The sequence below is a fragment of the Dendrobates tinctorius genome, unplaced genomic scaffold, assembly GCF_039654945.1.
Source record: "Dendrobates tinctorius isolate UK_male_01 unplaced genomic scaffold, ASM3965494v1 ptg000059l, whole genome shotgun sequence".
Lineage (NCBI taxonomy): Eukaryota > Metazoa > Chordata > Amphibia > Anura > Dendrobatidae > Dendrobates > Dendrobates tinctorius.
This window is the reverse complement of record NW_027361727.1, coordinates 16661131-16733219: the sequence shown is the minus strand read 5'-3', so window position 1 is coordinate 16733219 and position 72089 is coordinate 16661131. Positions and strand designations below refer to the sequence as shown.

Below are 72089 nucleotides of genomic sequence, written 5' to 3'. Positions count from 1 at the left end.
TTTTCAACCTGTTGCCTTAAAAGGGACCGCAATTCTTCTTTATATTTATTGGTGGGATCACTATTTAAGATGCAGTAAGTTGAAGAGGCGGATAACTGTCCCTATTTAGTAGAACTACGTTACCTCCTTTATCCGCTGGACGCAGGATTACATCTGACCAGCCCTGAATTTCTTTAATGGCCTATCTTTCTTCCCAAGTTAGATTTGCGGTCTGTTTTGGATATATTAATGCCTCTAAATCCTTCACTACCTTTGTTCCAAACACATCTATCACATTTCCAGGGGAAATGGGAGGCATGTATGAGGAACTACAACCTCCTAAAAAAGTAACATAACTATGTATAGTAGTTGTACTACACTGGGCGACAGGATCGATATCCATCAAAATTAATGCGTCATCTCTAATATCTGCTAACGATCCATGCCCAGCCATAAAACCCAGAGGGCCAATAGTGCATGGAATCTCTCCAGGATAACTACTGATTTCAGGGGAAGCATTATTGGATACAAAAGATTTATGCAAATGGCTTTTTCTCAGAGCTTTGAAAAGATCTATTTGGAAATCAACCATATCAAAGTCCTGAGGAATGCAATAATTAAGACCTTTGGACAATACATCTAAATGTCTCTTTTCTAAGACACGATCTGTTAAATTGATGACCAAATTTTGCATGGAATCAGTCTCCTCTACATTTTCCAAGACACCTGTTTCCTTTTTCGTAAATTGCCGCTTGGACCTCCTCTTTCCTCTGCGGATTCTACGTCTAAAGGGAATGATGTAGACTCTGCGATATTCTTCCTTTCACCTGGACATGTAGGCAGCTTAATGTCCTCATTAGCGCTAGAGTCCGAGTCAGTGGTCAAGTAATCCCTTTTATTGTGTCGTGGTTTCATATTCTCTCTTTTAAAATTTCTTCTCTTAAAACGAGGGTTTGACTGTAAGTTTTTATTTTTGTTCCATGAAAAAATTTGGTTAGTGTCAAAATCATGTTTGTCCCGGATAAATTTGTCTTTTTTTCTTTGCTTGATCTCCGTCTGTAAAACCACCAATTTACTGTCCAATTTTTTATTTAGGGTTAACCATTGCTGTTCTGAGAGTCTTGTATTTAACTCTTCTTTTGTTTTATTAAGATCCATTTTCACTTGCTCATAATTAAGCATATTCTGTTGTAAGACCAGATTCAGCAGGATTTTATTCCATTCCTCAGAAAATCTTGCATTATCCTGGAACTGAGCCATAGGTTTAAACACTCTTAACCCACGAGGTTCTCTGCCACAGTCCTTGTATGATTGCAAAGAATTATTGGTCCAAAAAAGGATTATTTCTCTTTCTGCCGCTTCTTGCAGTTTAAATTCCAGTGTCTTGGTGCTGTATGATAAAAAGCTATCTGACTTCTCACAATCTGTGAAATAGGAGTCTACATTCTCCCGGCTGGCCAGTATGCTATTAGATAAGGGAAGGTGCTTGTGTCCATTATTACGGAGAAAAAACTGCATACACCATGCGGATTTTTTACTGCGGGGTAAATCACAGAACGTGCTCTGGAATAATACAATATTCATATTCAGCAAATATCAGTCCAAAGAAAGAAAAAAAACATCCGGCACTGTCCCTGGGAAAGAAATATCCGCAAAGCTGCTTGTAACCGCTATCGGTGTAACACCTGTAACCCTTTACTGAATGGGTGCTCTATCCATGTGAAGAAAAAACATGAAATGTCATAGTAAAAAAGACAGATTTAAAAAAAGAGGGTATCCTGATGCCGTTCTAGATTTCGCCTTACAGAGGGTTAATAGTGAACCAGTCATTACCGGGCAAATCAAAAAAGAAAAAGAGAAACGGTTTGTTTTCAGTTTCAGACATAATCCCATGGATAGACACATTAGAACAGTCATTAGACAGAATTGGCATTTGCTTGAGTGATAGAGACCTTATAGATATGGTCAGCAGGGGTCCCCTATTTGCGAGCAAAAGAAGTACGAACCTCCGGGATTTATTAGTTAAGAACAGATTTCAAAATAAACGAAAAAATTGATTGGAATCTAGTGCCCCAAAGGGAAACTACACATGTAAAAATTGTTCTTGGTGTCCATTCAAATTAAGTGGCAAAACTGTAAAAATGGGACCTATATTTCACGAAGTCACGGAATTTATTACTTGCAAGAACACATTTGTAGTGTATGTATTGTTTTGCCCATGTGGCTTTTTCTACATTGGGAAAACGATCCGACCCCTCTGCGTAAGATTCAGGGAACATTTCAATTCTTATCAGCACAGGAAAGGGTGTCCCTAGACTTATAGAACACATAAGGAAAGCACATGGAGGGAATGCGGAAGCATTACAGTTTACTGGCATTGAAAGGGTCTCTACACTGCAGCATGGAGGGAATCATAAAAACATCTTTTACATATAGAGGCTAAATGGATCCTCCATACAAAAGCCACAGGTCCTTTGGGTCTAAACGAAAAAGTGGATCTGTCCGTATTTCTCTGAAGCGGCTATGACTGCTAGTTTTATTGCATATGGTGTATGTAAATTATGTTTGTTTTTATTTTTTATTTTTAATTTTAGGGGTTTTTTAAGACACGTTCAGGCAAGGGGTGGAGTTTCTTTTGTTCACACATGTGGTATAAATTAGTGTTTCCTTGAGCCTGAGCATAGGACCTGTTAAAGTGTGTTGTGCACGAAACGGCTGTTGTCCGCCTTTTTACATTTCTCCCGTGCCGGTGCCTATGCTTTGTCGATATGAAATAAAGTGAATCATTTCAAGAGAACGGTGAGTGCCATCCTGCCGTCTTTTTTACTATGACATTTCATGTTTTTTCTTCACATGGATAGAGCACCCGTTCAGTAAAGGGTTACAGGTGTTAGGCCGGGGTCACACTAACCGACGCAAAACACGGTCCGTAGTTTACAGGCGTAATACGGATGAATGACCCCTAAATAGTGCTCCGTATGTCATCCGTAAGCAAGGTGTGGTCGCGTATTTTGCGCATGTAAGCATCCGTATGTAATCCGTATGGCATCCGTATGCTGAGATTTTCTCGCCGGCTTGCAAAATGGACATATAATGGAGCCCTATGACAGGGTTTCTAACAGAAACCAAAGAATAGATATAGACACATAGAATACATGCATATACATATATATATACAGTGGGGCAAAAAAGTATTTAGTCAGTCAGCAATAGTGCAAGTTCCACCACTTAAAAAGATGAGAGGCGTCTGTAATTTACATCATAGGTAGACCTCAACTATGGGAGACAAACTGAGAAAAAAAAATCCAGAAAATCACATTGTCTGTTTTTTTTTTCATTTTATTTGCATATTATGGTGGAAAATAAGTATTTGGTCAGAAACAAAATTTCATCTCAATACTTTGTGATATATCCTTTGTTGGCAATGACAGAGGTCAAACGTTTTCTGTAAGTCTTCACAAGGTTGCCACACACTGTTGTTGGTATGTTGGCCCATTCCTCCATGCAGATCTCCTCTAGAGCAGTGATGTTTTTGGCTTTTCGCTTGGCAACACGGACTTTCAACTCCCTCCAAAGGTTTTCTATAGGGTTGAGATCTGGAGACTGGCTAGGCCACTCCAGGACCTTGAAATGCTTCTTACGAAGCCACTCCTTCGTTGCCCTGGCGGTGTGCTTTGGATCATTGTCATGTTGAAAGACCCAGCCACGTTTCATATTCAATGCCCTTGCTGATGGAAGGAGGTTTGCACTCAAAATCTCACGATACATGGCCCCATTCATTCTTTCATGTCGTCCTGGCCCCTTTGCAGAGAAACAGCCCCAAAGCATGATGTTTCCACCACCATGCTTTACAGTAGGTATGGTGTTTGATGGATGCAACTCAGTATTCTTTTTCCTCCAAACACGACAAGTTGTGTTTCTACCAAACAGTTCCAGTTTGGTTTCATCAGACCATAGGACATTCTCCCAAAACTCCTCTGGATCATCCAAATGCTCTCTAGCAAACTTCAGACGGGCCCGGACATGTACAGGCTTAAGCAGTGGGACATGTCTGGCACTGCAGGATCTGAGTCCATGGTGGCGTAGTGTGTTACTTATGGTAGGCCTTGTTACATTGGTCCCAGCTCTCTGCAGTTCATTCACTAGGTCCCCCCCGCGTGGTTCTGGGATTTTTGCTCACCGTTCTTGTGATCATTCTGACCCCACGGGGTGGGATTTTGCATGAAGCACCAGATCGAGGGAGATTATCAGTGGTCTTGTATGTCTTCCATTTTCTAATTATTGCTCCCACAGTTGATTTCTTCACTCCAAGCTGGTTGGCTATTGCAGATTCAGTCTTCCCAGCCTGGTGCAGGGCTACAATTTTGTTTCTGGTGTCCTTTGACAGCTCTTTGGTCTTCACCATAGTGGAGTTTGGAGTCAGACTGTTTGAGGGTGTGCACAGGTGTCTTTTTATACTGATAACAAGTTTAAACAGGTGCCATTACTACAGGTAATGAGTGGAGGAAAGAGGAGACTCTTAAAGAAGAAGTTACAGGTCTGTGAGAGCCAGAAATCTTGATTGCTTGTTTCTGACCAAATACTTATTTTCCACCATAATATGCAAATAAAATGAAAAAAAAAACAGACAATGTGATTTTCTGGATTTTTTTTTCTGTTTGTCTCCCATAGTTGAGGTCTACCTATGATGTAAATTACAGACGCCTCTCATCTTTTTAAGTGGTGGAACTTGCACTATTGCTGACTGACTAAATACTTTTTTGCCCCACTGTGTGTATATATATATATATATATATATATACACATGTCATTGAGACACATACAGTCATATGTTAAAGTTTGGGCACCCCTATTAATGTTAACCTTTTTTCTTTATAACAATTTTGGTTTTTGCAACAGGTATTTCAGTTTCATATATCTAATAACTGATGGACTCCGTTATATTTCTGGATTCAAATGAGATTTATTGTACTAACAGAAAATGTGCAATCTGCATTTAAACAAAATTTGACCGGTGCAAAAGTATGGGCACCCTTATCATTTTCTTGATTTGAACACTACTAACTACTTTTTACTGACTTCCTGAAGCACTAAATTGGTTTTGTAACCTCACTGAGCTTTGAACTTCATAGCCAGGTGTATCAAATCATGAGAAAAGGTATTTAAGGTGGCCACTTGCAAGTAATTCTCCTATTTGATTCTCCTATGAAGAGTGGCATCATGGGCTCCTCAAAACAACTCTCAAATGATCTGAAAACAAATCAACATAGCTTTTCAGGGGAAGGATACAAAAAGTTGTCTCAGAGATTTAACCTGTCAGTTTCCACTGTGAGGAACATAGTAAGGAAATGGAAGAACACAGGTACAGTTCTTGTTAAGCCCAGAAGTGGCAGGCCAAGAAAAATATCAGAAAGGCAGAGAAGAAGAATGGTGAGAACAGTCAAGGACAATCCACAGACCACCTCCAAAGACCTGCAGCATCATCTTGCTGCAGATGGTGTCACTGTGCATCGGTCACCAATACAGGGCACTTTGCACAAGGAGAAGCTGTATGGGAGAGTGATGCGAAAGAAGCCGTTTCTGCAAGCACGCCACAAACAGAGTCGCCTGAGGTATGCAAAAGCACATTTGGACAAGCCAGATACATTTTGGAAGAAGGTCCTGTGAACTGATGAAACAAAGATTGAGTTGTTTGGTCATACAAAAAGGCGTTATGCATGGAGGCTAAAAAACACAGCATTCCAAGAAAAACACTTGCTACCCACACTAAAATTTTGTGGAGGTTCCATCATGCTTTGGGGCTGTGTGGCCAATGCCAGCACCAGGAATCTTGTTAAAGTTGAGGGTCGCATGGATTCAACTCAGTATCAGCAGATTCTTGACAATAATGTGCAAGAATCAGTGACGAAGTTGAAGTTACGCAGGGGATGGATATTTCAGCAAGACAATGATCCAAAACACCGCTCCAAATCTACTCAGGTATTCATGCAGAGGAACAATTACAATGTTCTGGAATGGCCATCCCAGTCCCCAGACCTGAATATCATTGAACATCTGTGGGATGATTTGAAGCGGGCTGTCCATGCTCGGCGACCATCAAACTTAACTGAACTGGAATTGTTTTGTAAACAGGAATGGTCACAAATACCTTCATCCAGGATCCAGGAACTCATTAATAGCTACAGGAAGTGACTAGAGGCTGTTATTTTTGCAAAAGGAGGATCTACGAAATATTAATGTCACTTTCATGTTGAGGTGCCCATACTTTTGCACCGGTCAAATTTTGTTAAAATGCAGATTGCACATTTTCTGTTAGTACAATAAACCTCATTTGAATCCAGAAATATAACTGAGTCCATCAATTATTAGATATATGAAACTGAAATAGCTGTTGCACAAACCAAAATTGTTATAAAGAGAAAAGGTTAACATTACTAGGGGTGCCCAAACTTTAACATATGACTGTATATATATATATATATATATTTCACAGAGTTTTTCATAGCAGAATAGCCGCTAATTCAATTGCCGGCTTCTGTCAAATCATTCCCCAACCCGACATGAAATGACACATGGTTACATTCAGTAAACCATTTCATTTCTCTTCATGTTTTGTTTTGTATGTCTTTCATTAGTAATTAGATGAGGGTTGATGTGTAAAATTTGGGAGGTGTAGGTGTTAATTTAAGGGGTTAATTTGTTGTTAAAAAATGTGTGGGCTCCCGCAGTAATTTGTCAGTGCAGGAGCCCACACATTTTTTAACAACGAATTAACCCCTTAAATTAACACCTACACCTCCCAAATTTTACACATCAACCCTCATCTAATTACTAATGAAAGACATACAAAAAAAAACAAGAAATGAAATGGTTTACTGTATGTAACCATGTGTCATTTCATGTCGGGTTGGGGAATGATTTGACAAAAGCCGGCAAATGAATTAGCGGCTATTCTGCTATGAAGAACTCTAGGAAATATAAATATATAGATATATGTGTGTGTGTGTGTGTCTCAATGACATGTATGTGTTTATATATATATATATATGTATTCTATGTGTCTATATCTATTCTTTCGTTTCTTTATTAAACCTGTCAGTGTGAGTTTACTGTATCGCGCACTGAATTGCCGGCTTTTCTAAAGGATGAAATCAGACATCTGGTCCGTGTGTAATCCGTATTTTTAGCGCTCCCATAGACTTGCATTGGCGTACTTCGGGCGTAGTACGCTGACAATCGCAGCATGCTGCGATTGGCACGGACCGTAGAATACGTATGAGAAATATACGCCTGATGGGAGCTGCCCCATAGAGAATCATTGGTCCGTGTGTAATGCGTGCTTCTAACGCCTCTCACTCGTCCGTATTCCTCGCCAGTGTGACCCCGGCCTTACACTGATAGCGGTTACAAGCAGATTTGCAGGTATTTCTTTCCCAGGGACAGTGCCGGATGTTTTTTTTTCTTTCTTTCTTTGGACTGATATTTGCTGAAGCAATGGTAATACCCAGAAGGGGTAGCAGGACCATATCATACATGAGGTAGTACATGTAACATGTAGCAATACCAATAAGCAAAATAAAGCATATGCAATGAACATTATTAACTTAACCCCTTTACACTTGCACCGAAGTCCGACACTTGACTTTATCATCACCATAAACCTCTTTCCTCTCATCGGACGTCTCCTTTGGTGTGCGGACTTTCAAGTAAAGGAACTTGCTGACTGCTCTGTATTCCACTGGGTCCATTAGCAAATTTCACTCCACTTCAGCACCAGTAAAATCAAGACCGTTATCAGTGCTGGATGGAAAATTGGCACGTAACCTATAGAGACTTATATCATTACACACGTGCAGTTTCAGCATCCTGTGATAAATAAAAGTGGGTCAGGGGAAATCTTTAATGAACGCCCCCTCGTGTCTATTAGAAATCTTGTAATTTTCACACTGAGCACTGGGGCTATTTTAGTCTACTACTTCCTGTCCTTTCAAGAAGAGTTTTCAACAAGTCACTTAATCAGCAGAGGATGGTTACAAAATGATATGTAACAGCCTCTATACACCAGTCAACTCTGTATTCACTAATCATAATAGATGATGTCGCAGCTGACCTGCTCCTCCTCCCTTCACAATGACCTTTGCACGTGCGCATTAGATGCTTCAATACAAAAGATAGGGTCAGAATCTGTTTGCTGCTGGTAATGTTCATGTGAATTTCAGAAAGTTAGAGTGGTAGTTTAAAAAATAGCAAGATTTTTTATTTTAATTTCAACCCCTTCACCCCATTTTCTGTTTTGTTTTTTTTTGTTTGTTTTCTCCTCCCCTTCTTCCAAGAGCCGTAACCGTTTTATTTTTCCTTCAATATAGCCATAGGAGGGCTTATTTTTTGCAGAACTAGTTTAACTTTCGATTGCCACCATTCATTCTTCCACATAGTGTATTGTAAAATGGGGCAAAAATTCCAAGTGCAGTGAAATTACAATAAAAAAAGGTGCGATTCCACAATTGTTTTTTGGCTTTTTATTCACCATACGATAAAAATTACCTGGCAATATGATTCTCCAGGTCAGTACAAGTACGCAGATACCAAACCTGTATGGGTTTTTTTTTTTCATTTAAGTGGTGAAAAAAAATGAAACTTGTATAAAAAAAAAAGTTTTTACGTTTGTCCCCATTTTCCAAGACCCGCAACATTCTCATCTTTGTGATCTGGGACTGGGTGAGGGTTTATTTTTTGCGCCATGAGCTATTGACACCATTTTGGGTCAGATACGATGTTTTGATCCCTTTTTGTTGCATTTTATTGCAATATTGTGGCAAACAAAAAAGCAAAAAACAAAAAAACTCTGGAGTACTGATTTATTTTTTCTTGTTACGTCCCTTACCAATTGGATTAACTGTTTTTATATTGTGACTGTTCCGACATTTCTGAAAGCAGTGATACCAAATATGTGTATTTTTTTAATGGTTTTGTTTTCAATGGGGCAAAAAGGGGGGTGTCTTGAACTTTTGTGGATTTTTATTTTTCTATTATATTTTTAAAAACTTTTCTTTTTTACTTTTTAATTTATTTCATAGTCCCCCTTAGGTTAGGAGACTTGAAGCAGCGATTGTCCGATCGCTTGTGCTACACATAGAACCGATGTTGACAGAAGTATCATGATGACAGGCTTGGGGGCCCTCTGCAGACCCTCGACTGTCATGACAATCCATTGGCCACCCACTATCCCATGACAGAGGCACTGATGGGCAGGATCTGTGATGCGCTTCCTGCCAGTGCATATTAAATGCTGCTGTCAGTGTTCTGTCTCCGACACTTTATTCATAATCTTTGATTGTCTATGTGATAACACTTGGTCAACGCAATTTTTCTGGCAAAAGTTTTTAAAACATGTTTTAAGCCAATTTTAGCTGCTGATTACGAATATGAAATCACATCAGGATTTCAAGATATTTTCACTTGTGCCCGGTTTCAACATTCGATTCTCTTGTAGTCTTGAAGCCAATAGTTCAGCAGACTCTTTTGGTAGATAAAGATCTCTAACCAGACTGAGTGAACAGAATTGGTTTGTCACAATCTTCGTCACATGGCTGAAAAATATCTGGACTGTCTTCTTCATCAGTATAACAATGTGAGGAGAGATCTGTGTCAACGTTTTCTGGAAGCGCAGTAAATTTTGGAACAGGTATGGGCAACTGGTCGAATAGCTGAAGGGATACTCGGGTATTGCAAATATTGCTTGTTTTTCTTATTGAAACCTTTTACATTGACAAGACAGAAATAGCAGTCTTCTAAATGATTGCTTGGTTCTCCCCAAACCATAGGAACTCCAAACTGAAGTTTAGCATTCTTTCCTTGAGACCATGATCTCAAGCTCTCAATACAGGTTTTGCAACTTTGTGAGGAGCCCAATGCCTGTCTTGGTCTCCAAGTTTTACTTTAAAGTACGCAAAATACAACCTCTTAACAAAGTCAGTAATGTTGCGCCTCTGAGTCTTCACAGTAAAGTTCCCACAGATGTAACAAAAACTATTTGGATCATTTGAGCACTGTCTTCTGTGAGATGTAGAGGCCATTGTTAGATCAGCAAAACATCCTGCAGAGAAATACAAGATAAAAGTTGTTAGCTACCTGAGTTGTTCATTGAATTTCTCCCCCCCCACACACCTAAAGTATTGATTGACAAACAAAAAAACAGAAAAACAGCAGCATAAAAACAATAAATATCAAAATTCATTGAAAATTTCAATAAATAAAAAAGTACCTGCACATGACTGTTGTGTACGTTGAAAACTGTTTGTTTACTTTCTTATCATAACAAATGGGAATTACGCATGTTCAAATAAAACAAAGATATAACCACATTTATTGGGAGACTAAATGAAAACTAAATTTACCTTAGTAAACCGTATAAACTGGCAGTTTTCATACACTACTTATATTTTTCATGGAATTCATGAAAATGGGCTATATACTTATAGCGCAAAAATGTGATGTGATAGAGAAATTATAAGATCAGATTTGAATTCAGCACCCTCAAGTTAGTCTAAAATTGTTCTTAAAGTCCATGGCAGAAAATTTTTTTTTTGTACACCAGTGTAATATTACTAGTGAATATCCAGAATGTTCAGTTTCTTCCATAGATTTTAATGTTTTCACTGTTTCTGGCTCCATCTAGTGACCAGAGTCATAACCGTAGTGTTATTGTATTGTACTTCCTGAAACTTTCCCCTCCGTTCACAATGTATTCTGAGACGGTTGCAAGGCACCATGGTAAGTTTTGCAAAGAATCATGGTTAGTCCAACCCCCATTTTCCCTCCAGTTCTCCATTTTCTCTCAACCTGCATCCTGGAAGCATCTCATTTCTCTTCTCCCTTTGCGACAGCATCGCTGGTATGTAATCACGCTTCCTGTAACTAATTTCCATCCCATTTTAGCCTGCCTAGTTAGTTTTCCCCTCCTCAGCTAGTAGTACAGATGTTGATTCATAATGTATTATGTATGACATGAATCCCTGATGCACCCTGTATTGACTCAGTGTGTATATATGTTTTGTTTGTAGTTTCACCACATCAATATACCACCACGTTCAATAAAATACAGATTCAACCTACAGTCTCCTTATTGGACCCCGGTGTAGCGGTTTAGCTGCCTGTATAAACTACCTGAAGTCTGCTTCAATTAGTGAGGATAGAACAGTCAGTCATTGATAGTGGGAATTAACTGGCTAACAGGGACAATGGATCTCTGATCCTCCCGTGGCTGTTAGAGGCATTTGATGACTGATTAAACCAGCCATCAAGTGTGGGAAAAGATGTGGGCTTAGCACAAGAGCACACATAAAAGGCAGGGACAGAACCAATGACGTAAATATAAGTCGTCAGTCATGAAAGGGCTAATAAAGAGTGTTATATGGAAAATAAATTGCCAAAATGATGATTTTTTTAAATCAGATTTAATACAAAAAACATGATTTAGCCTATAGGTCATTTTCTGATAACACAATCCCTTTCATGAATAAGCTTATTCCTCCTCTCCTACTGGTACCCACTTATTTCTGTAATTGGCATGTATTATGTTCCCTTTGCAGCACCTCTAGTTTATTTTTACCAAATCTCACCAGATGTTATTACAGACCATCTCTTTGATGATTTTGTTGAGTATCTTAATAAATGTTGTGTTTTATTGGGCTATTGTTCAGATATGTGGGTAAAACTGTAAATAATTGCTTCACCGACCTCAAATGTCTTTTTGACACACATTAGTCAAGAAAGATAATTGCATTTCTTGTTTTTCTTCTTATACACACAGGGGACTTTGATGTTGTTTTTTTTTCAGATAATACCCACAAGGATTTGACTAATATGTTACCAACGAGGATATAAAACCAATGGAGAATAAGTGTCAGGTACGTGTCAGAAAGTTATAAAGACACGTTACCCAGGGACATCTCCGCAACTTTTATTTTGCCCATATGTATATGTACACTATTTTATTTTTTGCAAGTTATGTATCATATATAAAAAATCAGTTTCAGATAAGATTTTTTTTTCTTATTTATTCCAGATCCTCATTGGAAATACAACTTGTCTTTGGTGAGTAGATAATGTCCTCAGACACAAAAGTCAACATAAGGGCAATGAATAAAATGCAAATAGATGTTTGATTTATGCAATGTGATCTTCTGGATTTTATTTTTGATATTCTATCTCTCAATGTTAAAATTAGCCTACCCTTAAAATTATAGACGGTTCATATCAATGTCAGTGGGCAAACTTACAAAATCAGCAAGGGAGCAAATACTTATATCCTTCACTGTATATCCAGGGAGAAGGCAGGGATTTAATGAGCATTTTTGTTTGCTGAAATACAAATGTAGTAAATTATAGCTAGAAGGTTTCCAACATACAATGAGTTTTCAAGTGAGGATTTTTTTTTTTTTGGCCTAAAACTTAGCAGGATGTAAATGTGGCTTTTTTTAAGGCAATTCCTATTTGTAGGCCAATCGAATGCCTTATCTGCTTTGTCGCAGTGTGACGTAGCCTGAAAAGCATGGGCTTTTGAGACAAAACATAGCGCAATGATGTTTTAATGATGATGATGATCCAAAGCAAATACAATATTTCACAGTATAAAAAAGGTACTTTTCCCAAGAAATTTCTTTAGCATTTATTGTTTTTTTTTGTTTTCTTTTTTTATTATTTTGTTTTTGTTTTCCTTTTAACAGACAAAAAAAAATACGAGAGTTAATAATATACCGTAGTTTTTAGAAGAAATTTCTTTAGTATTTATAGTTGTTTTTGTTGTGTTTTCTTTTTTTTAATTTTGGTTTTGTTTTATTTTTTTTACAGAAAAAAACAAATACGAGAGTTAATAATACACCGTAGTTTTTAAAAGAATTTTCTTTAGTATTTATAGTTGTTTTTGTTGTGTTTTCTTTTTTTTAATTTTGGTTTTGTTTTATTTTTGTTTACAGAAAAAAACAAATACGAGAGTTAATAATACACCGTAGTCTTTAAAAGAATTTTCTTTAGTATTTATAATTGTTTTTGTTGTGTTTTGTTTTTTTAATTTTTTTTTTAATTAAAAAACCAAATACGAGAGTAAATAATATACCATATGTACATCCAATAAATAGACCTCTTTAATGGTATATTTACTATGGGTTTAGGTGGATTTTGAAATTGATCCACTTCAAAATCCACTTCAAGAAAAAAGAAAAACTCAAGAGTATTTTCAAAAGCTTTTAGATTGTGCATTAGATCGGCTTCAAAATCCACATTAAAAGCCAACTGTGAACATACCCTTATACATTGGACAAGGTAAAATGAATGTAACAAGACACGTTGGGTCATATTTTTTAGTCTGGGTTTCTATTTATACGTGGCATCATGATCAGTTTTTATTGTGCCCCAACTGATCACAACTGATGATAAAATGGCCCCAGTTCTCATCCAGCTTTTTCACTACTGCAAAACTGGTGACCTGGATCGAAAAACACAACATGAAGCATTTTCAGATCTGTGTCCTTCGAAGGGGCTGACGCAACTATTGATGGACTTGATGAATGGGAACCATTTCAAAGAAATCATCTGATCATTTTTTGCTCCCCTTCTTCTCAGAGCCATAACTTTTTTATTTTTGGTCAATATGCCCATGTGAGGGCTTGTTTTTTGCGGGATGAGTTGTACTTTTGAAAAACACCATTGGTTTTACCATGTCGTGTACTGGAAAACAGGAAAAAAGTTCCAAGTGCTGAAAAATTGCACAAAAACTGCAATCCCATAGTTTTTATTTCACCATGTTCACTAAATGCTAAAACTGACCTGCCATTATGATTCTCCAGGTCATTACAAGTTCATAGACATCAAACATGTCTAGGTTCTTTTTTCTTTAAGTGATTGAAAAAAAATCCAAAGTTTGCTAAAAAAAATTGTTCCATTTTCCGATACCCGTAGCGTCTCCATTTTTCGTGATCTTGAGTTGCATGAGGGCTCATTTTTTGCGTGTTGAGCTGGCGTTTTTAATGATACCATTTTGGTGCAGATACAATCTTTTGATCTCCCATTATTGCATTTTAATTACTATTAAAACGTAATTCTGGCGGTTTGAATTTTTTTTCTTGTTACACTGTTTAATGATCAGGTTAATTCTTTTTTTTATTGATAGATCGGGTGATTCTGGACATGGCAATACCAAATAAGTGTATATTTGATTTTTTTTATTATTTTTTTTATTTTGAATGGGACAAATGAGGGGTGATTTGAACTTTTATTTTTTTTATATTTTTAAAAACATTTTTTTTCTACTTTTGACATGCTTCAATAGTCTCCATGGAAACCTAAAAGCTGCCATAACACGATTGGCTCTGCTACATACTGGCGATGATCAGATCGCCTGTATGTAGCAGAATTGCTAACTTGCTATAAGCGCCTACCACTGGCATCCAGCAGACCTCTGGTTGTCATGCCAACCGATTGGTGACCCGCGATCATGTGACGGGGTCACCAATGGATGGATTTCCGGCAACATTGCCAGAAGCGCATGTTAAATGTCGCTGTCAGAGTTTGACAGCGGCATTTAAGAGGTTGATAGCCGTGGGTGGATCGCGATACCAGCTGCGGCTGCTCCGGGCACATGTCAGCTGTTCAAAACAACTGACATGTGCCGGGAAAGATGTGGACACACCGTCAGAGCCCATATCAAAGGAGGGTGTCTGACTTCGGCGTACTATTATGCCTGATGTTGGAAAGGAGTTAAGGGAGTGCTGGTTCATACATGTTTTATACATTAACATTTTGGACAGGTTTGTCCATATGAGTCTTTCAATTCTCCCACTTACTATGTATACAAAGGTGTAACTCACAATGGACCTATCATTTTCTAAAAGTTTTGACATGTGATGGTAACTTGTATGAAGTTTTGATGGTTGAAGGGAAAGGATAAAATGAAGGCACAGAACAGATCAGCTGATTGTTGTGTCTAGTTGGTTTTGATTCATTCTTACTAGTTCTAACTGGGGAGTGTAGTTAGCAATGTACCTGTTCATAGAAAGTCTATAAGTACTGTGGCAAAGCCAGTTAGTCTGGGTTATATCCTAGCACTGCAGGTCTTGATTAGATGTACCTGACTAGCTTTAACTAAGAACGAAGACCTGTGTTCACTAAGTGGGTCAGTCTGCTGGATGTTGAGCAGAGTTGAGAGTGCTGCTGGTGAGTGACTAGCCAAAATGTGAGCTGTAGCTGGTAGAGAGACAAGCCAATGTCTCCATCTGAATGAAAATTGTACGGGTCAACTGGGTAGGAAAGCTGAGCAGTCTGTATGTTGGACCTGCATAGAACCGTATGGAAGCTGGTCAGTGTGAACTGTGCCCGGAGTTGAACACTTCTGTTTAACCCTGGAAGCTTCTGTAGATTGGGCTGAAGGTGATACTGAGACTGGTAGGACCCTACCTCATCCTGTGTAATGAAGTTTGCTCTAGGAGAAAGGATTGTAATCAGTTCGAGTGAGCCCGCACTGAATAAACTGTTTATTTTCTGTGATAACTATGTGTGTGCCCAGAAGAGGCCGTTTTTGGCTTTAAATACCTTGGAGTTTTATGAAAGCAATAAAACTGCACATGTTTGCACCAAACCTCATTGTCTCCCTAATACCTGCCTGAAAGAGTGAATCCCATTATGCTGATTACCTTCTCAACTGTTCAAGAAAAGAGCCACGAAACACAGAGCACGGAACACAGAACTCAAGGAAGCTCCTGAGACTCAAGGAACACAGAACACAGGACTCAAAGAAAATCCTGAGACTCAAGGAACATGAAACACAGGACTCAAGGAAGCTCCTGAGACTCACAGAACACAAAACACAGGACTCAAGGAAGCTCCTGAGACTCACAGAACACAAAACGCAGGACTCAAGGAAGCTCCTGAGACTCACAGAACACAAAACGCAGGACTCAAGGAAGCTCCTGAGACTCAAGGAACATAAAACACATGACTCAAGGAAGCTCCTGAGAGTCAAAGAACTCTTTGACAGTGCCCACTAACTACTTACTATGTGTTCTGTAAAATACTGGCAACTTCATAAAGTGGCAAGGGGGCCTTTGTGCCCTTCTAGCACCAGAACATGACTGTGACTCCTCGTTTTACACTTTCGATAGCTTAAACCCTGCATACATGGGCAATGTTTAAAGTCTTTTAAAGGTGGTAAGCGATTTAAGATTTCCAAGACTGCACCAAGAAAGAGCCCATTTGGTCTTATCCCAGGTTTGGTCTTGTCCCAGTAGACTTTACCACAGTATATGAACCATCTATGTCAACAAAGACAAATAATGTATTATAAGAGACAGCAGTTGGTAGTTAATTTGTTTTACCCATCTAGCTTGCATGACCATGGTCCACCTAAAACATGTATACCCTCTTTGAAAAAAGTATGCAGCCACATTTTTTCAATGATCATGCTCCTAGTTTGAGAGTGAGGTAAATTGGCAAAAGATCCATCAAAGGTAAAAAGTAAATGAAAAATTGTCTAAAGAAAAAAAATAATAATTGTGGAAGCTTACTCTAAATCCATAAATACATGATAGAAGATATTTGTAAAGAAGCTGTAACATATAATTTATATATAGTTGCATCACCGGTATACATGAAAATGTACCACATTATAGGGGCTGTATATAAAACTAGTGCAAGCGAATACTGCATAGCTTGTGGAAAATGAGTGATAGAATCTTTTCTCTTTGTACTATTTTCTTTTTTTATGGCGATTTGCTGGATGAACGTTCTGTAGTAAGATGCCTACATAGCCCAGCCTAGATAGGTCCACCATGGTCTTTTACGCCATTAGCTTGATGTTATCAAGCCATCTGGTTCCTGATCTTCTGCTTTGTCTTGTTCCTTCTATTCTTCCAACCATGATGTCCTTCTCCAGTGATCGCTCTCTTCATATCATGTGTCCAAAGTAAGCAAGTCGTAGCTTGGTGATCCCTGCTTTGAGTGACATTTCTGGCTTGATTTGTTCCAAAGTTGATTTGTTTGCTCTTCTTGCCATCTATGGTATTTGTTTATTTATTGTTTATTATTATTATTATTATTATTATTATTATTATATCGCCATTTATTCCATGATACTTTACATGTGAAAAAGGGTATACATAATAAAAAGCAAGTACAATAATCAAGACTAATATAAGTCACGAATGGTGCGGAAACAAAGAGGACCCTGCCCGCGAGGGCTCACAGTCTACAGGTAATGGTTGAGGATATAGTAGGTGAGGGGGAGAGCAGTCAGAAGAGGTAGGTCTTCAGGTTCCCGATATGTTGGGGTAGAAAGCTCTAGAGTAGGGTGGTGCACAAGAGAAATCTTGTATGCTATTGTGGGAAGTGGAAATAAGAAGTGAGTAGAGAAGGAGATCTTGTGAGGATCGGAGGTTATGAGTAGTTAAGCATTGGGAACTAGGTCACAGATGTATGGAGGAGACAGGTTGCGGATGGCTTTGTATGTCATGAGTTTCTGGGCAATAGGGAGAGGCTGGGAAATAGCGGGGGGATAGGTGGATTAGTCGGGAAGCAGGGTTTAGGATAGTTTGAAGGGGTGCGAGAGTGTTAGAAGGGATGCCACAGAGCAGGAGGTTGCAGTAGTCGAGAAGGGAAATGATGAAGGCATGCACTAGTGTTTTTTTTTTTTTTTTTTGCAGATTCTTGGTTAAGGAATTAATGTCCTCTGGAAATATTTTTCAGTTGCAGTTGGCAGGAGGTGGTAAGGGGTTGCTTATGTGGCTTGAAGGAGAGCTCAGAGTCAAAAGTATTGATAACATTCAGCAAAACAGTTCAATGGCGTTGATTATTCTTCTGTCTTGTTTCTTTATCGTCCAGGTTGTGCTTCTGTTTGTTACCACAGAAAAGCAGAAAAGAACAAATTATGTAGGAGCCGTGTCTTCGTCGCCAGTAAAATGTTCCTCAATTTGAAGACCTTGTCCAGCGGCTTCATTGTTGATTTCCCCATAGCTATTCTCCTATTTACTTCCAGTATTGTCACTGGAATTTGATTAATCATCAGAAGATCTTTACAACTTTCAATTCATCTCTGTCCATCTCAAATGTGTCCCGGTCATAGCTGGCAGTAGTCAATAATTTTTTGTTGAGTAGCAATCCCATGTTCGAACATTCCATCTTGACACTCTATAATAAATCCTTGATTCCATCTACGTCTGTTGCTATCAATGCGGCATTGCCTGCGTACTTAATGGGGATCTGTCACCTAATTTTTCGACTATCAGCTGCCGGCACCGCCATCAGGGGTTTATCTACAGCATTGTGTAATGCTGTAGTTAAGCCCCCAATGTAACCTGAAAGAGAAGAAAAACAAGTTATATTATATTCACCCAGGGGCGGTCCGAGTCCGGTTTTGGTCCGATGGGTGTCGCGGTCCGGTCCAGCGCCTCCCATCTGCTAATGATGTCCTCTTCTTTGCTTCCCATCGTGGATCCTACACAGGCGCACTGCTCTGCCCTGTTGAGGGGAGAGCAGAGTACTGCAGTGCGCAGGCGCCGGGCCTCTCTGACGTTTCCCGGCGCCTGCGCACTGCAGTACTCTGCTCTGCAACAAAGTGTACAAAAGAACTGCTGCTACTTTATACATTAACTCTGCATATCCTCTGCAATAGAACGGTTTGTTTCCTTGTTTTATCCCTTCATCTGACTGCAAAGAGTTAACCCCTGTTAATTAAAACGGTTAAAATTGTTAACCCTTGCTCTGCCTCCTGTCTGTCACTGCATCCCGCAACCTGCTTACATGTGCATGTACCACGGGGGTCAGTGGGATGAGCCCTGGGCCATGTGGTCTCGGGTCAGTGGACGAGAGCAACCACTGACCCATGTGTCTCCACACTTGGTGGAAGCAGTGGAATACTACTCAGCCAGGCCGAGCTGGGGAGCTTCAGGGGACTGGTGTTCGTAGACACAATCGAAGTTCTCCACAACCAAGGTGGAATATAGACAAACCCAGTAGACCATAGGTGAGACATACACAGCAAGTTTTGATGCCACCATGTCCAACCCCACCAGCTCTGCCTTGAGAAGAGGACTGGAGTGGATGTATAACCACAGCAAGAAATGGCAACTAGAGGAGCTGTGTCATTTTCGAAGGATTGAATATCAGGCCACCGACACTTAGTCAAATTTGATCCAGGAACCACAGGATGTGGAGGACACCATATGTGGATGCAATGGATACAAGATGATTCTCATTGATTACTTTAGGAGTTACCCAGGTCAAACCGACAGTGGCGTATCTAGGGGGGGGCAGCCGGGGCAGTTGCCCCGGGCGCAGCCAGCAGGGGGCCGCAGTCGGGCCGCCTAATGCAGCGGTCCACAGTGTCCTCCCTGGCGGCTGCGTTCTGCCGCCCCCCCTGGCCTGAGAGTCGGCGGTTCTCTGTGTCAGCTGTCAAGCTGACAGCCGGCGCAGAGAAGGAGCGCGTGCCGGCTCCCAGGGAGCAATTGTACTGGCGTCTATACAGTACAATCATGTCATGTGATCACGCTGCTGACGTCACTCCCCGGCGCCCAAAGCAAACGCTGGTGGTAAGTGTGCTCCACTGTGGAGCTGAAGAACCACCGAAGATGGGAGATGAGGGGGAGTTAATGAGTGGAGATGGGGGGGAGTTAATGAGTGGAGATGGGGGGGATTTGTAGAGGGGATGGCGGTTAATGTGTGGGGGTATTTAGAGTGGGGATGAGGGTTAATGAGTGGGGATGCCATGGGGTTAATGTGTGGGGGTATTTAGAGTGGGGATGGGGGTTAATGAGTGGGGATGCCATGGGGTTAATGTGTGGGGGGATTTGGAGTGGAGATGGGGGTTATTTAATGTGATGGTGGTTAATGAATGGGGATTGGGTTAATGTGTGCGGGGGTTAATGAGTGGGGATTGGGTTAATGTGTGCGGGGGTTAATGGATGGGGATTAATGTGTGGGGGCGTTAATGAGTGGGGATGGGGGTTAATGTGTGTGGGGGTTAATGAATGGGGATGGGGGTTAATGTGTGTGGGGGTTAATGAATGGGGATGGGGGTTAATGTGTGGGGGTATTTGGAGTGCAGATGGTTATTTAATGTGTGGGTGGATTTGAAGTGGTGATGGGGTTAATGAGTGGGGATTGGGTTAATGTGTGTGGGGGTTAATGAATGGGGATGGGGTTAATGTGTGGGGGTATATGGAGTGCAGATGGTTATTTAATGTGTGGGGGGATTTGGAGTGGTGATGGGGTTAATGAGTGGGGATTGGGTTAATGTGTGCGGGGGTTAATGAATGGGGATGGGGGTTAATGTATGGGGGCGTTAATGAGTGGGGTTGGGGTTAATGTGTGGGGGTATTTGAAGTGCTGATGGGGGTTAATGAGTGGGGATTGGGTTAATGTGTGGGGGGATTTGGAATGGGGATGGGGGTACTTAATGTATGTGGGGGATTGGGGATGGGGGGATTTAATGTGTGGGGAGATTTGAGGACACAAAATAAAGAGTATGTATGAGGAAACAGTATGGGGGATTGGTGCAGACAGTATGGGGAGCGAATGGGTTAATGTAAGTGGACACAGTATGGGGAGTCGAGGATATGTGTGAGCAGACAGTATAGAGAGTGAGGGGGTAAATATATGAGGAGACAGTATGGTGAACAGGTGGGATGTTAGAGGAGACAGTATGAGGAGGGAGGGGAATAGTGTGAGGGGACAGTATATTGCAGACATTTTTTATTCAGGAGCATTATAATGACACTTCTATCTTTAAGGGCGTCGTGTGGAGATTTGCTGCAGAAGACCGGAGAAGATGGAAGTCTACAGAGACGGCTGTGGATGAGAAAACTCATCATGGGGTCTGGACAAGAAGAAGAAAAGGAGACTGACTGCAGAGACGACGTCATCTATAAGGTACCTGGATGTAAATGTTATTTGTGATACTGACTTATTCTCTTGTTTTTATTTGTTAGGAACATTAAAGGGGTTGTCCAGGTTTGTACGGAGTCTGCAGACATTCTATGTGACTGCAGACGTCTGAATTCTCACAGTGCTCACTGAACGCTGTCAGGATTCTCTCGTGCCGGTAATTTACATCCATGCGGTCACATGCTGACTAGACATGTGTGGCCTCACTCAATGAAAGTGAACGGAGCGAGGCCGGGCACATCTAGTCGGAATGTGGCCAGAAGTATATAAATCACATACTTGTGCTGACATGACTGTACATCGGCAAGGGAGAATCCTAAATGTGTGCAGTGCATTCGTTGTGAGAATTGAGAAGCTGCAATGTCAGGATTCAGCTCTGCAGGTTCCAGTAGTCATCACACGGACACTTCACTCATGTGCGATTTTCATACTTGACAACGAGCTTCTCTTCCTGCTTCTCTCAGTTTTTTACTGAACATTGAGAGCATTAGGAGGAGCAGCTAGTGGGTACATGGCTAAGTGTGCAAGTCGCATATGTACTTGTGGGGGGGGGGGGCGCCGAACCGAATTCTTGCCCCGGGTGCCAGAGAGCCTAGATACGCCTCTGCAAACCGAGGACCAGGAAAAGGATGATAGGAATCCTAGCACATCTGGCTAATTAAGATGGGGGAGTAATGTGATGGCACAGTATTTAATCTTAATTATACCAAATGTATATCTTCAGTAGGCCAGGAGATATAGGCTAGGGTCTGAATGATGACTATTGAATTTGTGTTTTTCTTTGGTGGGTCAAGAAACATAGACTGTTGTCATATGAGTGTGAAGGTTGACTCTTGAAATTAACGTTTGTGAATTGTTGAATGGCTGCTGTTTACCTCTTATATCAGCTCCTAAAGGTTGTCATCTTGGCAGGACAGGGAAGCACGCAAGGTCAATGATTAATTGATGTTTGCAAATATGTTAATCACCCATTGTACTAGGCCATGAGTTTTGTTGACCAGCAAACAGTGATAGACAAAATATGCATATTGATTAAATATTCAAACAATGAGAGTTAATCTCATCCCACCTCCTCTCTGACCTGTGGATGGTGACCTGAACCACTGTTGTGGGTATAAAAAGGGATTTCTATGCTTCTGCAAAGAGAAAGACTCCACAGAACAACAGCCAAGGCACCATGGCTCCATCAAGAGGATTACATTCTACAGGATGCCAGTTTAAGGACCACGGCCCTAGCCAGAAGATCATAGATCTGCTCCAGTGACCATCACTGAACCCATGGAGACATTTTAAGAAGGCAGGTTGGAACTCTCTGGTCACCTAGCCCAATGCAGACATTCGGAAAAGCCAGGTTTTGACCCTTCGGCACCTGGCCACATGCCCCAATGGACTGGAAGCTTCCTAAACTTGTCAGTGCCTCCTCTCTGTGGGTGCCTGCCAAAAATGGGGTGCCACTGGTGGGGGAAGTAGGTCCTGGAAACCCCGAAGTTGCAGATACTCTAATCCTGGTGAGACAGGGGTAGGGTGAGACTATTATAATTTGCACCATATTGGGTAGTTCCTGGGACTGTTCTATATGTTATTGTCTTTTGGTGGTGGTTCAATAAAGTATTGCCACACTGTTTTACCCTCACCCTGTGTTGTATGACTGGTATTCTGCCCAAGGGAAAGGAGTGATGCGAGTATTCAGCGGGATGATCCCTGGTCCATGCGATCTTTCTTAAGGCAGTCGGGCCAGCGGACCAGAGCACCCACTGACCTCTGTGTCTCACACCACCCCTGGGTCTCTTTATAATAATAATAATAGTGCCCCCTGGGCCTCCATATAGTAATAATAGCTATTACATAGGCTTCTTTTTAATAAAAATGTCACTTCCAACTGACTATATTCACAAATAAGATTAGTGCCACACTAAGCCTTTTTATACTATAAATAATAATAGTACCTCTGTGCCTCATAATAATAATAATAGTAATACTATATAGAATATATAGAAATATAAAATTGCAATAAGACACATGACGACAATATCTACCACCTGTGACTTCCAGATGCGAAGATAATCTGTCTAAGTTAGGAAACTCATAAAATTTTGAAAGGCCGAGCACATCTCACAACCAGCCCCCATATGAGTTCATCAAAGTAATGTATGTGGGTTTAACTTTGATGTAATAAAAAGCAGAAATTGGGTTTGGTCTTGTGTAAGTACTGGATGGCACAGCTTGCTTTGGCAACATCCTTTTTTTTTTTTTTACAAAGGAGTATATCCCTACTTAAACCTCTGAGCCACTTCTGCAACAACAGGTTTAGTCATTTTCCTTCATTATTCCTTTTTAAGTTACTGTTTGTCATTGTAAATACACTATTGTTTTGTTCCCATTTTGTATCAACTTTGCATATTTTTATAAATACTGCCTACTAGTGATGAGCGAGTATACTCGTTGCTCGGGTGTCCTCCAGCTGCATGATTTGTGGCTGCTGGACAGGCTGAATACATGTGAGGAATGCCTGTTTGTTAGGGAATCTCTACATGTATTCAGGCTGTCCAGCAGCCACAAATAATTCAGCTGCATTGACAAAAAGTATATCTCCGAGCATGCCAAAATACTCAAAGGACCCCCCCAGCATACTCGGGAAAACCCGAGCAACGAGTATACTCACTCATCACTACTGCCTACCTTTCTGGATTAAATATATAACTTTTAATAGCTCTGTTCCTCTTTATCTGTAAACCGCACCTTTGAAGCCATACGCTACCTGTAATGGGTGTCCAAAAGGCTTGTATAAACAATTGGTGCTGGCAGCTAGTAGTTGTTCCTTTTTTTGTTATTGTAGAGCTGGCAATGACTATATCGGGGTATATACATATATGTCATGTGTTGCAATTGGAGGTATATATATCATTTGCTCTCTGTGAGCTCCCCAATACTGTATAATACGAGTGTGCCTTCGTATAATAATAATTCTTTATGTGCCCAAGAGCTTCATTATAATAGTTATAGCGCTCCTCTTGTCCTCCTTATAAAAATATGAGAGCAACTGCTTTGCATATCAAACAATAATACTCACCCTGCTCGCACACCAAGCAGTAATGCGCGCCTCTTCACTACAGTCTATAGTCCAGTGCATGACATAATTTAATCGCACCACCTTATGCCCCCTGTGTGCCGCGATTAATTTATATGCTGAAAGCAGCCTTGGGCCTGCCTAACTAGGTGGCAGAGTAAGGAGTCGACGTCTCTCTGCTCTCACAACAGTTTCCACGTCCTGATGACGTAGATACCGTTAAAAGTGTTGCAGGCCATTGTCACGTATTGCCCCATGTTTCCTACTGCTTTACAAGCTCAGAGCGCCCTTTACAGATGTAATTTCTTGAGAAGATCACAACTCTGTACACAGTTTCCTTGCATTCTGGTTGCTGGGGTGCAGGAACTCCTCCTTGAGTAATAATTTGCTTCTGCTACGGTCATTGCTCTGAGGTGTACACTATTATCACTATATATGTATAAAGAGATGACAATGTATTTTTTATCACGCACACAACTAAGGAAAATGAGAGCCCTGATTAGTATACAGTTGTGGCCAAAAGTATTGACACCCCTGCAATTCTGTCAGATAAAACTCAGTTTCTTCCTGAAAATGATTGCAAACACAAATTCTTTGGTATTATTATCTTCATTTAATTTGTCTTAAATGAAAAAACACAAAAAGAATTGTCCTAAAGCCAAATTGGATATAATTCCACACCAAACATAAAAAAGAGGGTGGACAAAAGTATTGGCACTCTTCGAATAATCATGTGATGCTTCTCTAATTTGTGTAATTAACAGCACCTGTAACTTACCTGTGGCACCTAACAGGTGTTGGCAATAACTAAATCACACTTGCAGCCAGTTGACATGGATTAAAGTTGACTCAACCTCTGTCCTGTGTCCTTGGGTGTACCACATTGAGCATGGAGAAAAGAAAGAAGACCAAAGAACTGTGTGAGGACTTGAGAAACCAAATTGTGAGGAAGCATGAGCAATCTCAAGGCTACAAGTCCATCTCCAAAGACCTGAATGTTCCTGTGTCTACCATGCTCAGTGTCATCAAGAAACTTAAAGCCCATGGCACTGTGGTTAACCTCCCTAGATGTGGACGGAAAAGAAAAATTGACAAGAGATTTCAACGCAAGATTGTGCAGATGTTGGATAAAGAACCTCGACTAACATCCAAGCAAGTTCAAGCTGCCCTGCAGTCCGAGGATACAGCAGTGTCAACCCGTACTATCCGTCGGCGTCTGAATGAAAAGGGACTGTATGGTAGGAGACCCAGGAAGACCCCAATTCTTATCCCGAGACATAAAAAAGCCAGGCTGGAGTTTGCCAAAACTTACCTGAAAAAGCCTAAAACGTTTTGGAAGAATGTTCTCTGGGCAGATGAGACCAAAGTAGAGCTTTTTGGGCAAAGGCATCAACATAGAGTTTACAGGAGAAAAAAAGAGTCATTCAAAGAAAAGAACACGGTCCCTACAGTCAAACATGGCGGAGGTTCCCTGATGTTTTGGGGTTGCTTTGCTGCTTCTGGCACTGGACTGCTTGACCGTGTGCATGGCATTATGAAGTCAGAAGACTACCAACAAATTTTGCAGCATAATGTAGGGCCCAGTGTGAGAAAGCTGGGTCTCCCTCAGAGGTCAAGGGTCTTCCAGCAGGACAATGACCCAAAACACACTTCAAAAAGAACTAGAAAATGGTTTGAGAGAAAGCACTGGAGACTTCTAAGGTGGCCAGCAATGAGTCCAGACCTGAATCCCATAGAACACCTGTGGAGAGATCTAAAAATGGCAGTTTGGAGAAGGCACCCTTCAAATATCAGGGACCTGGAGCAGTTTGCCAAAGAAGAATGGTCTAAAATTCCAACAGAGCATTGTAAGAAACTCATTGATGGTTACCGGAAGCATTTGGTCGCAGTTATTCTGGCTAAAGGTTGTGCAACCAAGTATTAGGCTGAGGGTGCCAATACTTTTGTCTGGCCCATTTTTGGAGTTTTGCACGAAATGATCAATGTTTTGCTTTTTGCTTCATTCTCTTTTGTGTTTTTTCTTTTAAGACAAATTAAATGAAGATAATAATACCAAAGAATTTGTGTTTGCAATCATTTTCAGGAAGAAACTGAGTATTATCTGACAGAATTGCAGGGGTGTCAATACTTTTGGCCACATCTGTAATTGCTCCGGAAGCTACCGATGTTAGGAGTTAGTGATTATGAAGGACTGATAAGAGCAGCTCAGTCAGGAGCGTAGAAACAGTGAAAGAGAGGCAAGAAGCTAACTGCTGTAGGGCTGCAGAGAATTGACTGAAATTTCAGACGTTGACTCCTCTCATGGAATGTAACTACTGAGAATACTCGGTCAGACTCTGGTGGCCGAGGTTTTGGGAAACAAGATAAAAGCTCTCATATCAGGAGATCCAAAGCAAATAAAAAAAGAAAGTCAATTGCAAACTTACTTATATTCATGATGTTTGTCTAACTAACTAAAGAAACTTTAAAAACAAGAGATTACCTTTTCACGGGTTTATATTTCATAAGTTAAGAATGAAAAATGTTCGTCATTACTAATCACTGCAGAATGTTCCCTATATTTCAATTGTGCAAATATTTCCCATATTTTATGTTAATATTTATAAAAAAAAAAATCTGGAAAATCATTTACTTGTAGAGCATTTTGCCCAGATTTACATGTCAGTTTCTCTTGCAATACTAATGATGCATTTAAAGTGGGGGAAATAAGTATTTGATCCCATGCTGATTTTGTAAGTTTGCCCACTGACAAAGACATGAACCGTCTATAATTTTAAGGGTAGGTTAATTTTAACATCGAGAGATAGAATATCGAAAATAAAATCCAGAAAATCACATTGCATAAATTATATACATTTATTTGCATTTTGCAGTGAGAAATAAGTATTTGATCCCTCTGGCAAACAAGACTTAACACTTGGTGGCAAAACCCTTGTTGGCAAGCCCAGCAGTCAGACGTTTTTTGATGTTGATGATGAGGTTTGCGCACATGTCAGGAGGAATTTTGCTCCACTCCTCTTTGCAGATCATCTCTAAATCATTAAGATTTTGAGGCTGTCGCTTGGTAACTCGGAGCTTCACCTCCCTCCATAAGTTTTCTATGGGATTAAGGTCTGGAGACTGGCTAGGCCACTCCATGACCTTAATGTGCTTCTTTTTGACCCACTCCTTTGTTGCCTTGGCTGTATGTTTTGGGTCATTGTCTTCCTGGAAAACCCAGCCACGACCCATTTTTAATGTCCTGGTGGAGGGAAGGAGGTTGTCACTCAGGATTTTACGGCACATTGCTCCATCCATTCTCCCATTGATGCGGTGAATTAGGTCATGTGCCCTTAGCAGAGAAACACTCCGTATTATGCCATTTATGTTCCAATTTCATTCTGATCTATTCTTATAGACCTTGCAGAAATTTCGTGGGAAGATATAGTTTTCTATAGAAGTAGAATAAAACATCTGTTCTAATGGACCTTGCATAATTTACATGAAAAATTATAGTTTTCTACAGAAGTGGAATAAAACATATCTTTAATTTCTTATTGAATTGCAATTTCAAGCATTTTTCACTCTGGTTGTGAGTGGCCTGACGAACCACAATGCAAACAAACAAAGCAGCACTCTGTAGCGCTATAGCTACATGTGTAACTGGTAGCCACGATAAGGCAATTCTCGTTGCCAGGACCTAACCTAATGCCAATCCTCTCTTAGACTGAAGTCTACATCTCCTTTTCGCCTTATCGTGGCTGCCAGGTTGTAAAATAATGCAATTATCCTGTAAAATACTCAGGACTAGTTACCAGATAAAAATATAGTGGTTTATTTGGTTTCTTCCATCAAAGAAAGGTTATTACAGAAAAACAGGTGAATAAAAATAGGTGAAAGAGAAATTGTCCATTGTTCTAGCAGCATGTATTCTTCTTTCTCTCCGGGAACCCACATGGCAAATGGCGTCTGTCTCTCTGTTCGACTTCTTCGTACTAAAGTAACATACCAGCTGTTGAGTTATGTCATCTTGCGTCTGTCTCTCATGATGGTGAGGGAAGAAGAGACGCCCTCTACAGTTAGCCATGAATTATATACGTCTCCTAAAGCACATGGTCTCTACATATATGGAGCTGTCTTTTTACCATGAGCCAAGCTTAAAAATAGCCTATGTCGTGTAAGCTAAAGCAATGTACAGAACTGGATCTTATAAGAAATTAACGGATTATTAATATTTAACAATTCCCCCTTTTGAGGGAGACAGACATTAATTGGAACCCTCAAATATAACAAGATCTTCTTTCTTCTTTTCTTCTTCTTTGACAAAATAATTTAATATCAATAATAATAATAATAATAATAATAATAATATTATTAGATTACCGTTATAAGTACTCAATGACATAATTGATGTGAATTCATGTTATGGTAAGTCGTGAACAATATTCATATAAAATATGTATAATTATACTTCCCTAAGTCTAAATTGAAGCATCTCAGGTCCAGTCATCATCATCTGATGTCATCTGGTCTTCATTTTGATGTCTTCTGTCTTCTTCTTGGTTCTTTTAAAAATACAGTTTTCTTATAGCATATAGATGTGTTGTGTATCAAATCAAAGTCCATAATTTCAAATGTTAATACGAAAACAAAGTCTATGCAGCTTTAATATCTGTGCAGTGTTATCTTTAAAAACCTGGGCTTACATTGGCTCGCCTTGGATATTCTGGAATCCTCCATCGGTACTGGTCTTTGAACAGGTGTGACGTCTTTGGTCAGCAAAGCAAGGGTTAAAATGACTCTTCCTTGCTAAACATAGCACCATAACCAGTCCTTGTCCTAATGCACAGGACATATGTCAGGGTTGTAGCTTCCTGATAATTACCTTCATTGTTCACCAGCTTTCATCGAAGCTTTTCAGGTGATTGAAAACCTCTGGAACTTGATAAGAACGTGATAACACCGTTCATCTCAGCATCATAGGATCATCGTCCTCTGGTTGTCAGGTTAGACACTTTAATTGTGACTGTCGGTGGTGGATACTGCACTTGTGACTGTCAGTGGTGGATACTGCACTTGTGACTGTCAGTGGTGGATACTGCACTTGTGACTGTCGGTGGTGGATACTGCACTTGTGACTGTCAGTGGTGGATACTGCACTTGTGACTGTCAGTGGTGGATACTGCATTTGTGACTGTCAGTGGTGGATACTGCACTTGTGACTGTCAGTGGTGGATACTGCACTTGTGACTGTCGGTGGTGGATACTGCACTTGTGACTGTCAGTGGTGGATACTGCACTTGTGACTGTCAGTGGTGGATACTGCACTTGTGACTGTCAGTGGTGGATACTGCACTTGTGACTGTCGGTGGTGGATACTGCACTTGTGACTGTCAGTGGTGGATACTGCACTTGTGACTGTCAGTGGTGGATACTGCATTTGTAATTAACACAGTCTATTACTCAGTAATCATAGCTTTGTTACCTTCTGGGACTTCTGGATCGCGGCATTCTTCTTCTTGCAACTGATAAAAATCAATGAAGTTTAGAAATGTGAAAAGTCTTTATTAACATAATTTCAGTATCTTGCTTGAAGTCTTCATTCCCTATTCTATACCAAATCTGGTAATTTCCCTATCCCATAATATCACAGCGTACCATAGCAATCAGTAATATCCATATAATTATTATCAGAATTTGTACTGTATATGGATTTCAATATTTGAAATAATAAACCAATAATAAGTGATAATACATTATTATCCATATTTTTCATGTGATAGAACATTTTTTTTTTATGTCATAGGTGTAATTACCTTTTTCAACCCATAGGTGTCACTGTGTTTTATGTAACCAGTGTTCTCATCTTTATTAATAAGGAATATATTTATTATACTAATAATATGTAGGAATGTATAGCCATGAACCAAAATAAGAATATATGAGTGAGCGAATGAATGAATAAAAGAATTGTTGCATATAACTCAGAAGTGAAACATTTTCTTAGTAATAGAACCATATAATTGCTATATTTAATGAAGCAATATTCTCAGTAGATATTACTTTACTAAATATTGGTGAAAGAATTAAAAATAATGAAAAATAAGAATAAAAATAAAAATAAGAATAAGGCCTTTATGTTGATGCAGAGTAGTTATGTCTTCAGTAACATATACCCTTAATATTTCCATGATCTGGATTATTTCATAATTGTCATAAACTTGTGTTACCAAAATATTCAAATTATGCAACTTTGCCTCTTAGTGTAAAGAAATGACTCTTTATAATACTTGTTATTATACCCAATACTTATACCATTGTACCTTATTAATATTTTTTCCTATTAAAATGTGTGAAGAAGAAGTATTAATCAAATGTGATTATGTAGTCAGGATAAAAAACATATTTCTCCCTTAATACCAAAAAATATTGTTTCATGAAATAATTCATTTATCAAAACCAAAATTAAAAATAATTAATGTATAAATTATGTGAATTTATACTTGCTTATACCATTATTTGTCTGAAGATGTGTAACCATCAAAATTAAACCATATCATAAAATTATCCTTTGGAAAAATTAATTTAAATGTAACACACTTGGACAGAGAAGGAAGGTCCACTATTCCCAGATGCAGCTGGTGAATACCAGGCTCTGTGCTGGTGCCTGTTTAAAAGAGCTAAAGCTGATAAGGAAAGAATAGATTTTCTTCCTAAACTATTTTCTATTTTGTTGTGCGATTGCACTTATCCACAATTAACTAAATCAAGAAATAATAATTACTATAGAAATATAGAAATATATGTTGTATAGATAATATTTCATTATGTATCCTAATATTCTAATAATCTAACTGATCTGCATATTTCCTCCTAAAGATAAAAGCTTTGGGGGTTTTTTTTTTTTTTCTTTCTCTCATGCATTCAGGATCCTGAAGGTCTCACAAACGTATCACATTACTCGCTCAGCAGCTGCTCATACACTCAGTCACTGTCACTCAGACTGTGTCACATATTAAGTTTAATACACGTATTTTAATCCAAATTATCCTAATTATCAATGCATTGTAAACTATTTCAATTTAGTCTCTTAATATTTCTTTGAATATTCCCCCTTTAAAATTCTTTTCCTAAGGAACAGGGACATAGTATACTGGTATACTTGTATTATTAGAACAAGGTTCAAATTCCCCTGCTGTGGTTGTCATTCAAACCATGCAGTAAAAAGAAAAAAAACACACACCCAGAACATTTTAAAAAGCAATTAGTTATTTCCTTTTAAGGGTTAGATATATAAAATCATGCAATTATTGCAACTTCCTGTGTAAATAAAGACATAAATCCTTGGAAGAGAATTTTTCTCGATTAAGTCCTGCTTTGAAATGAAAATTCTAAGGAAACATAAAAAATAAGGTTAATATCATATTCATATTCTAAATATTATTACTGATGTAGATTTTAATTTTCATTAAAAAATACAGTTCTACTATTTCTACTTCTACAAACACTCTATATATACTGTATGACTATGTATATATCCACAAACCATAAAACTACAGGATTATACTCTATAACTCACTAATTGTATAACACTGTTACACAATATATATTACTTTTTCTAACCAATTCCTACACCCATACTTATTTCTCTGCAAAAAATATCCTGAAAGGTTCTTGCCATTTTAAAGCTGATAGATTCTTGGAGCAGAGTATTCAGTTTACAGGCCATGATGTCACTCACCACCTGTTTCTGTCTGTTAAATTCGGCCATCTTTGTTACAGAAAGAAAATCAAAACTCATCATTTTTCTTAATTCAATTTGTGTCTTTTCGGTGTTCTTTTGCATCATTCCATATGGTTTATAACAAACATGTGATTTTCTTTTTCTTTCTTCGTAGATTTGATTTTGGGGAAAACTCATTTTAGAAGGTTTTGCTAATACAGGCTTCTGATAAGATTTTACCCTGCCTGTCTTTCCAAAATTAGCACAATTTACTTTCCTTTCACGATTCTCGTGTTTTCTGGCAAAATCGAGGGATTGCGCACATTCAAACAAAGAATCTTTTTGTGACGCAATAACACGAGATGCAGGATTTAGAAACCAAAATTTGCTTACAAAACTCCTTATGAGGGACGGTGTTTTGACATTCTCACTCAGCATTCTATACAAACGTTCATATATGGACATGAACGTAAAAATACATTCCTTCCGACCAATCCTTAATTTTTGAAGAATATCAATATCTGGATGATTTTCATTTGATGAACAAAAAATGAGAATTTTTAATCTGTCCTTATCAGTTAAATTCTCATGTGTTTCACCAGATAACTTTAAAGACAATCTCCTTGCAAAATTTACAGGGATCCACATTTTGAACAACTGATTCTTCTCCTCGTTAGATAAATCAAAGTTATCAGTACAACTTTCAAAGATCTCAGAGTTTCTATAAACATCTATTTTGTTGTCATAAGCAGGAATTATTTGGCATATCTTTATCAAATTCCTCCTCACGCTACTTCGGATTTGGGCCTGTGAGTCTTCTATTTTTAGTGGTACGTCTTTCCCTTGTACGTCCTCTACGTCAGTTCTGAAGTCTCCTCCTACGTCTCCATCTTGTTCCACGTCTGCAAGGTCACCTTCAATGACTGCTACTTGTAACTGTTTCTCCACATTACAGTGAATCTCGGGAATATCACTATCCTCTACACAATCATTTTTAGATTTCTCTGACACAGATCTATGAAATATATCTACCATCTGTAGAATATTTTTTAATCTCTCTCTTTCTCTATTGAAAAACTTAGAATCTAACCTCTGATTCTCGAGTTCACACTCGGCATATAAACTTAACCATAAAACTTCTGAATTAGAATTGTCTACAGACTTAAATTTCAATTTACTCTGCTTAGCAAGACAATTAATGACATCCATTTTATCTTACCTTGAAATGTCTCAGCTCCTTTGATGGACAACGCTGGGTTCCTGTCTTCACACGTCTGGCTTACGTCTGGTACTTTTGGCACTTGTAGTACTTCTCAATCTATCTGGTACTTCTTACTTCTAGGTTCTATGTGATTCTTGTAAGTAGTGGAATTCGCGATAACTTGCACATATGATTTGACGTTAGCAAAGTCCAATCCCCCGTGTGTGCAAGTTGAGGGAAATCCGCAAAAAAAGTACAAAAATTCAGATCTGGCTGGCTCTCCAATGTAAAATAATGCAATTATCCTGTAAAATACTCAGGACTAGTTACCAGATAAAAATATAGTGGTTTATTTGGTTTCTTCCATCAAAGAAAGGTTATTACAGAAAAACAGGTGAATAAAAATAGGTGAAAGAGAAATTGTCCATTGTTCTAGCAGCATGTATTCTTCTTTCTCTCCGGGAACCCACATGGCAAATGGCGTCTGTCTCTCTGTTCGACTTCTTCGTACTAAAGTAACATACCAGCTGTTGAGTTATGTCATCTTGCGTCTGTCTCTCATGATGGTGAGGGAAGAAGAGACGCCCTCTACAGTTAGCCATGAATTATATACGTCTCCTAAAGCACATGGTCTCTACATATATGGAGCTGTCTTTTTACCATGAGCCAAGCTTAAAAATAGCCTATGTCGTGTAAGCTAAAGCAATGTACAGAACTGGATCTTATAAGAAATTAACGGATTATTAATATTTAACACAGGTACACATGAAATGGCCAATTTATGTGCTAAGTATTCTCAATTTTTCATATTTCTAGTGCAGTAATGCAATTCAATTTTCATATTTCATGTTTGCATGCTATAGTGCTACAGAGTGCTGCTTTATTTGATGGTATGTAAGTTGGCGACTCTAGGTAAGCACCTGTTCACATCTAGTTTATATTTGGATGTGACGGTCAGTCTTTATATTTGAAGCACAATGCAAAGACATAACTTAGGCTTCAAACTCCATGGAAACAGTCTTTTTGTGCTATTTAGTTATATTTGCGAATTATATTAAATACTATAAATGTATTTTGAGATATAACTGAACCCCTTATGTGTCTACATTCCAACTTTTTTTTAAATTTGTATCAGAAAAGCAAAAAAGACTACGTCATCATCAACTTTATGGTACAATTTTTGTATGCGTTATTGGCTTTTCCTCCAGGCACTCTCCTTATGGCTCTCTGAAATCTGACACGTTACAATTTGCTTTCTTGTGATAGGATTGGATAAAGGGTCTCCACAAGCCAAAAAAATATGAGGACCCCCCAATGTTAATAAGTTTGTGAATCCCAATCAGACCGATCTTACTCATCTTCCTCTTACGGAAATTGGGGTAGAATAAAATTAATTGTCATCTTATTCATGTGTTACGATTGTCCTAAATAAAATAATTATATCCTATAATGGGGTTGGGTTTCAATCACTGGGCTCTGCAAAAAGATTTTAAGCCGTTTTCTTGTAACCAAGTCAGATTCCAATTCTATCTATTAGCAGGTACCACTCGCCAATGTATATTGTTGTTGGTGAGATGGGACATAAATCGGTCTGTATGTGAATGTGTATGGAAAATTGCTTTGCTACTGTCAGTTTTCATTCTATAACCTCCTTATTTACTCCTTCATCAGGTTAGGAAATCTTGAAGTCCACCAGTCATGTGTGAGGACAACCACACCACGGTCACTTATGTGTTTCTTCTGGGGTTTCAAAACCTTCACAGCTTCAAGATCCCGCTGTTTTTGATCTTACTATTTCTCTATATTATTATAGTAGTAGGAAACCTTCTGGTCATCCTTACAGTGCTGATTGCTAAAAACCTCAGGCACCCCATGTACATTTTTCTACAAAATCTTGCCTTGAGTGACTTTTTGTTTTCAACTGTTGTCGTCCCACAATTGTTGTATATTACATGGTGGGAGACGGGACAGTTACTTATAGTGGGTTGTATTTTTCAGTTTTATATGTACAGTTTTTTTGGGATAGTTCAGTGTTACCTCTTAACCGTCATGGCCTATGACCGATATCTGGCCATTTGTGACCCTTTACGATATTCTTCACTTCTGAGCATTCAACATTGTCACCGGCTGGTCTATCTATCGTGGTCGTTTGCCTTCATGCTTATTTCTCTTGAAGTCATTTTTCTCTTTCAGTTGAAGTTTTGTGACTCCAACATCATCGATCATTTCTTTTGCGAGTTATCGCCAATACTTAAATTGTCATCAAGTCAAACTGTGATCATAATGTGGCAAGATTTATTTTTATCAATTGTTAACATATTGCTGCCATTTCTGTTTGTTCTAATATCCTATATATGCATCATGGTCACCATCCTCAACATACCATCGATCACAGGAAGGAAAAAAGCTTTTTCCACCTGCAGCACTCATCTGCTCCTCGTGTGCATTTACTTTGGGGCTCTGATCGCTTTATATATAGCCCCTTCCGGGGATAATTCTCACAATGAAGACAAGTTTAAATCTCTGATAAATACGGTGCTGACTCCATTCTGCAATCCTCTAATATACAGCGTAAGAAATAAGGAGTTGATGAAGGGCTTCAAGACATTCGTTCCCAGACAGATATGGACTAAATAAAATGTTTCTTTACTAGAGATGATCAGATAGATTAGGAAGACTCTGGTCCAACATCCAGATCAGTGGCAAGTGGTGGCTAGGTTGGAGACCCGCAAATCTCTGACCTTCCAGTATCCCAGACATGGCTTTTGATTAGCCAATGTCATCTGGGTGCCACGTTGCACCAGCCCTGATAAATAAAATATTGCCCCATCAACTGGTCCAGTGCATCACCTGTCCAGTGCCTTGCCTATCCTGGCATCACAGCTTCCCGACTGGCTCAGTTTTTTCACACGAAGCTCTAGTCTTCTCTTCCGTCTTCACTCTTTGGTGCCTCCGGTGCTGACTAAGTCACAAGTGAAAAAAAAAACAACAGAGACAGCGCCTCACAGGTCGGTGAAAAAAGAGGTCACATTTATTCTGGGGTGATGTTTCGATAAAGATCTTCGGATCGAAACGTCGCCATAGAAGGCAGAATAAATATGACCTCTTTTTTTCACCGACCTGTGAGGCACTGTCTTTTGTTTTTTGACATTGAACTTTTCCATTAGGGACTCCCTAGATATGATGTGCGTTACACCTTTGGGTAGTGTTGACCTTGGTTTCCAATGAGGTGCTGCATATCCACATTGAATTGATTTAAGTCACAAGTGACATCATAAGGCAATGGGGCGATCGTAATGTCGCATGAGGTCTTGTGAGCACCAGAGTTGCCGAAGATCAAAAAAGACTGAAGAGAAGTCTGGAACTGTTTGGATTAAGTAAGCAGAGGATTGGGTGGAGAGCTGGGGTACCAGGACACGTAAGGGGCAAGGTGGGAGTAATATTTTTTTTAACGCTCCATTTACCATGCTCTGGAGTCTAGAGAGACCTGACACCTAATAAAAGGCTTTTATCAATTTGATTTGCATCTAATTAAATGTAAAGCATAAGTTATATCCAAACTGGAGAAAGTTTCCTGCTTCAAGGCTATGAATACCATTGGCATGAAAAAATATATTTTTATATATGTTAGTGGTTTTCTTTAGTTAATAAAATTGCAGTAGGTCTCAGTCTACAATCTTCATTCCGTTGTTAATTTTTTATAGTATGTTTTCTGTGCTCTCCTTAAGACTGTATAACCCCCTCTCTGCTGCTTCATTAAACACTAAATAAAGAGCAAAGAGAAATGTCAAAACAGAATGAATTCTGACTGATTTGTAACATTTTTAAAAGCTCTCAACTAGATAAGATTTACAGAACTCAATCCAGACACATGGTATAAAACTGTTAATGAAGACTAGAGATAAGCGAATCTGTCTATTATGCAAAATGAATGTTGGAGTTAAAAAAAAAAAGTATACTCATCCCATCACTCATCTGTCCTGTGCTATGCACCTGTCATGGATTTGGGCTTTGCTTCCCTCATCCTAGACCTCTAAACTTTGCTGTGCTCCATATGGGGACTTGAAGATGGCCCGGCGTGCTCCCATCTACCTGGGCCTAAATGAGGGTACTAAGACTTTTAGTTTCTGAGCACAGTTCCCTGTCTATAGTCTTCCAGGACATCTCCTGTTCACCTGCAGCGTTCAGTACCACATTTACCTGTCTGCCTGAAGCTTCCCGGACTCCTGCGATCTGTCTATGGCTTCCAGTATCTCTGCTGTCTGTTTCCCGTGTTAATCATCTGCCTGTTTCACTGACAACTGGGTGAGCCTAACATCCTGCCACTCTGCACCTGATCCTCCACTAGCTTCCTCTGACTCTGATCTCTTCTGGTCTTCCTCCAATCAATGCCAGAGCTTCCTGCACTTAGTAGAACTTGGGCACCATAGATGTCTTGACTTCCTAACATCGATGTCACAAACTCCTTTGCCTGATGCCTAATCAGCTCAAAAAAGGTCATTGCATAGTGGAAGAAGACCAGAAGAGATTGGAGCCAGTGGACGTCTAGAACAGGATTTCAAATGATGAGACAGTGAGTTGAGCATGAGATGAATATGCTATTTTTTTCCAAGCCCTCTGCAATCTAGCAGTAAAGCCATACACCGAATCATTTATCAGCAGTGAAAAAAAAAATAAATATATATATATAAGGAGGTAGTGGTCCTGCTGCTGGGTTGTTGCCCTCCTACTGCCCCCTCCACATCTCCTAATGTACTGGCCTGTCTCCTGGTATCTTCTCCATGCTCTGGACACTGTGTTGACAGACACAGCTACCCTTCTTGCCTTAGCTCGCATTGATGTGCCATCCTGGGTGAGCTGCACTACCTGAGCAACTTCTGTGGGTTGCAGACACCGCCTCATGATACTGTACCTGTAGTGTACCTCTGGGGGTGAGAGCATTTACACTACTGAGCATCATTTCCTTATCTTGAGGCATTTCCACTGAAGTTGGATCAGCCTGTAATTTTATTTTTCACTTTGATTTTGAGTATCATTCCAAATACAAACCTCCATGGAATATTCATTTTGATTTACATTGATCATTTTTATGCTTTATTGTTCTCAACGCATTCCACTATGTAATGAGTAAAGATTTGAAACTGGAATATTTAATTCAGTGATATCTAGGATGTGGTATTTTAGTGTTCCCTTTATTTTTTTGAGCAGTGTATATATGTTTATATACATTAATATATACACTAATATATGGTGTTATTGTATAATCTATATGCTTAAATATATGGCAGCAATGAATAAACCCCACATAATCATTTAGCAGCAGTGAAAAAACATTATGTGTAAATATATACATATATACATGAATAAAGCACATGCATATTCATTTCAGCAGTGAATAAACTAAATATATCAATATATACTTGCAATGTTGCAAAAATTCTTGTACAAATTGGAAGTTGCGCAACAATTTTATAACCTTTGCTGTTTTTACATGATTCTCATCAAGCTTCTCCAAAAGAGGTGGGGCATGGGCAGGCCCGCCATCAGGGCATTACTACCCTTCCTGGCGTATGGGGCCCGGTCAGCAGAGGGGGCCCACTTCGGGCCCCGTCTCTTCTTCTGATCGGGCCACAGCAGCAGGATTCTCCGGTGCAGTAACTGAAACCTGCGTCCGAGAAGCAGGTTTAGTTACTCTATTGCCTTGAAGGCCCGCAAGGCAATAGTTAAAGCCACCAGCCAATCTGAGGCTGGCAGTGATGTCGGCACGCACGTCGCCAGCGTATGATATCATTGTCATTCGCCGGCAAATACACGCTTGAAACACCAGGAGGGATCATCGCCGCAGGAGCACGATCAGGTAAGAGGAAAGGATTTTCTCATTTTTTATTGAAGAGGCAACCACACTATATTTCAAGGGGAAGAATGGAAACACGTTGGCAGAATGGAGACACGGGGGCAGAATGGAGACACGAAGCAGAATGGAGACATGGGGGCAGATTCTGATACGGGGCAGATTAGAGACACGGGGCAGAATGGGAGATGGGCTGAATGGAGACACAGGGGCAGTATGGAGAAAAGGGTGCAGAATGGAGACACGGGACAGAATAGAGACAGGGTAACAGAATGGAGACGGCGGGGCAGAATTGAAACAGGGCAGGTTGGAAGACACGGGGCAGGATGGAGACATGGGGCAGGAACATGGGGCGGAATGGAGACAGATGGTGCAGGATCATGGGGCAGGATGGAGACAGAATGGGCAGGATGGAAACAGATGGAGAAGGATCATGGGACAGATGGGGCAGGATCATGGGGCAGATGGGGCAGGATCATGGGGAAGGATGGAGACAGATTTTGCAGGCTCATGGGGCAGGATGGATATGATGGAGAAGGATGGGGCAGGATCATGGGGCAGATGGGGCAGGATCATGGGACAGATGAGGCGGGATCATGGGGCAGGATGGAGACAGATCGGGCAGGATCATGGGGCAGGATCATGGGGCAGATAGGACAGGATCATGGGGCAGATGGGGCAGATGGGGCAGTATCATGCGGCAGGATCATGGGACAGATGGGGCAGGATGGGGAGATCATATGGGGCAGGATGGGACATCACATGGGGGCAGGATAGGAGAACATATGGCTGGAGCCAGGAATGAGACATGGAGGGCCAGGATGGGGGGATATCATTACCATAGGGGCTAATTAAGGGATATTATTACTGCAGTGATGTATTTATTTTATTTTTTGAGGATACTATTTTAAATGAGTGGGCAGTTCTGTTACTATGCAGAACAACACTGTTGCCTTTTTTTCTTCATCTTGGGTAGTTTAGAATTTTGAAAAAAAAAAGTAATGTGTTATGCAAGCGGTGCTCTAGATAACTGTATTATTTCCTGCAAAGACGAGTCCTGGCTGGAGCTGGAAGAAGGGATGGCGGTCTGTGCTGGATGAAGATTAAAAGCGAAGATGAAGGATTTCACCTAGAGATGTCACTGGTGAGTCAGTGTGTTACCTGTACACTGACACTATACACTGTGTACTATATACAGCGGTCCTTTGTACAATGTCACCAGTGATCACTGTATTACCTTTACATTATATACAGAGCTCCTGTGTATAATGTCACCGTGATCACTGTATTGCCTGTACACAGACACTGCATACTAAGTACAGATCTCCTGTGTATAACGGCTCTTATGGTGACATTAGTATTATGTTTTTTATTACTGATCAGTATTGTAGTATTCAGTCACTATGTGGTAGTATTATGTTGTCTGGCCATAGTGTGGCAGTATTTGTTCCTTGTATGTGCTATTAATTGGTCACTATGTGGTGGTAATATGTGATCTGGTCATGGTGTGCTGGTATTTGCTCCATATATGGGGTATTATTGGTCATCATATGGTGGTAATATGTAGTCTGGTCATGGTGTGGTGGTATTTGTTCCTTGTATGTGGTATTATTCGGTCACTGTGGTGGTAATATGTGGTCTGGACATGGTGCGGTGGTATTTGTCCCCTGTATGTGATATTATTTGGTCACTGTGGTGGTAATATGTGGTCTGGACATGGTGCGGCCCTATTTGTCCCCTGTATGTGATATTATTGTTCATTGTAAAAATTGAAAAATATTTTTATTTTAACCTAAATTGTATTGGATATTTAAAAAATGTTTAATAAGTTAGAGTAGAGTAGGGCATGGTCAAAAGAGTCTACCTTGTTGTTGTGGCGGCTTAAAAAATCTTTTGACTGTGGACAGTTCGAGGGGTGGAAGCAGGGCTGGGGTGGAGCCTGGGCAAAGTCTCAAGGGGACCCCGAACATTTTGCCTGTATGGGACCCCGAAATTTCTAGTGGCAGCCCTGGGCATGGGGGGGACTGCGCATTTGTAGGACTTTTATTATTTTTGTGAACAGGGCTAAGAACTGCCTGGCGCCAATGTGTATCAGCTCATAGTATTCACAGATCATCATAGTATTCACGGATCACTCCTGTCAGTAATTCCTCTGTTTCCGGCAATATCACGTTGACACAGCAGTGTGTTCTTCTCCCCTCTGGTCTCTGGTAATGCCCTTCATTTAAAGTACTGTAGCTCTGGATTCTCAGGGAGATCTATATCAGGTCAATAGATCTTAACAGCTCATTTACATATTAAGGAAAACATGGATTTCTATGGAATAAGCCATCAGATTGCATATATCAAGGTATCATTTTATTCAGCTTCCCATGACCTAGATGTCCATGTCCATGACTTAAGAGAGTTCATACTACTGACAGATCCCCTTTAACAACTCCCCAGTTCATCATATAATAACAAAATGCTGCCCACTACCCTCACAGACCAGCACTGTGACCCCCACATGACATATTTGTTGTATGATTGCTGCAGTCAATCAGTGGCCACTGATCGGTTGCTGTTCTCTTGTGATATAAAAATGAGGGAACACAATGCTGCAGTTGGAGGAAGGAAGGAGTATGCCTTTTTTTCTCTGTGATGGAGTGAGAAGCAGTTAACAAGACATTTTCTAGTAGTCAACAACCCTTTTACCAGCATTCACAGATACGCTTTGTTAGGAACGGCGGAATGCACTAAATAAATAAATAATAAAGTGTGTTCACCGCTCGGGGTCCACCATGCAGAAGGTGTTAACCCTGCTGCTAAATAATGGCGAACACTAAATATGGCGGTACTATTGCACGCGGGTTGGACGTCACTCGGTGTGCACTGAGCGTACTCTGTTAGCTTCACAGAGACGCCTAAGGTATTAACATAAATGCTAAGCCTGTTGGACTCACAGGTCTCAGAGAAGTGCACGCACGATATAAGGTCACAGGAGCTGAGCCCTAGGCAGAGGGTCAGAGTCCGTCTAGACCTACCGTGCATGCGGTGTCGCAACTGCGGACGCCAAGAGGAGCTGCAGACTGCAGCGCGGCGACAGACACTGCCGCTAATCAACAATGCCCGATAGCAGGCGCACTGTCGGACGCTAGCACTATGGAGGATGCTGTTGTGGCTTGAACTTGCCACTGGCTGGCGCAGACTCTAAACCTAAGTCCCTATACACACTTGTAATATCAGAGGAAGGGGATCTTAATGAGTCATTCGCAGGTTCATGCATCCATCATCATTCACACAGTAGCAATTAGAGACTATACTAGCGCATGGCCGAGCGGCCATGCGGACCTTTTATAGCCGTGCGCTTCCGGGACCTTCCAGATCTCTGAGATGGACCAATGAGATCAGGAGAAGGACCTGAGCATGTGACTCCCGATCTCCAATGGGAGATCGTCTCGTGAGCATGCCCAGTAGCGCGACAAGAGGACTTAGCCTCTGGAGCATTTTGCTGCAAAGCAGCCTGCACTGCTATTGCTGACCCAAAGGTGGCAGCAACAGCCAGACCCACAGAGCAGGTCTGGGCAGAGCTGAGACTGCTGAGCAATCTCCTCTGCAGTCTATAGACAATGAGAGACCGCAGAATGTGAGGCTCTGGATTCCTGCTGAGCCGCTGCAAGAACCCAACGCCTAACACGCTTTACTGCAGTCACATGGACAATAGGAACCTGTACTCTGAAGATCGCTTATTAACTTCTATGACATTGTGTAATAGACTTGCTCTATGATCTGTACAGAGGTCATTGTGCAGGGAAAGGAGGAGATAAGATGCCTGCAATCTTCTGTTGTCAATGGTTGATTCTCTCTCCCAGGAAAGAGAAATTCATGATTCATTGATGTTTCCCTTTTAAGCAGTTTTCAAGATAGACAATATACAGTAATTGCTGAATATCCTGAAAATACAAAAATATACTGTAATGATTTCACCATTCAGTGCTGAGCTGTCTGTGCAGTGATTGACAGCTCAGGTGTCCAGTCTAGTGCCGCGGTGTGCTGAACTGTCTGTGTTTTTATTGACAGCTCGGCAGTCCATTCTGAGACTGTGAGGTGCTGAGATCTCATCAGGTGCTCCCGATTCCCTTGATGGTTCAACTGTTTAACTGAGCTTGAAGTCCCAGATAGCTGCCAGCTCTAGTTTCAACTAAGTTTGGTTGGTTTACTCTGTACTTTGTATTTTGCTGGTTGATGTATCACTGCCTGACTTTGGACCTTGTTCTGACCATGCATCTGTTTAACCCCTTTGCTCTGATCCGTTATCCTCCCAGTATTTTGACCTCGGACCGACACCTGACTACGACTTTGTCCCTTCCCTCTGTTTATGACATACCCTCCTGGCTTTTGACTTCGAAACTCCTCGACTATCCCCTCACGACTTGTCCTTGAGAAGTGACTCAGCGTCACATATACTTTACATAATACCTTTTGAAATATGCTATATCACATCGCCCTGTTTTCTGTTACGTTATGCGCTTAGAATGCCCTTGAAAGTATCATATTTTAGGAATTAAAAATTTCCAACACAAATGAAATGACCAATCCCAACAGGGATGCTTCCCTTCATTTTGGTTGTACATATATTGAGCCAAAGTAACAAAAATATTTTTTTGGCAGCATTTTGTCCATTTCCCAAATGTGACCTATTGGTCAGTTTCTCTGTGAATACAAATAATTAATTAGTTGCTTTGTTGATTCAGGTCTCTATGTCAATTGGTAATTAAAATAATGTCTAAAAGTGAATCCTTATTGTTTTCTCGCTATTAATCCCCCCGGGGCTGTCATACATGTTTTCCAGACATTGATAGAAACAAACAAACAATCATCTCCCGAGTGTAGAAAGTATATAAAAGCACAATGTAGTAAAAGCTAATAATGAGCAAAGTACGGAGCATGTGTGCACAGCAGATCATCATCTTGACTTACGATTTGGAAACTGAAGAAGAGAGAAAAGTGATATATATGTATATGATAAACTCCTATTATTACATTACACATATTGGTAAGTGATAAATTATAATATTTTCTTTCACAATATATGTATCTATAAGGGCAAGAACATCAGATACTGAGCATTATTACTTCCTATCAGTAATTATCATGAATTTCAATTTATAAACTATGAAGATTGCAATTTCTTTATAAACATCAGCTCAGGGCTTATAATATAAGATTGTAGTTATATACTTTTAGTGGCATAAGTAACCAAGGAGCCCCATAGCTGCTGATCCTACTTGGGCAGATATAACGGGCGACAGGCACGAGTAGCAGACAGGCAGGTGAGCACGGCGGGCACAGCTGAGACACAGGCAGGCACGGCTGAGACACGGGCAGGTGGGCACGGATGAGACACTGGAGGCGGGCATGGCTGAGACACACAGACACAGAGACAGGGACCAACTGGAAAGACACAGGGACACGGGCAGGAAGGAGTGGTGTATGGAATAGGTAGGTTCCTTTTCACAAAGTGGGGACAGGTACTGGTACTGACAGGAAGAAATGGAGTATGAAGAAACAGGTTTGGACCTGTTCACACAGGAGGAGAACCACAAAGCTGCGGAGAAGAGCTGCAGAGCAGCAAGAGGTTCTGCAGCAGCAGAACCAGAACAAAGCAGAGCCGCATGAGTACGGAGCACAGGCTGAGCCGCAAGAGTACAGAGCAGGCAGAGCCGCAAGAGTGCGGAGCACAGGCAGAGCCGCAAGAGTGCAGAGCACAGGCAGAACCACAAGAGTACGGAGCACAGGCAGAGCCGCAAGAGTGCGGAGCACAAGCAGAGACGCAAGAGTACGGAGCACAAGCACATAGAGAGGACACAAGGAAAGACACAGCAGGGAAAGGAGCCACAGAGAAGGAGACTGACAGACAGAGGTAGGACAGAGTTCAGACAAGGTAACGCTGTGAGACAAGGTACAGGACCAAGAACACAGGGACCAGGATATACTGCCTCTGGGAGAACAGAGAGGATAGGTACAAGACAAGGCAGGGAGCAATAGCACAGGGACCAGAATATTCTGCCTCCTAGAGGGCGGAAAGAAAGGTACAAGGCAAAGCTAGGAATAAAGCCTCCAGAGAAGGCGATACACAGAAAAAGACCTGGCAACTCAGCAGCAAGACAATAACTGAGTTAAGACATTGCACAGGCAAGTTCCACTGGGTGGAGCTGCCCTAAATACTAGAGGGCTCTTCGTAATTGGTCAGTGACACATTAGACAGGTGCATCCTGATTCCATAAGAACCAGAGAGTTCTTGCGCCGCCCCCCTATGAACACAGCCAGGAAGCATGCACAGAGCACACAGCATGTAGCTGGCAGCAGACAGAAGTCACAGCATGGCCTGGAGCATTGATTAAGTTGGTATGTGGGGGATGGGAGGCCATGCAGTGATGCCAGCAGGGTTGTTACAACAGTACAGGGATAATACACACAGTGATGTCACGGTACAGGGATAATACTCACAGTGATATCACAATGCAGGGTTAATACTTGTACACACAATGATGTCACTTTACAGAGATTTTAAACAGTGGTATCATCGTACAGTGATAATACATACGACAAGAAAACTTAGAAAAAAGTATGAAGCAAAACTGTGAAAAGAAGAAAAAGGCAAAGAAAATAATTAACACATTATAAAGGTTGATAACAATGAGTTATATACCCTGTTTATGTTGCATATTTTCCAATCCTATTTTAAAAAGTATGGCAGAAAATGCATGCCAAGGAATGACATACGTCAGCCTCTGTCTCCTCATTGACTTTCAGTATTGTGCGTACATTTTTTAGCTTTACCAATATCATCCTTTGCTTATGCTAAAAAAAATGATGAGTTACACAATATAATACAGAAACATTGGACTTTGTCCTACATTTGACAGATGTGGAAAAAAAAGCAGACTTCATGTATAAATGCCTATATATTTTTGTAGTCAAAAAGGAAAGAGGTTAGGTGCCCTCAGAGCCAAAAAAATAGTTATAAAAAATTGTAATGGGTTTTGTGTTTAGCTGAAGGGGGGCAGAAAATCTGAAAAATTGACACTTGCCTTTGTGCTCTTCTTCTGCATGTTTTTCCTAATGCGAAACCTTTGTTTTCAATAGGAGCCGTTCTAAGAACATTTCCAGCATTTGTTATTTTGTTTTCTGCCATTTTTCATCCTGTGGTCATAGGATAGTTTGGAACACAACCATGATGACAAGTCTGAACTCGGACCTAAATACTCATATAGACAGTGATTTTTTTTGTGTATTTGAATATGTAAAATACACAAAATGTTATTAATCTGCTGTGAATTTTGTATCATTCATTATTGAAAAACCTATCAGCACGCCTCTGGTTCATAATAACTGGAGCCCATCTTTTTGTGAAAAAAAAAGTTAAAGATCTGACCCTCAAACTTTTTCTGGAATAATCTTGATAAACCATTCTGACTTTTCCAAGCGCGGTGCCTAAGTCCTCATTCGGAGACCCGTTTTTGTTATTTTGCATACAAGAAAACACAAACCGTTTTTCAGTAGTGTGCTGGATCCAAGATTTATCCATTCTTGGTCGGTTTTTATCATCGGTGTGTCATCCATTTTTCTTGTAAAAAATAAAAAATTGAGGCTTCTCTTATCCATTACTTATCCTTGAGAAAGCCTCAGAATTTTTGTTGCATCGGCTTATCAAAATCCTAATTTTGCAGTGCTGGCCCTATTCTTCGGGTTCCTATTATGTAAGACATTTTGGGTGATGATCTTGGAGGCTTTGCATCAGTCCTTTGTATGGAAAAGTGCTTCTAATTTTTTTTTTTAGATAGGTCGAACAAATAGGATTTTGGCTGAATATAATAATATTACACACATTTCTTGAACTTTTATTCTGTGTAATGCTGCATGACTGTAGATAACTTCAGGGCCAAGTCTTCGTGACCTAGGAATAGAAGTAAGGGTATACAAGAGTCAGTGGTATAACTAGAGTCCCATGGGCCCCGGTGTAAAATTTGGACCTAGGTCCTCATCTCCATGTTGGTCAAACGTATGGGCCTTTGTAATGTTCTAGATCCTATAAAGACATATGTGTTCACCCTCCATCCTCCATCCTGATCCCTTTCTGAAAAAAGTTTCCACCCTGTAATAATGTCTCTCATCGTAGGCCCCTTCTTGGTATAATATCCCTCATCCTGTGGTCCTTCCTGTTATAATGTCCCCTGTCCTGGGTCTCTTCCTGGTATAATGTCCACTGTAAAGGGGGTGCTGTATGTGCTTTGTGCCTTCCGCTTTAATTGCTGTATATATATAATGTGTTATTCTAATGCTAAAGTAAGGTAGGGACAGCATAGATATGTAGTTGGGACAATAGGGGGTACTGTAGAGTTAGGGAAATTAGATGCTAGATAGGATAGTAATAGTTAGCTGGTTTTAGCCAGACTTGAAACAGTTAAGTAGCTGTACCAATGGGATTGTTGGTGGGAGGAATTACCCAGAGGAGACAGAATTGTTCTAGAAAAGTTAGTCAGAGTGTGTGAGCAGCGAACAGCAGTGCAGGCTGGAGTTACAGTCGCAGTGGAGTGAGAGAACAGGCAAGACGTGGTACAGTGGTCTGAAGAAAGTTTGAAGTTTGGCTTCTGGGGAGCACTCTCTGTGAGAGGCCAGGAAGAGGATCTTGGGTTGGAGTCTGGGGACACCGCCTGGAACTATCAGGGACCTAAGGTCCAGTTGAGGCTGCGAACGGCAGTCTGGTTCTTTTGCCAAAGATGGGCAATATAGACGGGGAGCGTTCAGTGACTGCTGACAGGAGGATTCTGCAGGCCTTGGGCTCAGAAAACGTGCAGGACAAGATGTGGCAGGGCCAGACCAGGGACTGTACAGAAGATGTCATGTTTACCTTTTACTGGAATGGAAGGACTGTAACTGTGCTGCTAGAACCTGTTTCAAATAAAACCTTAAAGAAAACAAACAAGGATTCTGCGGACATTTGTTTGTGCTCGGATCCCCATGGGACATTGTATCCTGGTCAGGCTCTGGTCCCGCAGGTGGGTGAAGAATTGCACACATGCCGCACCAACACCAAGACACACTCCAAATTTGTAGTACCGGGCTGCCGTTACACCACCATTATGAGTCACTTCCTGGTATAATGTCCCCTTTTCTATAACAATGTCTCCCATCCTGGGCCCCTCCCGGATGTAATGTCCTCCTTCATTCTGAGCTGCTTACTGCTATAATTACCCCCATCCTTGCCTCCTTCCTCGAGTAATGTTCCCCATCCTGGGATCCTTCCCGGTATAATGACCCCCATCATGGTATAATGTTCTCCATACTGGGCCCCTTCCTAGTATAATGTCCATTCTGTTGCTCTTTTCCATTCCATTAAAAACAAAAATGATTCTTCACACCATTTCCACAATGCATGGTGTCCTCTTCTATAGCCTGCAGCTGACTTTGGCATGCAAGCCATGGATGGCGCATGTTGTCATTGCCTTTTTCCACTTGTGATGGGCACACCAATGTCAGCTGCCACCCTCTGATTGGCTGGCGGGGTGTGTTGCAGTTCAAGGAGGTGGCAGATCTCTGCGTTACAGTACACTTAAACTGAATGTTCATCCTCAGGCACAAATCTATATGAAATTGGTGCTGGCGTGGGTGGACCCTCATCCTAAATGACTCTGTTGCATTTTAACCCTCTGCGACCTCGATTGTTACGCCCCTGATAAGAGTCCACACATTTCTGAGATCCCAAAAAATTAGTAAAGTTGAGAAATGTTGTGTTTTGATCGATGGTTTGCATTATTTATTTACTTTGTGGAAACATTGTCTCTGTCCACTCAATGTTCATCCTATAACCTCATTATTTTCTCCTTCATCAGGTTGAGAAATCTTGAAGTCCACCAGTCATGTGTGAGGACAACCACACCACGGTCACTTATGTGTTACTTCTGGGGTTTCAAAATCTTCAAAGCTTCAAGATCCCGCTGTTTTTGATCTTACTATTTCTCTATATTATGATAGTAGTAGGAAACCTTCTGGTCATCCTTACAGTGCTGATTGCTAAAAATCTCAAACACCCCATGTATATTTTTCTTCAAAATCTTGCCTTGAGTGACTTTCTGTTTTCGACTGTTGTCGTTCCACAATTGTTGTATATTACATGGAGGGAGACGGGACAGTTAGTTATAGTGGGTTGTATTTTTCAGTTTTATATGTACAGTTTTTTTGGGATAGTTCAGTGTTACCTCTTAACCGTCATGGCCTATGACCGATATCTGGCCATTTGTGACCCTTTACGATATTCTTCTCTTCTGAGCATCAAACATTGTCACCGGCTGGTCTATCTATCATGGTCGTTTGCTTGGGTACTTGATTCTCTTGAAGTCATTTTTCTCTTTCAGTTGAAGTTTTGTGACTCCAACATCATCGATCATTTCTTTTGCGACTTATCCCCCATTCTTAAATTGTCATCAAGTGATACTTTGATCGTAATGCGACAAGATTTATTTTTATCAATTGTTACCATATTGCTGCCATTTCTGTTTGTTCTAATATCCTATATATGCATCATGGTCACCATCCTCAACATACCATCGATCACAGGAAGGAAAAAAGCTTTCTCCACCTGCAGCACTCATCTGCTCCTCGTGGGCATGTACTTCGGGGCTCTGATCGCTTTATATTTAGCCCCTTCCGGGGATAATTCTCACAATGAAGACAAGTTAAAATCTCTGATAAATACGGTGCTGACTCCATTCAGCAATCCTCTAATATACAGCGTAAGGAACAAGGAGTTAGTGAGGGGCTTCAAGACATTCGTTCCCAGACAGATATGGACAAAATAAAATGTTTCTTTACTAGAGATGACCAGATAGATTAGGAAGACTCTGGTCCAACATCCAGATCAGTGGCACATGGCAGCTAGGTTGGAGACCTTCCGGTATCCCCGACATGGCTTTTGATTACGTCTCAGGTCTCTCTAGACTCCAGAGCATGATAAATGGTGCCACGCTCACCAGCCCTGATAAATCAAATATTGCCCCGTCAACTGGTCCAGTGCATCACCTGTCCAGTGCCTCTCCTATCCTGGCATCACAGCTTCCCGCCTGGCTCAATTTTTTCACATGCAGCTCTAGTCTTCTCTTCTGTCTTCACTCTTCGGTGCCTCTGGTGCTGACTAAAGCCCCCGTCTCACATAGCGAGATTGCTAGCGAGATTGCTAAAGCGTCACCGATTTTGTGACGCAACAGCGATCTTGCCAGCGATCTCGCTACATGTGACACTAGCGGCAACTGGCCCCCCGCTGGATATCGCTGATCGTGCTGGAATGTCCTGGGCCATTTTTTTATCGTCGGTGTCCCGCAGGCCAGCATGCATCACTGTGTTTGATGCCGATGAGCGACCTCGTTGGCGACGCAGAACTAAGGGACACAGGCTGGAATCATTCAGAATAGCTGCTGTGTGGCAAGGTACCAACGACCGCCGAGGTCATTATATGGATCGCCAGATCGTTCCTGCGTCGCTGAAGAGATCTGCCTGTTTGGCAGCTTACTAGCGACCTTACCAGGTCATATCATTGTCGGGATCGCTGGTGCGTCGCTATGTGAAACAGGACCCTAAGTCACAAGTGAAAAAAAACAACAGAGACAGCACCTCACAGGTCGGTGAAATAAAGAGGTCACATTAATTCTGCCTTCTGGGGTGACGTTTCGATCCGAAGATCTTTATCAAGTGCTTAATAAAGATCTTCGGATCGAAACGTCGCCACAGAAGGCAGAATAATTTTGGAGTTAAGAAAAAAAATGTATATTCACCCCATCACTCATCTGTCCTGTGCTATGCACCTGTCACATATTTGGGCTTTGCTTCCCTCACCCTAGACCTCTAAACTCGGCGTGCTCCCATCTGCCTGGGCCTAATTTGGGGTATTAAGACTTTTAGTTTGTCTCTGCACAGTTCCCTGTCTACAGTCTTCCAGGACATCTGTTCGCCTGCAGCTTCGCGTACCTCATTTACCTGTCTGCCTGAAGCTTCCTGGGCTTCTACGATCTGTCTATGGCTTCCAGTATCTCTGCTATCTGTTTCCCGTGTTAATCATTTGCATGTTTCACTGACAACTGGATGAGCCTAACATCCTGCCACTCTGCACCTGATCCTCCACTAGCTTGCTCTGACTCTGATCTCTTCTGGTCTTCCTCCAATCAATGCCAGAGCTTCCTGCACTGAGTAAAACTTGGGCGCCATAGATGTCTTGACTTTCTAACGTCGATGTCACAAACTCCTTTGCCAGATGCCTAATCAACTCAAGAAATGTCAGTGCATAGTGGAGTCAGAGAAAAGAGGGAGACACAAAAGCGCAAATAGGGTCTTATCAAACGTTACACAGAGTTGCCCACCAAGAGAACTACTCACCTGGTGAGAGTGAAGGAAAGACATATTAATGGTGGCTGCTGCAGATCCACAGGTCAGTGCAGGACCTGGTTGAAGCATACACTTAGGTAGGAAGGAAGGATCATCCCCGCGCTGCCGCAAGAAGAATTCCAAAAATTGTAGAGGTTTCAGCGTGGTTTATTCTACGTGTTTCAGGGTTCAGGTGACCCCTTCATCAGGACAGACCACAAATATTGTACAAGAGTCCTAGGCATACAGAAAACGACGCCCAATGGATCAGATGACACCCAGTGTCAACTTTCTGATGAGCCTGAACTTTGACACAGGGTGTCATCTGATCCATTGGGCGTCGTTTTCAAATGCTGATGTGTACTTAAACTCTGTATGCCTATGACTCTTGTACAATATTTGTGGTAAGTCCTGATGAAGGGGTCACCTGAACCCTGAAACGCGTAGAATAAACCACGCTGAAACCTCCACAATTTTTTGAATTCTTCTTGCGGCAGCACGGGGATGATCCTTCCTTCCTACCTAAGTGAGTGCATAGTGGAGGAAGACCAGAAGAGATTGGAGCCAGTGGACGTCTAGGACAGGATTTCAAATGGTGAGACAGTGAGTTGAGCACGAGATGAATCTACTATTTTTTTCAAAACCCTCTGCAATCTAGCAGTATGGCCATACACCGAATCATATATCAGCAGTGAATATATATATACATATATATATATTTGAGGAGGTAGCGGTCCTGCTGCTGGGTTCTTGCCCTCCTAAGTCCCGCTCCACGTCTCCTTGTGTACTGGCATGTCTCCTGGTATCTTCTCCATGCTCTGGACACTGTGCTGACAGACACAGCTAACCTTCTTGCCTTAGCTCGCATTGATGTGCCATCCTGGATGAGCTGCACTACCTGGGCAACGTCTGTGGGTTGTAGACACAGCCTCATGATACTGTACCTGTAGTGTACCTCTAGGGGTGAGAACATTTACACTACTGAGTATCATTTCCTTATCTTGAGACATTTCCACTGAAGTTGGATCAGCCTGTAATTTTATTTTTCACTTTGATTTTGAGTATCATTCCAAATACAGACATCCATGGAATATTAATTTTGATTTACATTGATCAATTTTATGCTTCATTGTTTTCAATGCATTCCACTATGTAATGAGGAAAGATTTGAAACTGGAATATTAAATTCAGTGATATCTAGGATGTGGTATTTTAGTGTTTAGTGAATAAACTATTTATATCAATATATACATGCAATGTTGCAAAAATTCTTGTACAAATTGGAAGTTGCGCAACAATTTTATGACCTTTGCTGTTTTTACATGATTCTCAGCAAGCTTCGCCAAAAGAGGTGGGGCATGGGCAGGGCCGCCATCAGGACATTACTGCCCTTCCTGGCGTATGGGGCCCGGTCAGCAGAGCGGGCCCACTTCGGGCCCCGTCTCTTCTTCTGATCGGGCCGCAGCAGGATTCTCCGGTGCAGTAACTAAAACCTGCGTCCGAGAAGCAGGTTAAGTTACTCTATTGCCTTGCGGGCCCGCCAGCCAATCTGAGGCTGGCAGTGATGTCAGCATGCACGTCACCAGCATATTACGTCATCGTCATTCGCCGGCAAGTGCACGTTTGAAACACCAGGATGGATCATCGCCACAGGAGCGCGACCATGTGAGAGGAAAAGTTTTCTTATTTTTTATTGAAAGAGGCAACCACACTATGTTTCACAGGCAGGATGAAGACACATTCGCCATGGACCATGTGTCTCCATCCTGCTTGGGGCAGAATGGAGACACGGAGGCAGAATGGAGACACAGGGTCAGGATTGGAGACACGGGGAGCAGAATGGAGATAAGGAGCAAAATGGAGAAGGGGCAGAATGGAGACATGGGGGCAGAATGGAGACACGGGGCAGAATGAGACATGGGGCAGAATGGGAGACACGGGGCAGAATAGGAGACATGGGGCAGAATGGGAGACACAGGGGAAGAATGGAGACACAGGGGAAGAATGGAGACTAGGGCGCAGAATAAAGACACGGAGCCAGAATAGAGACAGGGGGCAGAATAGAGACAGGGTGACAGAATGGAGCTTGGGGGGCAGAATGGAAACAGGGGGCAGGATGGAAGACATGGGGCATGATGGAGACATGGGGCAGGAATATGGAGACAGATGGGGCCCTGTATTGTTCAACATCTTTAACAACGATTTAGATGAAGGAATTGAGTGTAAACTGATTACATTTGCTGATGACACAAAGCTAGGAGGGATAGCTAATACTAGAGAAGAGAGAGAGAGGATTCAAAAAGATATAAATAAACTGGAGAAGTGGGCAGCAACTAACAGAATGGTTTTTAACAGGGAGAAATGCAAAGTACTACATCTGGGCAATAAAAATGAAAAAAGCATATACAGAATGGGAGGAATAGGGCTAAGTGACAGCACATATGAAAAAGACTTGGGTATATAATAGATCACAGACTGAATATGAGTCAACAGTGTGATGCAGCAGCAAAAAAGGCAAATGCAATTCTAGCATGTATTAACAGAAGCATACAGTCTAGATCACGTGAAGTCATTATTTCCCTCTACTCCTCTTTGGTCAGACCTCATCTGGAATATTGTGTTCAGTTTTGGGCACCATATTTTAAAAAAGACATCAACAAACTGGTGCAAATTCAGAAAAGAGCGACCAGAATGGTGACCAGTCTGCAAACCCTGTCTTATGAGGAAAGGTTGCAGGATTTGGGAATGTTTAGTTTGCAAAAGAGAAGACTGAGAGGAGACTTAATAGCTGTCTACAAATATCTAGGCTGCCACGAGAAGTGGTGAGTTCTCCTTCAATGGAAGTCTTCATACAGAGGCTGGACAGACATCTGACTGGGATGATTTAGCGAATCCTGCTTTGAGCAGGGGGTTGGACCAGATGGCCCAGGAGGTCCCTTCCAACTCTACGATTCTATGATTCTATGAATGGAGACAGATAGTGCAGGATCATGGGGCAGGATGGAGACAGAATGAGCAGGATGGAGATAGATGGGACAGGATTATGGGGCAGGATGGAGACAGATGGGGAAGGATCATGGGGCAGGATCATGGGACAGATGGAGCAGGATCATGGGGCAGGATGGAGACAGATGGTGTAGGATCATGGGGCAGGATGGATATGATGGAGACAGATGGGACAGGATCATGGGGCAGATGGGGCAGAATCATGGGACAGATGGGGCAGGATGGAGACAGATGGTGTAGGATTATGGGCAGGATGGATATGATAGAGACAGATGGGGCAGGATCATGGTGCAGATGGGGCAGGATCATGGTGCAGATGGGGCAGGATTATGGGGCATGATGGAGACAGATGAGGCAGGATTATGGGACAGGTGGGGCAGGATTATGGGGCATGATGGAGACAGATGGGCCAGGATCATGGGGCAGATGGGGCAGGATAATGGGGAAGGATGGAGACAGGTTGTTTAGGATCATGGCAGGATGGATATGATGGAGGCAGATGGGGCAGGATCATGGGACAGATGAGGCAGGATCATGGGGCAGGATGGAGACAGATGGGGCAGGAACATGTGGCAGGATCGTGGGTCATGATGGAGACAGATGGGGCAGGGGCAGATGGGGCAGGATCATGGGGCAGATGGGGCAGGATCATGGGGAAGGATGGAGACAGATTGTGTAGGATCATGGAGCAGGATGGATATGATGGAGACAGATGGGGCAGGCTCATGGGACAGATGGGGCAGGATCATGGGACAGATGAGGCAGGATTATTGGGCAGGATGGAGACAGATGGGGAAGGATCATGTGGCAGGATCATGGGGCAGATGGGGCAGGATCATGGGACAGATGGGGCAGGATCAAGGGACAGATGGGGCACGATGGGGAGATCATATGGGGCAGGATGGAACATCACATGGGGGCAGGATAGGAGAACATATGGCTGGAGCCAGGAATGAAATATGGGGAGACAGGATGGGGATATTATTACCATAGGGGCTAATTAAAGAATATTATTACTGCAGTGATGTATTTATTTTATTTTTTGAGGATACTGCTTTAAATGGGTGGGCGGTCCAGTTACTGTGCAGAGCAACACTTTCGCCTTTTTTCTTCATCTGGTGTAGTTTAGAATTTTGGAAAAAAATAAGTAATGTGTTCTGCAAGCGGTGCTCTAGATAACTGTTATTTCCTGCAGAGACGAGTCCTGGCTGGAAGAAGTGACGGTGGTCTGTGCTGGATGAAGAGTAAAAGCAAAAATGAAGGACTTCACCTAGAGACGTCACTGGTGAGTCAGTGTGTTACCTGTACACTGACACTACACACTGTATACTATATACAATGGTCTGTGTACAATGTCACCAGTGATCACTGCAGTACCTTTACATTATACACTATATACAGAGCTCCTGTGCATAATGTCACCGTAATCACTGTATTACCTGTACACAGACACTGCATACTAAGTACAGATCTCCTGTGTATAATGGACTTATGGTGACATTAGTATTGTGTTTTTTTATTACTGATCAGTATTGTATTATTCAGTCTCTATGTGGTGGTATTATGTTGTCTGGCCATGGTGTGGCGGTATTTGTTCCTTGTATGTGTTATTAATTGGTCACTATGTGGGGGTAATATGTGATCTGGTCATGGTGTGGTGGTATTTGTTCCTTGTATGTGTTATTAATTGGTCACTATGTGGTGGTAATATGTGATCTGGTTATGGTGTGGTGGTATTTGTTCCTTGTATGTGGTATTATTCGGTCACTATGTGGTGGTAATATGTGGTCTGGACATGGTGCGGTGGTATTTGTCCCCTGTATGTGATATTATTTGGTCACTGTGGTGGTAATAGGTGGTCTGGACTTGGTGCGGTGGTATTTGTTCCTTGTATGTGGTATTATAGGCCACTATGTGGTGGCAATATGCTGTCTGGTCATGGTGCTGTGGTATTTGTACCCTGTATGTAATATTATTGGTCATTTTAAAAATTGAAAAATAAAAAAAAATTTACCTAAATTGTATTGGATATTTAAAAAAATGTTTTTAATAGGTTAGAGTAGAGTAGGGACCGACCAAATGAGTCTACCTTGTCGTGATGGCAGCTTAAAAAATCTTTTGACTGTGGACAGTTCGAGGGGTGGAGGCAGGGCTGGGGTGGAGCCTGGACGGAGTCTCAATGGGGCCCCGAAAATTTTGCCGGTATGGGGCCCCAAAATTCCTAGTGGCAGCCCTGGGCATCGGAGGGACTGGGCATTTGTAGGACTTTTATTATTTTTGTGAACGGGGCTAAGAACTGCCTGGCACCAATCTGTATCAGCTCATCATTCACGGATCACTCCTGTCAGTAATTCCTGTTTCCACCAATATCACGCTGACACAGCAGTGTGTTCTCCTCCCCTCTGCTCTCTGGTAATGCCCCTTTCATTTAAAGTAGTTCTGGATTCTCAGGGAGATCTACATCTTGCCCATAGAGCTTAACAGCTCATTTACATATTAAGTAAAACATGGATTTCTCTGGAATAAGCCATCAGATTGCATATAGCAAGGTATCATTTTATGCCGCTTCCTATGACCTACATGTCCATGTACATGACTTAAGAGAGTTCATACTACTGACAGATCCCCTTTAACAACTCCACAATTCATCATATGATAAAAAAATGCTGCCTACTACCCTCCCAGACCAGCACCGTGACCCCCACATGACATATTTGTTGTATGATTGCTGTAGTCAATCAGTGGCCACTGCAGTTAGATGAAGGAAGGAGTATGCCTTTTTTTCTCCATGATGGAGTGAGAAGCAGTTAACAAGGCATTTTTAGTAGTCAACAACCCCTTTACCAGCATTCACAGATACGCTTTACTGCAGTCACATGGACAATAATAGGAACCTGTGCTCTGAAGATCACTTATTGACTTCTATGATGGTGTGTAATGGACTTGCTCTATGATCTGTGCAGAGGTCATTGTGCAGGGAAAGGAGGAGATAAGATGCCTGCAATCCTTTATTGTCAGTGGTTTGATTCTCTGTCCCAGGAAAAAAATTATGAGAAATTCATGATTCAGTGATGTTTCCCTTTAAAGTGGATTTCAAGATAGACAATATACAGTAGTTTCTGAATATCCTGAAAATACAAAAATACACTGTAAGGATTCCACCCTTCAGTGCTGAGCTGTCTGTGTAGTGATTGACAGCTCAGTTGTCCAGTCTAGTGCCGCGGTGTTCTGAACTGTCTGTGTTTTTATTGACAGCTCGGCAGTCCATTCTGAGACTGTGAGGTGCTGAGCTCTCATCAGGTGCTCCCGATTCCCTTGATTGCTCAACTATTTAACTGAGCTGGAAGTCCCAGATAGCTGCCAGCCGTAGTTTCAACTACAAGTGTGGTTGGTTTACTCTGTACTTTGTATTTTGCTGGCTTATGTATCACTGCCTGACTTTGGACCTTGTTCTGACCATGCATCTGTTTAACCCCTTTGCTCTGATCCGTTATCCTCCCAGTATTTTGACCTCGGACCGTTACCTAACTACGACTTTGTCTCTTCCCTCTGTTTAAGACATATCCTCCTGGCTTTAGACCTCAGACTCCTCGATTATCCTGACTCATGACTTGTCCTTGAGAAGTGACTCAGCGCCACATATACTTTACATAATACCTTTTGAAATATGCTATATCACATCGCCCTGTTTTCTGTTACTTTATGCGCTTAGAATGCCCTTGAAAGTATCATATTTTAGGAATTAAAAAATGTCCAACACAAGTGAAATAACCAATCCCCATCGGGCTGCTTCCCTTCATTTTGGTTGTACATATATTGAGCCAAAGTAACAAAAATATTTTTTCGGCAGCATTTTGTCCATTTCCCAAATGTGACCTATTGGTCAGTTTCTCTGTGAATACAAATAATTAATTAGTTGCTTTGTTGATCCAGGTCTCTATATAAATTGGTAATTAAAATAATGTCTAAAAGTGAATCCTTATTGTTTTCTCACAATTAATCTCCCTGGGGCTGTCATACATGCTTTCCAGACATTGATAGAAACAAGCAAACAATCATCTCCCGAGCGTAGAAAGTATATAAAAGCACAATGTAGTAAAAGCTAATAATGAGCAAAGTACCGAGCATGTGTGCACAGCAGATCATCATCTTGACTTGCGATTTGGAAATTGAAGAAGAGAGAAAAGTGATATATATGTATATGATAAACGCCTATTATTACACATATTGGTAAGTGATAAATTATAATTTTCTTTCACAATACATGTATCTATAAGGGCAAGAATCTCAGATACTGAGTATTAATACTTCCTATCAGTAACTATGATGATTTTCACTTTATAAACTATGAAGATTACAGTTTCTTTATAAACATCAGCCCAGGGCTTATAATGTAAGATTGTAGTTATATACTTTTAGTGGCATAAGTAACCAAGGAGCCCAATAGCAAAACTTGGAATTGTGCCCTATTCCACCAGGACCACAATCAGCAGAAATTTGAAAACAAGAAACAATTAACTTTGACTTGTTTTTAAGCTGCTAATAGGAAGAAGCAGTGGCGTAGCAACTGTTTGTGGCGCCCGGGGAGGTCAAAAAATTTGCCGCCCCTTTGGTCGTTGATAATCCGGAAGCATCCGAAGAGCCCACACTACACTCAAAGATCTAATTTTTAGTCTGCTACTAACTCTGCTGTTATTATTTCTAGACTTTCATCTTCTTGCAGTTCTCTATATATATGTATGTATTACCTTGATGATGCTGGATGAAGACCTATAGCTTTTTTAATAATAATTTTTAATAATGTCACAGACCTTACATATTGGATTATATAGAGCCCTGTTTTTTATTACGTACCGCCCTGTCTTGTTGGCTGTATAATGCAATGATGGCTGATGGAGCATGGGAAAGCTTCCTTTCTAATGGAGGAGCTGATGGACTGGTAGTTTGGTCACCGGCTCCTCGATCAGCAGTCATTTTATATCTAAAAAGAGAGGGGACCATGTAATAAAAGAGGGCGCTGTAAATAACAAAATTAACAAGAATACACTATGTAAGAGACAGCACTGTACATAACAGCACAGGAAGCTATATAATAAGGGACGGCATCATATATAACTAGAGAGGATGGTACGTAATAAGGGATGGTGTTATACATAATAAAAGAGGAAACTATGTAACTAAGGATGGTGTTATACAGAATTAGTGAGTACACTATATACTAAGGGACTGTGTTAGACATAGTGAGTACACTATATACTAAGGGACTGTGTTAGACATAGTGAGTACACTATATACTAAGGGACTGTGTTAGAATAATAAACGATAATGTCTTCCTCCACCTCCCCCTGTTCCTAAGGCCATTATAAGTCCCCCTTCCTCCCATCCCAATCCCCCACACCCCTCATTGTCCGCCTCCCCTCACATCCCATTATTGTCCTCTCCCCCACCTCCATCATTTTCTTCTCCCCCACCACTATCTTTGCTTTCTCCCCACCACTCCCATCATTGCCCATTCCACCACCTCCATCATTTCCTCCTCCTCCACCACCCCCATTTAGTGCCCTTTCCACCACCACCATCATTGCATTCTCCCCCACCACCCCATCATCATTTGTTTTTCCCCACCACCCCATCATTGCCCTCTCCATCACTCCCATCATTGCCTTCTCCCAATCACCCCCACCCTTGCCTTCTCCCCATCATTGCCTTCTCCTTCACCCCATCACCGCCTTCTCCCCATCACTCCCATCATTGCCTGCTCCATCACCCCATCATTGTCTTCTCCCCATCACTCCCATCATTGCCTGCTCCATCACCCCATCATTGTCTTCTCCCCATCACTCCCATCATCGCCTTCTCCATCACCCCATCACTGCCTTCTCCTCATCACCCCCATCATTGCCTGCTCCATCACTCCCATCATTGCCTTCTCCTTCACCCCATCACTGCCTTCTCCCCATCACTCCCATCATTGCCTGCTCCATCACCCCATCATTGTCTTCTCACCGTCACTCCCATCACTGTCTTCTCCATCACCCCATCACTGCCTTCTCCCCATCACTCCCATCATTGCCTGTTCCATCACCCCATCACTCCCATCATTGTCTGCTCCATCACCCCCATCATTGCCTGCTCCATCACTCCCATCATTGCCTTCTCTGCATCACCCCCATCATGGCCTTCTCCCATTACCCCCTCATGGCCTTCTCCCATCACCCCAGGCATTATGGCCTTCTCTCCCCATCACGGTCTTCTCATGTCCCCATCTCCTCCAGGGCCAGGCTAACCTACACGCACACAGACACACACACAGACACACATACACACACAGACAGACATACACACACACACAGACATACATACACACACACACACAGACATACACACAGACATACACAAACAGACATACACACATACATATACATACACACACAGACATACATACACACACACACACAGACATACACACAGACATACACAAACAGACATACACACATACATATACATACACACAGACATACATACACACAGACACCACCTCTCTCCTCTCACCTGTCCGCAGCATCGCCCGCGCTTCCTCGCTCACACAGCAGCGGCTGCTGAATGATGACGTCATTCAGCGGTGCTTCTCTGTGTCAAACAGGAAGCGCAGCCTCCGGGCAGGAAGCAGGACGGACCCTTGCAGCTCCGCTCCTGCTATTCCCGCTTGCAGGCAGCGGAGCTGCTGTGATTGCTCCCTGCCCGCCGCTGCACTGCACTGTGCCTCACTGCCTCCGCGCTTCTCCCACAGAGAGGAATTGCTGCTGCTGCCGCGCCGCCACCACACATGTGCCGCCTGGGGCGGACCGCCCCCCCACGCTACACCACTGGGAAGAAGTACCCTGCAGTATATAACCTGTTCAGTAATTTCAGGTTTTTACCCTCACTCATGCCTTTTTAGTTTTTAATGGTTGTTCAGGTTGGAACTAAGATTGCCACCAGCATCTATGTATATATTTTTTCCCTTAAGCACTCCTTCTGAGGTCATACAATTGTCTATTTCTAATTGCTGTTTTCTCGCTATTATCCAGCTACATAAAGAGCACTTATAAGAGGTTGTTTTTTTTTCTACAACTACCTACTTTAGATTTCCCTCTTCTTTATGAGTGTTCCAAGCGCACACTAATATGACAGGTGTCTTGTGACAGGTGTCTAAGGCCGGTTTCACATTAGCGCATTTTCAGCGCGCGCACGGCCGGGGGTAGCTCCGCCCCCGATCCGGCTCTCTGCCCGGCGTGCCCGCCCTTTCCTTGTAGCGCCGCCTCCTAGCGGACAGCGGCGCCTGCGATCGGCGCACCCTATCTTTAGCATAGGGTGCGCCGATCGTGCGCAGGCCGTGCGCTAGTTGCGCTTTGACCTGCGCTGCGCACTTTTGACGGTGCGCCGTGCGCGCCAAAATCAAACTTTTCGGATTTTGGCGCGCACAGCGCACCGTCAAAAGTGCGCAGCGCAGGTCAAAGCGCAACTAGCGCACGGCCTGCGCACGATCGGCGCACCCTATGCTAAAGATAGGGTGCGCCGATCGCAGGCGCCGCTGTCCGCTAGGAGGCGGCGCTACAAGGAAGGGGCGGGCCCGCCGGGCAGAGAGCCGGATCGGGGGCGGAGCTACCCCCGGCCGTGCGCGCGCTGAAAATGCGCTAATGTGAAACCGGCCTTAGTGTTTGCTGCTGGAATTACAAGCACCACTGAATCTCCATTTGTATTATGTCTTATACTAAACTTCCCAATGTGGGAGGCACTGTTTCTTGAACGTTACAAACAATTTAACTGTCTATCTATATCTAAAGTTATGCTACCTAATTTAAAGTGCTATGGAAGCAAATTCACTATCAGCTTTAGTAACACATATCTTTTCTGTTATCTTTCACATTTTCTACTCTCTTCTTTTCCTTTTGTCTTAGGAGTGACAACCGTTATTGCCTGATTCGTCATCTGCATATGTTTATTCAATTCTCACATCTTTATTCAAACATTGTAAAACATTCACTGTATTTCTCTCTCAATTAAACCCTATGAAATCTGTCATTAATACTTTCACTCCACACTATCACTTTCTAGTTTCTTATTCAAAAATACTAAGCATTATCAATAAGTGCAAAGAGTAGACATTGGACCAGCCATCATGTCTGGAAATGTCCCTATAATGAGGTAGTCCTTGCTCCAAGGGCAGGTTCCTATGTAAAACCAAGAGAAAGCACCTAAAGAGGTGCAAACTACAGTATGTACATTAGCAGTTCTGGATCACTCAGCGTCCATGATCTCCACAGTTCAAGTGTAAAGGCTGCCAATCAAACTGGGCAACAACTGGGAAGAAAACAAGAAAACAACAACATGATAACCAAAAAAAAATAGAAACAAGAGCAAAGGTGCAAATACCCTCCTGGGTAACAAAAGTTAGTTTAAATCAACATTAGGGCTAGTTATCCCCTCCTGGGGTTCCGGAAGCTGGTTGCTTGGACTTCTTCCAGGGGAGATGCTCTGGGTGTCTAGATGGGTTGAGGAATCACTGATCTTCAGTAGGAATTCTGGAAACAGCTGCTGCCTGAGGTACAGCTGGGGTAGTCATTAGTACCAAGGGACGCTGGATTGGTACAGACGTAGCTTGGTTTATGACGTGGGTACCAACACAGTTTTGGTGATCACGGTGGGAGGTACCAAGGAAGCACAGGCCCTTTCCTTCTTAAAGGTGGTGAGGAAATCCTCTGGTATCCGGCGGACATTTAAAGCGTACCAGCCACAGAGCCCTTCATGCCGTGTGAAGGTCACATATTCCCCCGGTTGTAGGTCTCGAGCAGGGTGTCCTTTCCGGAGATGAGACTCCACATCTCTCCGGCTAAAGAACAGGTCGGAGATCCATGTCGGGTCTGCGATGAAACCGAACCCCCGCTCGTGGTTCACATTAAGGACCTGGCCCCATCCTGCCGAGTCCCGGGACCCATAGTGACCAGCACTGGCTTTCTCCTTGCGGTCCAGATCAGGGCCCAGCACAGCCAACCTCCGCTGTTCTCTTTCCCGCTGCTCAGCTGCCAGCTGGCGGAGGGTCTCCTGGCATCAGGCTCTCATTTCCTCCTCCTCTTCCGGGACCGGCCCCTGCCCACTGTGGACCACGGCACTACTGTCAGGGGTTCAGGTGTTTCCCCCTGGGGACAGATATCCCGGTCCCAAACCAAGTCTAGCACCACCTGTCCGGCCGCTGTAGCCAGCGGGCACCCAGTGGCTTCCCTAACTTCAGGGCCGACGGGCATACCTGGTGCTTCCCGGCGGTGTTGCGGTTCCGGTGCAGGCCTGAGACGGTGGGCCGCTGCAGGGGTATCCACAGGGATAGTGGGTCAAGATGCCGGCAGCGGTAGAGCAGATGGCGGCTCCGGGTCCGCGGGGGTCTCCGGTGGGACCTGCGTGGCCACGCTAGGTTGAAGCGGGACCTCCGCTTCCTCCTCTTCAGCTCCCAATGCTTCACACAGCGGCAGTGGTAACGGAGAGATTGCAGTGGATGCTGCCGGTGGTATTGCAGCGGTCGCAGGCTCTACAGGGTTTGCCTGGGGAAGATCCGGTGCAGCGATGGTGGGTACCGGTAACTGGGGTACCTCCAGGGCGGGCTGCCACTTCTTCCGTCAGAGCGCCTCCTGCTTCAGCCGCAGTTTGTGAGTCAACCGGGCAATCTCCTCCTCCAGCTGTTGACAGTTCATCCTGGAAGCCGGGTCGGAGCCTTCAGCCATTGCGCCGGGGAGATTCAGCTCAACCTCCTTGCGCTCCGCAGGCCTCCTCCCTTCTCCTTCCAATATGGCGTTCTTCCCGCCTCGGCTCTTTTCCCGCCACTGGCTTCCGCTCCTCCTTCTGGGGGCGGCGTCTTTTTCCTACTCCTCCATACCAGGCCAGTATACGAACCCCTCGGGGGGTGGGCCATGTTGTTGTCGCATAGAAGTTCAGACAGGGGAAGCCCAGGACAGTTCGCGGTCTTTTCTTAGGACCACCCATGTCGTCACGCCCTTCTTCAACGCGCCAGCGGCCATTTTTAGCATTCATTTTACAGTCTATCAAATTAGGTCTTCTGCACATTTTCCAAAAGATTTGAGTCCTAGGCACACAGAACCCGATGGCATCGGGTCTCGTCATCCTGTTCGTGATGCCAAGTTGGAGCGCCCTCACTCACCAGGGCTGTGGGGTACTCGGTACCGGGCCGGTTGATCTTCTCAAAGGGGGGTTGTCACGGCAGCAGTGACCCGGTCCGTGGCCCTGGGGCTCCATTACAAAAGGGGTTGTTTCAGAGTGCTTAAGGTGGTGAAAGTTTATAAGTGATTCGTGACGCCACCTGTGGTGTTCGGCAATAGAGATGTAAGCAGACGCTGCAGACAGATCCTCTGGGACAGATGGTGTGGTGCAGCAGTGATGTTATAGCCCTCCACAGGCAGGGCTGTAGTCCCAGGGCAGTGTAGGTGAAGTGACACTTAGATGGTGTAGTGTCAAGCGCAAGGGAAGTGGCAGTGCTGGGCAGGTTGGCGCAGGAATGGAGTGGAGGACACCAGGGCATGTAGTTACAAAGCTTTACTCACAGTCTGTTGTACAAACAGGTGCCTGCTTCCGTGCCGTGTCCTCCGGGTCAGGGACTCAGTCAACCTTCAGGCCAGATGGAATACTCCTTTCCAACACTCCGCCAACATATGCCTTTTCTGAGCGTCTCTTCTTATAGCGCCTTTGAGTGAAGTACTCCTAGTACTGAGTTACACTGGAGTTCCTCCTGTCAGATGTTCCTATGAACTCTACTTGTTCGGCAGACAGCTGTAGCCTGCTTCGGGGACTCCTTGCTACTAAGTCCCGGCTCACTAATATGTTGCTGTTGTGCCCCCAAGTCTTGTGTGGGAATAAAGTGGTCACTACTTTATTCCTCTGGTGTCTGCTGCAGGACCATTAGTATCCATACAACCTTGGGGACCGGACCCCGGCCTAGCGCTTAGAACTTGAAAAGGGTTCTCCTCTAACCCTGGTCCTTGTTCTCTTATTCTCCTCACGTTCCGTGCTAATCCTTCCCAATGGAGAATCAAGCTTCCTTTCTCTGTCTCTTTCCTGTGCCAGCAGACCCAGATCATTGTGGTCTGCTGCAGCACTTCCTTCTTCCATCCCTCTCCCGGGGATCTTCTCTTTCTCACACTCTGTCCTTCTACATCCTCACTCATTGACTGAATGAATAGACTGACTCACTGACTCAACTCTTCCCGCTCTCTTGTGCGAACTAAACTCCACCCACCTCACAGCACGTTTCGTGTTCCAAGCAGGGAGCCACCAAGGGGTGCTTTGCTACACTCCAAGCAGGGAGCCGCCGAAGGTGCTTTGCTACACTACTTTGTGGGGCCTCAGGGGCACCACATACACAGTGATGTCACAGTACAGGGATAATGTACACAATGATGTCACAGTACAAAGTTGTTAAACAGTGATATTATCGTACAATGATAATACATACGACAAGAAAACTTAGAAAAAAAGTAAGAAGCGAAACTGTGAAAAGAAGAAAAAGGCAAAGAAAATAATTAAGCCATTAAAAAGGTTGATAACAATGAGATATACCCTGTTTATGTTGCAAATTTTGCTAATCTATAGTCTACATATGCACACGTTTTCTTTTGTAAAGTGTTCATAGCTGCTTAAAATGCAAATTTCCGATCCTATTTTAAAAAGTATGGCAGAAAATGCATGCCAAGGAATAATATATGTCTGCCTCTGTCTCCTCATTGACTTTCAGTATTATGCATACATTTTTTAGCTTTAGACTGGAGTCAGACACAGCGTATAAAAATACGGACCGTACTTTACGGTCGTAATACGCAGAAATGTTCCCTGAACAGTGATCTGTATGTCATCCATTGTCAAGGTGTGGCCGCGTATTTTGCGCATCTAAGCATCCGTGTGACATCCGTATTGTATCCGTATGCCGAGATTTTCTTGCTGGCTTGCAAAATGGACATATAATGGAGCCCAATGACAGGTTAAAACCCAAACGAAAGAATAGATATATACACATTGAATATATACAGTGCCTTGCAAAAGTATTTGGCCGCCTGGAACTTTTCAACCTTTTCCCACATATCATGCATCAAACATAAAGATACCAAATGTAAATTTTTGGTGAAGCATCAACAACGAGTGGGACACAATTGTAAAGTTGATCGAAATTTATTTTAAATTTTTGTGGAAATTCAAAAACTGAAAAGTGGGGCGTGCAATATTATTCATCCCTTTTAGCTTAATACTTTGTGGCGCCACCTTTTGCTGCGATTACAACTGCAAGTCGCTTGGGGTATGTCTCTATCAGTTTTGTACATCGAAACGTCACACGTCTGGTCCGTGTGTAATCCGTATTTTTCTCACCCCCATTGACTGGCATTGGCGTATTTTTGGAGGAATACGCTGATATACGCAGCCTGCTGCAATTGGCACAGACCGAGAAATATACGGCTGATGGGAGCTGACCCATAAAGAATCATTGGTCCGCGTGCAATGCGCAGTTTTAGCGCCTATCACTTGCCCGTATTTCTCTCTAGTTAGACGCCGGCCTTACCAATATCATCCTTTCCTTATGCAAAAAAAAAATGACGAGTTACACAATATAATACAGAAACATTGGACTTTGTTATACATTTGACAGATGTGGAAAAAAAGCAGACTTCATGTATAAGTGCCTATATATTTTTGTAGTCAAAAAGGAAAGAGGTTAGGTGCCCTCAGAGCCAAAAAATAGTTATAAAAAATTGTAATGGGTTTTGTGTTTTGCTGAAGGGGGGCAGAAAATCTGAAAAATTGACACTTGCCTTTGTGCTCTTCTTCTGCATGTTTTTCCTAATGCGAAACCTTTGTTTTCGATAGGAGCCGTTCTAAGAACATTTCCTGCATTTGTTATTTAATTTTCTGCCATTTTTCATCCTGTGGTCATAGGAGGTTTGGAACACCACCATGATGACAAGTCTGAACTCGGACCTAAATACTCATATAGACAGTGATTGTTTTTGTGTATTTGAATATGTAAAATGCACAAAATGTTATTGATCTGCTGTGAATTTTGTATCATTCATTATTGAAAAACCTATCAGCACGCCTCTGGTTCATAATAAGTGGAACCCATCTTTTTGTGAAAAAAAAAGTTAAAGATCTGACCCTCAAACATTTTCTGGAATAATCTTGATAAGCCATTCTGACTTTTCCAAGCGTGGTGCCTAAGTCCTCATTCGGAGACCCGTTTTTGTTATTTTGCATACAAGAAAACACAAACCGTTTTTCAGTAGTGTGCTGGATCCAAGATTTATCCATCTTTGGTCGGTTTTTATCATCGGTGTGTCATCCATTTTTCTTGTAAAAAAATAAAAAATTGAGGCTTCTCTTATCCATTACTTATCCTTGAGAAAGCCTCAGAATTTTTGTTGCATCGGCTTATCAAAATCCTAATTTTGCAGTGCTGGCCCTATTCTTCGGGTTCCTAATATGTAAGACACTTTTGGTGATAATCTTGGAGGCTTTGCATCAGTCTTTGTATGAAAAAGTGCTGCTATTCTTTTTTTTTAGATAGGTAGAACAAATAGGATTTTGGCTGAATATGATAATATTACACACATTTCTTGTACTTTTGTTCTGCGTATATATTAATTATGCTGTACGACTGTAGATAACTTCAGGGCCAAGTCTTCGTGACCTAGGAATAGAAGTAAGGGTGTACAAGAGTCAATGGCATATCTAGAGTCCCATGGGCCCCAGTGTAAAATTTGGACCTAGGTCATCATCGCCATGTTGGTCAAACGTATGGGCCTTTGTAATGTTCTAGATCCTATAAAGACATATGTGTTCACCCTCCATGTAATAATATCCTCCATCCTGACCCTTTTCTGAAAAAATGTCTCCACCCTGTAATAATGTCTCTCATTGTAGGCCCCTTCTTAGTATAATATCCATCATCCTGTGGCCCTTCATGTTATAATGTCCCCTGTCCTGGGTCTCTTCTTGGTGTAATGTCCACCATCATGAGTCACTTCCTGGTATAATGTCCCCATCCTATAACAATGTCTCCCATCCTGGGCCCTTTCCTAGTATAATGTTCCCTATTCTATAACAATGTCCTCCATCCTGGGCCCCTTTGTGATGTAATGTCCTTCATCCTGGCCTGCTTCCTGCTATAATGACCACCATACTTGCCTCCTTCTTAGAGTAATGTTCCCCATCCTAGAATCCTTCCCGGTATAATGACCCCCATCATGGTATAATATTCTCCATACTGGGCCCCTTCCCAGTATAATGTCCATTCTGCTGCTCTTTTCCATTCCATTAAAAACAAAAATGATTCTTCTCACCATTCTCACAATGCATGGTGTCCTCTTCTATAGCCTGCAGCTGACTTTGACGTGCCAGCCATGGATGGCGCATGTTGTCATTGCCTTGTTGCGCTCGTGACAGGCACGCCAATGTCAGCTGCCAGCCTCTGACTGGTTGGCAGGGTGTGTTGCAGTTCAAGGAGGCGGCAGATCTCTGTGCTGCAATACACTTAAACTGAATGTTCATCCTCAGGCACAAATGCAGATGAAATTGGTGCTGGCATTTGTGGACCCTCATCCTAAATGAGTCTGTCGCATTTTTTACCCTCTGTCACCTCGACTGTTACGCCACTGACAAGAGTCCACACATTCCTGAAATCCCCAACAAGTTAGTAAAGTTGAGAATTCTTGTGTTTTGATCGATGGTTTGCATTATTTATTTACTTTATGGGAAAATTGTCTCTGTCCACTCAATGTTCATCCTATAACCTCATTATTTTATGCTTCATCAGGTTGAGAAATCTTGAAGTCCACCAGTCATGTGTGAGGACAACCACACCACGGTCACTTATGTGTTACTTCTGGGGTTTCAAAACCTTCAAAGCTTCAAGATCCCGCTGTTTTTGATCTTACTATTAGTTTATATTATTATAGTAGTAGGAAATCTTCTGGTCATCCTTACAGTGCTGATTGCTAAAAATCTCAAACACCCCATGTACATATTTCTTCAAAATCTTGCCTTCTGTGATTTTCTATTTTCATCTGCCGTCGTTCCACAATTGTTGTATATTACATGGTGGGAGACGGGACAGTTAGTTATAGTGGGTTGTATTTTTCAGTTTTACATGTCCAGTTTCCTGGGGATAGTACAGACTTTCCTCTTAACCGTCATGGCCTATGACCGATATCTGGCCATTTGTGACCCTTTACGATATTCTTCTCTTCTGAGCATCAAACATTGTCACCGGCTGATCTATCTATCGTGGTCGCTTGCTTTCGTACTCGATTCTGTCGAAGTCATTTTTATTTTTCACTTGAAGTTTTGTGACACCAACATCATCGATCATTTCTTTTGCGACTTATCGCCTATACTTGAACTGGCGTCATCGGATACATTAATTATAATATGGCAAGATTTATTCTTATCCGTCATTGTAATATTGCTGCCATTTCTGTTTGTTCTAATATCCTATATATGCATCATGTTCACCATCCTCAACATACCATCGATCACGGGAAGGAAAAAAGCTTTTTCCACCTGCAGCACTCATCTGCTCCTCGTGGGCATGTACTTCGGGGCTCTGATCGCTTTATATTTAGCCCCTTCCGGGGATAATTCTCACAATGAAAACAAGTTTAAATCTCTGATAAATACGGTGCTGACTCCATTCAGCAATCCTCTATTATACAGCGTAAGGAACAAGGAGTTAGTGAGGGGCTTCAAGACATTTGTTCACAGACAGATATGGAAAAAATAAACTATTTTACCATCTTTTCGTACTGCTTTTGGTCCAAAATTGTTCAATAATTAAATTAGTAATATATAATTATAGAAATATCTCCAACCTTCTCTTACTTGTGCCACCTATTAAAGAAACCCACTGCATTAATCAACGAGAATGCACCTACCTGCAGTGGCGTAGCAACTGTTTGTGGCGCCCGGGGCGGTCGAAAAATTTGCCGCCCCTTTGGTCGTTGCTATAGCTGACTCCCAAGTGTGTATACGGGTATATAGCTTTTGTAGACTACTGCCAGGTGTGTATATAGCTTCTATAGGTGGCTCCCAGGTGAGTATATAGGGGTATATAGCATATATAGGTGTTCCCAGGGGTGTATACTTGTATATAGTTTCGATAGGTGGCTTCCAGGTGTATACAGGTGTATATAGCTTCTATATAAGGCTCACTGGTGCCCTCCATGACTTGCGTACATGACTGGCTTACAAGACTGACATAAATGATTCGTATACATGACTGGCGTAAATGACTGGCATACATGTCTGTCCTTCATGACTGTCTTTCATGATGGGCCCACATGACTGGCGTACTTCTGGCATACATGATTGTCGTACATGACTGGCTTACATGACTGGCGTACATGACTGGCGTACATGACATGACTGGCTTACATTACATGACTGGCGTACATGACTGGCGTACATGACATGACTGGCTTACATTACATGACTGGCGTACATGACTGGCGTACATGACATGACTGGCTTACATTACATGACTGGCTTACATGACATGACTGTCGTACATGACTGACGTACATGACATGACTGGCTTACATTACATGACTGGCTTACATGACATGACTGGCGTACATGACATGACTGGCTTACATGACATGACTGGCTTACATGACATGACTGGCTTACATGACTGGCTTACATGACATGACATGACTGGCGTACATGACTGGCGTACATGACATGACTGGCTTACATGACATGACTGGCGTACATGACTGGCGTACATGACATGACTGGCGTACATGACTGGCGTACATGACATGACTGGCTTACATGACATGACTGGCTTACATGACATGACTGGCTTACATGACATGACTGGCGTACATGACATGACTGGCTTACATTACATGACTGGCGTACATGACTGGCTTACATGACATGACTGGCGTACATGACTGGCGTACATGACATGACTGGCTTACATTACATGACTGGCGTACATGACTGGCTTACATGACATGACTGGCGTACATGACATGACTGGCTTACATTACATGACTGGCTTACATGACATGACTGGCTTACATGACTGGCGTACATGACATGACTGGCGTACATGATGGGCCCACATGACTGGCGTACATGACATGACTGGCGTACATGACTGGCTTACATGACATGACATGACTGGCTTACATGACTGGCGTACATGACATGACTGGCATATATGATGGCTTACATGACTGGCGAATATGACAGGCGTGCCGCCGCCACGTACGTGACTGGTGGAGGCCAGAGCAGTTGAAAAGTTGTGGCATTTTTTTAGGACGCTAATATCTGCTCTTGATGGAGGCGTTTGTATCCAGAACTGACTACAGTCTACATTACAGCTGGAGTAGTAGAAGACACCAATCTCCAACGATGCTGAAGTTGGTTTCTTATTCGTTCAGTTTCTTATTCGGCTATTTTTTATTTTCTGTTTTTTTCAGGTTTTTCAATAAAAATAAAACATTCTAAGTATATAATAATATGCAATCATGTGTCCTTTTGTGAATACACTTAAAAACAGATAAAAAAAATTAGAAGGCTGGCACAAAAATGGGCATCAAAGTGGGCACTGAGGTATGGTATTGAAGGGGTTAAATGGCTTTGTGCCACTGATCTGACACCTGATTTACATACCTTGTGATGCCACACATCACGTTCATGTTAATCCAGCCTGGCACAAATGGGTTATGGGCATCAAAACTGCCATCAAAGTGGGCAGAGAACCAATTTTCACACATGTGAATAAGTAACAGCTAAATTTAAGGGGTTAAACGGCTTTGGGCCACTGATCGTAACCTGATATACATATCTAGTGATGCCCCACATGAAATTCATGTCACTCCAGCCTGGCACAAATGGGTTCTGGGCATCAGAACTT

The 72089-nt window shown here is 42.1% G+C and overlaps 3 protein-coding genes across 3 annotated transcripts; all 3 read left to right on the top strand.

Moving 5' to 3' along the window:
- Positions 1-34578: 34578 nt before the first annotated feature.
- Positions 34579-35556, top strand: LOC141092452 (olfactory receptor 6C75-like). The gene has a single exon (XM_073578615.1). It carries the CDS (start codon positions 34579-34581, stop codon positions 35515-35517), a length of 939 nt encoding a protein of 312 aa, XP_073434716.1. The 3' UTR covers positions 35518-35556.
- Positions 35557-43661: 8105 nt separating this feature from the next.
- On the top strand, positions 43662-51333 carry LOC141092451 (olfactory receptor 10A7-like). Its single transcript, XM_073578614.1, has 2 exons — positions 43662-43766; positions 48607-51333. Exon 2 carries the CDS (start codon positions 48634-48636, stop codon positions 49570-49572), a length of 939 nt encoding a protein of 312 aa, XP_073434715.1. The 5' UTR covers positions 43662-43766; positions 48607-48633; the 3' UTR covers positions 49573-51333.
- Positions 51334-69002: 17669 nt separating this feature from the next.
- Positions 69003-69941, top strand: LOC141092255 (olfactory receptor 1500-like). Its single transcript, XM_073578251.1, has one exon. The coding sequence runs from the start codon at positions 69003-69005 to the stop codon at positions 69939-69941; it is 939 nt and encodes a 312-aa protein (XP_073434352.1).
- Positions 69942-72089: the final 2148 nt, after the last annotated feature.

What these genes read in the sequence shown, in the direction of transcription:
- LOC141092452 (XM_073578615.1), top strand. Translation starts at nt 34,579, where the DNA reads ATGTGTGAGGACAACCACACCACGGTCACTTATGTGTTTCTTCTGGGG.
- LOC141092451 (XM_073578614.1), top strand. Translation starts at nt 48,634, where the DNA reads ATGTGTGAGGACAACCACACCACGGTCACTTATGTGTTACTTCTGGGG.
- LOC141092255 (XM_073578251.1), top strand. Translation starts at nt 69,003, where the DNA reads ATGTGTGAGGACAACCACACCACGGTCACTTATGTGTTACTTCTGGGG.